General features: G+C 34.3%; 4 protein-coding genes and 1 pseudogene across 11 annotated transcripts; 3 read left to right on the top strand and 2 right to left on the bottom strand.

Moving 5' to 3' along the window:
- Nucleotides 1-26,888: 26,888 nt before the first annotated feature.
- LOC140054021 (rab-like protein 3) lies at nt 26,889-35,195 on the bottom strand. Of its 6 annotated transcripts, none has more exons than XM_072098816.1 (9): nt 35,088-35,195; nt 33,684-33,775; nt 33,443-33,560; nt 32,623-32,737; nt 31,740-31,887; nt 31,398-31,469; nt 30,872-30,922; nt 28,120-28,158; nt 26,889-27,474 (listed from the first exon to the last, which is right to left on the bottom strand). In XM_072098816.1, the coding sequence occupies exons 1-9, from the start codon at nt 35,131-35,133 to the stop codon at nt 27,412-27,414; spliced, it is 744 nt and encodes a 247-aa protein (XP_071954917.1). In that variant the 5' UTR covers nt 35,134-35,195; the 3' UTR covers nt 26,889-27,411. The 6 variants fall into 6 exon arrangements, 5 of the variants coding, with proteins under 5 accessions (XP_071954917.1, XP_071954918.1, XP_071954919.1 ...); XM_072098817.1 differs by having other exon boundaries at nt 28,067-28,158; XM_072098820.1 differs by having other exon boundaries at nt 27,389-27,474; nt 30,864-30,922.
- A 127-nt stretch (nt 35,196-35,322) lies between these two features.
- LOC140054007 (general transcription factor IIE subunit 1-like) lies at nt 35,323-38,014 on the top strand. 2 transcript variants are annotated; one of them, XM_072098800.1, is made up of 3 exons: nt 35,323-35,492; nt 35,939-36,603; nt 36,934-38,014. In XM_072098800.1, the coding sequence occupies exons 2-3, from the start codon at nt 35,951-35,953 to the stop codon at nt 37,526-37,528; spliced, it is 1,248 nt and encodes a 415-aa protein (XP_071954901.1). In that variant the 5' UTR covers nt 35,323-35,492; nt 35,939-35,950; the 3' UTR covers nt 37,529-38,014. The 2 variants fall into 2 exon arrangements, with proteins under 2 accessions (XP_071954901.1, XP_071954900.1); XM_072098799.1 differs by having other exon boundaries at nt 35,446-35,504.
- Nucleotides 37,954-47,710, bottom strand: LOC140054011 (ubiquitin-conjugating enzyme E2 J1-like). The gene is made up of 7 exons (XM_072098803.1): nt 47,607-47,710; nt 44,653-44,726; nt 43,476-43,607; nt 42,262-42,346; nt 41,544-41,649; nt 41,138-41,267; nt 37,954-40,458 (listed from the first exon to the last, which is right to left on the bottom strand). The coding sequence occupies exons 1-7, from the start codon at nt 47,638-47,640 to the stop codon at nt 39,970-39,972; spliced, it is 1,050 nt and encodes a 349-aa protein (XP_071954904.1). The 5' UTR covers nt 47,641-47,710; the 3' UTR covers nt 37,954-39,969.
- On the top strand, nt 43,481-52,508 carry LOC140054010 (membrane progestin receptor gamma-like). 2 transcript variants are annotated; one of them, XM_072098801.1, is made up of 4 exons: nt 43,481-43,621; nt 49,176-49,255; nt 49,931-49,998; nt 50,510-52,508. In XM_072098801.1, exon 4 carries the CDS (start codon nt 50,531-50,533, stop codon nt 51,605-51,607), a length of 1,077 nt encoding a protein of 358 aa, XP_071954902.1. In that variant the 5' UTR covers nt 43,481-43,621; nt 49,176-49,255; nt 49,931-49,998; nt 50,510-50,530; the 3' UTR covers nt 51,608-52,508. The 2 variants fall into 2 exon arrangements, with proteins under 2 accessions (XP_071954902.1, XP_071954903.1); XM_072098802.1 differs by lacking the exon at nt 43,481-43,621 and adding an exon at nt 48,394-48,719.
- A 2,342-nt stretch (nt 52,509-54,850) lies between these two features.
- On the top strand, nt 54,851-60,095 carry LOC140054509 (membrane progestin receptor gamma pseudogene; annotated as a pseudogene).
- The last annotated feature ends 853 nt before the right edge of the window (nt 60,096-60,948 follow it).

The following is a 60,948-nucleotide window of genomic DNA, read 5'->3' on the forward strand; positions in this document are numbered from 1 at the left end:
TCTAATGCTGGTCTGTTTTTTAAAAATATATGAAACGTGCCTAATGATTAATAATGATGATTTACCACAATTTTAGTAAATACGATCTGTTTCTTTTATTCTGTTTTAATGCTCTGATTAGAAAAAGTTTGTCTGTATCTGAATAATAGTCGTTCAAAATTGTGAATCACTGTAACCATGGACACATAGCAGTAAGCCATGTGTTATTTTTGGACGATCTGTTAAATTACAATTACACACTAGTGTTAAATTGTTGTATTTGAGTTGTTAACCATATTAGGCTTACATCGTTTCTTTTTGACGATATTGAGTTTAATAAGTACATTGTATATTACATTAGAACATCATAGTAGACAATTTTAGATTTTACAAAAGTATAATCTTAATATGGGTGTTTATTAGTAGATGGCCACAATGTTAACAGAGATGATGCCCCTTGTTTAATCCAATGTCAGAGAAAGTGTCCTGTCATCGTATTAGTGGTGTACCAAAGGAGGGTCTACTGTGTTACAGTTTATTTGTCAGCAGTTTTATACTTGTTATTTTGTGATTTTGTATATTAAAACTTGCCAGCCAATCCATTAAACGATTATGTAGACGTACGGTCTAGCAGTACCTGCTAGCTATTTGACGCTATTGTATTAAAACCATTTTACTATCCAGGTCTTTCAAAAATCATGTTATTGTTGGTTGCTTGCTTGGTTTAGTCTATTATTACAATGGTTGTAAATTATATTCAGTATCTTGTTGAGAACTGCTGATGTTAAACTACATAGGTCTAATAACTGTGCTTACACCAGACAATCACCAAAGAAGGGAAGGGTGAGTTTCATCCTCACTCTTCCCTGGTAGCAAGCTAACATTAAGGATAAACTAATACTTGTGTTATTCTGTATCATCATACAAAGGTTAGTTAGACTAATATTTTGTTAAACGGTTATTTATTTGTTAAATTTGTGACTTCTAACGAATGAAATTCAGATTCCATTCTAATAAAATCGGATACAATAAATCTGAATAATACCTGAAAGTACAATACCAAAATTAGTTTATAATTCAATTGCACAATGCGTATTTCAACGTGAAGCGACAAGAAAATATTACTTTGTGTCAACAGAGTCCAGGACAAAACAAAGGAAACAAAACACTGAAATGGATGGAAAATGTCATTTATTATTAAATGACGAAATAACTAAATATATAATGTAAAACTATTGTAATAATAACAAAGGGGGCAGCCACCATTACATTATGTAGGTTATGGTATTGATATTACATCTAATACCTTACATTACGTGAAGGCTGCCCCTGTTGAATATATAGTATTAACAATTAGCATTCCCCATTGTTATATAGAAAACGCACCATTAATATACTTGTAAAATAACCGATAATATAATATAAAAGTTATAGGTCTATACAGAATCGTAACTAACATATCGTAGAATTAATATACATAATCAAATTGAGATATAATTATTATGGGCACACACGCCAAAAACCCGACTCGCAGAGAGGGTTCCGCCCAGAAAAGTATATCGAAATAAATGCATAGGTTTGTATCTGTTTAGTTAATAGACCCAGAGCTGTGCTCAATAGGTCTGCCTGAACTACGAATGTTGTAATGAAAAGATATGCTTTGCGAGCCACAGCTCAAACAAATACATTAGTGCGTCGGTATTAGTGAAAGCTAAATGTAAATCTGACATGGTGGGACTATGAACGGAAGTGTATTTATATCTGGAAAAAGTTTTTGGGCACGTGAAATTTCCCCCCTTGATAAAAGATCCGCCAAAACATTATCGACGTCGGGAATGTGCGTTGCACGGAAGTGGATATTATGGCGGAGGCAAATTAATACTAAACGTCGTAGAAGTCGCAAAAGCAAGGTATCTTTAGCAGATTTCTTGTTGATAACAGCCACAACCGCTGAATTATCACAGCGAAATAAAATTCGGTGGTTTGCCAGTTCCGAGCCCCAAACTTCCATTGCTATGACTATGGGAAATAATTCAAGCACCGCGATTGACAGACCATTAAACGTACTACTCCATTTAATAAAGAACCACTTATTGTGGAAAACAGCTGCGCATCCGATGGATGCCGCTGCATCGGTATATAGTCGTAGCGTAGTAGAATTAAACCAGTTATGTGGAAGAATTAGGGCTTTCCCGTTGAAGGATTCGAGAAAACCTAGCCACATATGTAAATCGTCTTTTACCTCGCGCGACAGGCGAATTAAATGATTTGGATGTTTCGCTAAGGATAGGAGATTTATAAGACGGCGTAAAAAGGCTCTACCTGGTAGCACCACGCTACAGGCGTAATTCAGCAGGCCGACCATCGACTGCATGTCGCGCAGCGTAACTTTCTTCCTGGCTAAAAATTGGTTAATTTTAGTGATTGTCTTCGTAATTTTTGACATAGGTAAACGACATTCCATGGAAACAGAATCCACCTCTATGCCGTATATCACAATGACTGTAGTTGGAAAAACGGTCTTCGAATCTTTAATGGGTACCCCAAGTGTGTTACAAAGGGAGATGAAATTAGTAAGTGCATTTTGACAAAGATTTGAATGTTTAGGACCGACAAAGAAAAAATCGTCCAGGATATGAGATATATCCGGGATATTAAATTTTGTACGCATTATCCAAACTAATGCTGTACTGAACGATTCAAAAATGCTACATGAACGACTGGCCCCCATCGGAAGACAGCGATCGTAGTAGTATTTATTATTCCACAAGAAACCCAAAAGGTGATAATCGCAAGGGTGGATTGGAATGATACGAAACGCATCCTCGATGTCGGTTTTTGCCATTAAAGAACCGGGCCCGTTTTTTAACACCAAGTTAATTACGACATCAATGGTGTCGTAACTAACTTGGGACGCATCGTGCGGAATTCCAGAATTGACCGAGGCCCCGCGCGGGTACGATAAGTCCTGGATAATCCGGAACTTACCCGATTCAGCTTTTGGTACAACCCCTAAGGGCGAACTAACAAAATTGTTGAGCGGAGGTACCGAGAATGGACCGGCTAACCTACCGAGGTTCAAACCTTTTGTTATAAATTCTTCTATTTGTTCAGGAAGTTGTATAGCACTCAGGTGTTTACGTGCAACCCCTGGGGTAGGAGGATTTGCGCAAAGAAGGCGAAAACCAAATTCGAATCCATTAACTATTTCCCGATAAAGCTCACGCTCGTAACCCACTAAAAGCCGTTTCAATTCATTTACCATTACCGGAGTTGGAAGTCGTTCTCGCTTGGAAATTATTTCGGCGCCCGGATTGGCCGCTGTCTCCCGGACTTTTCTTAAGGCATTGTGTCCGAGGATGTGGGTATCGGCAAATGGAACATATGTGGGCGTAAATACAGTTTTGGGCTTGACATGGTTGTCCGGCGTTAAATGCGTAGCATACCCGTTGCCGACGAAAATTATGTTGACCTGGGAAACGAGAGTTACCTTTGGAGTTAACATTTCCAAATGACGCTAGTTTTAACATAAGTTCGGGATGGAGGATTTCCCACTTCAAACGAGCACCTTGTCGTGCTCTTCGGAAGCCTTCATCATACGATCGCCAGTTGACATTCCCTAAGGCATGGAGCTCGAGAATATTACTGGCATATTTTATCAAAGCCGAGCACTCGCTCGGTCGGTGATTTTTTGATAAAAATAGACATGTACACCATAAACGCACGCATCCATTCTGTACTAGATAAAACTTTCTTTTTGTTATTGTCATTGTCTAACTTAAGATGTTTGTCGACCACCACAAAGGAGAAGCCAGACGATTCTATCTCGTTGTTGAGTAGTACCCTGAAGTCAATGTATGTGTCAGTCCAAATCTTATTTTTTACGGCTGCCGTAACATTATTGCCCAATTCTATTGAGTCGGACATTGACAAAACGCTTAGTGCCGCTACCTCACCATCTGAAACTTGATCAACAATACTAGTTGTGGGGATCAGTGGATTGTCAGGTTCATGTGATACCGTAGGTTCATGTGGAACTGTGGTCGTGTTAGGTACATTAGATGACTGATGCTCTGGCAGTTGGTGGTTGGTGGCTTCTGTTTGCATCACCTTTGCCACCTCGGCAGCCAATTTGGTGTAGTCGATTTGAAGCGAACTTGCATTACGAGCTGTTGCAGATTTCTTGGTTGCTGCCGCAGCCTTAGATGCTGAACGGCTAGGTTTGGCTTTAGGCATTATATCTAAAAAGGTATGTAAAACAACATAAATTCATGTTATTAGTGTGACGACGCCATCAACCGATACACAGCTGATAGAATTAGCCCGGAGGCATTAAAATTAGCCCAAAGCCAACACAAATTTCCCGGAGGCAGTATATGCCCCCGAGAAATACAATATAACAATAGCCCGGAGGCAATACAACTAGCCAGGAGGCAATATAAATAGCCCGGAGGCAATATAAATAGCCCGGAGGCAACATAAATAGCCCGGAGGCAATACAAATAGCCCGGAGGCAAGACCGTCCGGAGGCAATGCAACTAGCCCGAAGGCAATATAAATAGCCCGGAGGCAATACAAATGGCCCGGAGGCAATACAACTAGCCCGGAGGCAATATAAATACCCCGGAGGCAATATAAATAGCCCGGAGGCAACATAAACAGCCCTGTAAGCTGAGGCAACATAAAAGCTCGGGGCGATATAAACTGGCCCGAATGTGGTATAATATAATAGTATAGCCCGAAGGCAACACAAGTAAATCGCCCAAATGCAAATTTATTATAATAATATAGCAAAAATGTGGTATCTATACTGGCCTCGTAACTTTCCTCAGCAGACATTCCTCCACTAACTGTACTCAGGAACGGTCGTCGGAGATGTACCGATATGCACGGACCGTCTGCCAGGCTGTTTTGCACGCCATCATACAAATGTAATTGGGACCAGTCATTCCATAGCCTTCTTTGTTTCCAGTAGGTTACTACGGCATCATTTGCGTGAATATACTTTAGTTGGCGATAATTATCCACAACTGTGTCGACTGGGGTGCCGTTTAAGCAATTGGCTGACCAACACATGGCTGCATTCGACACCAAACTTAAGATATTCGGTCAAGTAAACAAACATATTTTTGTACAATCGAATTATTTGAACAATCCCCAATGTCATTCTCGCCGAGATGGATATAATGTCCGATGATTTTGGCAGAGAATTTAGTAAACGAGTGAAGTTGTACACTTTAGCACCTCCTTTGAACCTTTTGCACAATATATAAGTTTATCGATTTTAGAATCTAGGCGTAGGCCTGTAAATTCAAATTCCTCACAATATGATTTTAACCGTCTGACGAAGGAGTGTCCGAACAGGCTTATTTGAATCGTTTCCGTGGCCATTATACATACAGAAATGTCCACAATTTTGTAGGATAACTATAAGAAATGTTTGATCACTTACTTTTCTAGTCAATATTTCTGCTATATGGAACTATCCGAAGTGTTATAAACTCGTTCAGGAATAAATCACACTGATATTGCAAAATGATGATTTTTTACTCGAATGTTCCTCTTATAAAATATCAAAATTGTTAGAAACTCGTTCAGGGTCAGCACTAAAATTGCGAAATGTTATGAGTAAAATCTGAACACAAGTTTTATAATAAGCGAAGGTGGACCGACGTTATGTACGGTACAACAACAATTTATTGACGTGTTGGTCCGAAGGAAGGCAAAAGGAAAAGAATGTACATTACTAAAACACTTATACAAAATATCCCCTGAACGCCAATGGGTCAAATACAAAATATTCCCCCTGAACGCCCTTGGGTCAAAAGTACACGACCTTCTCAAAAGGTAAAAGCAATAACAGAACCCTTGGGAACATTCCTGAACTCTATCGACACAAACCCATCTTTCATTTGGTGAAAAATGTTCTTCAGTGCGTCTCAGTTAAAAAGTGCGGTCAGTGACCAGTTGCGTAAACACTTTCACGTTTGTTGGCTTAATGATATCAACAACAACCAGTCGAAGATGCGCACTTATTGCCTATTTAAGAATACATTTGTCACTGAAAATTATGTCAACTAAAAACTAACTAAACTAAAATGCGTTCAAATTTTGCTAAATTAAGAACAAGTGCTCATTCATCATTGATGATTAAAAAGGGGCGCCATACCCGTACTTTGCCCTCTGATAGACTATGTACGCTTTGTAATAGGAACGAAATTGAAGATGAATTTCATTTTCTAATAAATTGTTCATAATATTCGGATTTACGTTATGATTTGTATAGAGAAGTTACAGAGGGTGCAACTCATTTTGATCACCTTAACAATAATGATAAATTTATATTTCTCATGGGCGCTCAAGATTTTGACATTATTTTACCTGTTATTAAGTTTGTGAACTCCGCCTTTTTTAGGAGACATAATTAACTTTCTTTTGTTCTTTCTCTTTGTTGTTTGTTCCTTGTTTTTATCGTTTATCTTGATGTTAATTTTATCAAATGTGTTTTGATGTATTAAAGAATTTGAATATTTCCAAAACGTTTGGGCAAATAAGTTCTGAGTTCTGAGAAACCAACCTCAAGTGAGACTCAAACTCAGACTCTTCAGTATGACTTAAATCTTGTGTTCCTAGAGTAAATTATTCAGTTAAGTTAACTATGATCATGGTTGAATAAAAATAGGACTTGTAAACGGCTACAGTAAGAAAGTTCATGCGTATAGGTTTTAACGGGATACATGATATTGTTATCTTACCTTTGAAATAGTGTTTAAAGCTACGAGACAAATGATGCGACAGAATTTCTGTACCTAAATATCTATAAATATAATTATAATTTGAAGCAGTTATCATGTATTACTATAGCTAAACGCTAGCTAGACGAATCGGTATTTCATCATTGGTTATAACTACAGTAAGCCTTGTATCTGATCTGTTCCTCGGGCTTTTTATTCTTTCTATTGTTGTTTATACTGGGACTGGGACTACCTTACGAGCAATAGAGCTTCACTGTCTCTTAAGTAGCTCAAAAACGTTTTTTTTTGGCAAACAAATAAATGAAACGACAGTAAGCAAGCAAGTGCTAGATCAATTGTATTAGCTCAGTTCCCACCATCGGGTTTTTTTTTCCGTCTTCCAAAGGGACTTGTATTGATTGATAGGACGTCAGGAGAAGAGTGTTGCAATCCCACAGTCATTTCTTCACTTGGTCACTAATGACCTACTTTTTGAATAGAATGTCATAAGCTTGCAATTTAGGGACAATCTTTGTATATTGTAGGTATCCAAGGATTGACCTTGTCAACCATTGTGTAAATACTTTCTCTGCTCTCTGCTTTGCTATTCTATTTATCATTTAGAATTCAATTGTGATATTGTATATTCTTAATACAAAATCGAAATGGATTTAGTGTTACTTTCGAAAGTTTTGATCATTTTGTATATGGTAAGAGAACTAAATAAACGCAAGCAGAAGAAAAAAACGATTGCAAAAGAAACGCAGTGTGTGGGTGAAACCATGGATACAGCGGCGAAAATCCCATGGAGCATACCATGATTTAATAAAGGAACTGGAAGTAGAAGACAGACATAGAAAAATATAATAATTTTAACTATAATTATATATAAATATATAATATATTATGACTTTTAATAACACTTTATAATCTTTGTATTACATTCAACTCCTAACTAAAGTTACTTCAGGTATCTATAATCAAAAGATATATAGTGAACTATATTATATCTCTCTGCTACAATATTCAGATGGTGATCCCTACCAAGCCAAATTCCTGCCCATCTTATTGGCTATTGGTGTAAAAAACTGGTGTCAGTTTCGTTAATAATAGGACATGCACTAAAACTTATAAGTCACTATTTTCTCTCTTTTATACACAAGGGAGCAGTTAAAATAATAGATTTGACCCTAAAGGTGACTGGAAACAGGCACTTTCCATCAATCAATACAGTGTCCCTTTGGAAGACGGAAGAAAAAAACCGATCGTGGGAACTGACACAAATTTGCTGGCCTATTATTTAAGGTACCTTGCGTGATAAGTTCGATATGCATGATTTAAGATTCAGTGTATAGGAATTGAATACCCTAATATTTGGCTGATCGGATGCTATGCTAAAACTGTCAATTACAGCATATAAGTCAACAATTAGATAATGTTTTAGAGGAAGTATTGTACTAGCTTAATCATAACTATGAATAGTTTTCAGTTTACAAAAAAACAAACAAAACTAAAAGAATCATCTTTTACAATATATCCGTACTCAGACGAAATGTGTCCTTGGCTTACGGGTAGAGGCTAGTGTTAGTGTTGTTTAGTTTCAAATCATGGTGCAGTAACATTCATTATTGAAGTATATTTCCATTATGCTAAACATTGATAATTTGTACAAATTATCTATGGATCGAAATCGGTCCATATTATTTTTAAATGTTTTCAGAAAGAAACTGTCCAAATATAGAACCCGGTCAGTACACTGATTGTGTAATAAAATAGGTCCTCAGTTATTAGTCAATGGTTGTGTATTTTGCGCCATCGTAAACCAGCATATAATAAAAATCGGTCTTAAAGTCGTAATAAAAGGAACACGTTTTCGTTCGTTAAAGAGATATTAGGAATTGCGTTGATTTTAAAGTTTTTGTAGATTTTTAGGGTTTTGAGTTCGTTTTTACGATTTGCTGCTCTACGCGTTTTGAATAATTTTTCTTCAACAGTATTTTACAAATTGCGTATTTTTTGTTTACTTTAAGATTTGCGACTCTACAGAAGCTCAGACACAATGGTGTTTGCCGCATTTGTTAAATTCTCTTTTCAATTTCTTCTACATCCACGACACAAAATAGTATTGATGTTGACCACTTTAGCATTACATTTCTAAACATTTGTTTTTGCAGAGCAGCAAGCACTTTGAACAATGTCAGACATTGAAATTAAGTTTAGAAAATTGAAAGCTGGGCTCAGTAAGCACTATGAAGCTGAAGACTACAAGTTGCTGAAATTTTGCTTATTTGATATTTTACCACTAGAAAACCTTACAGATCAAACATCCATTGGACATGATTTATTCAATACACTTGATAGTCGTGGTGTTATCTCACATAATGATGTCAAACTTTTGTTGGAGATAACAGCATTAACAGGTCCGAAAAAAGCTGAACACCTTGTAACTCAGTATATGAAAGACCACAATATTACAAATACTGAAGAAAATAAATTGTCGTCAGACCGAAAACAACTCTTTAATGCTGTTAGACAATCTGAATCTCCTGCTGCACTACAGAGAGTTACTGCAAATTATCAACTTAAAAAGTTTAAGTATACACGTATCTGGGATGTAATATTTCATTTGGAGAAGGAAAGAGTTTTACCAGACCAGTTAAATGAGTTTACAAGTCTGCTTGGAAAACGAGCACAGGAAGAGCTAGGCCTACTGAGTAAATCTACAGGTAAAGAAAATATTTCTTTGATCCTTGATTTTATTATTTATTTTAATGTAGTAATAAACATTGTTAGTTGGGCTGAAATACAATTTAGGCCTACTCATGTAAACCTATGAATTAACATATCAACAGGTTTAATATAAACATAAACGTTATGCTTCTTTTATTTATTCAATAATTACAATTTAAACACAAAATTAAATCTATTCTAATCATTTTATCGTTATTAAGAAGATAGTGATTGTCTAATGATCTTCGATATGTTCTTTGAATTGGCTAAGTGATCTTTGCGAAAAAATTTTATTTGTCCGTTGTTTTTCCCTTAGTCAAAACTACAAAATAACATAATTAAAGTATGATTTAATTAATCTTCACTGTTCATGTTTTTGGCGAACAATACATTTTTAATTTAAAGTAATACCTATTTTTTAATTTGATTTCAAATAATATTAAATGCTATGCCTTGAATCAATTAAAATATATTTTAATAAACCCATTTATTGACTTTCAACTAAAACGGGTTTGACTAATTTAGGCTACTATCAAAATAAAATATTCAATTTAACATTTTAAACATTTATTTTAATTATTCTGATTTCTAGATGGTACTGAGGATCACGAAGAAGACGCAGATGGGCCATCGACCTCCAAAAGAGTATTTCACAGAAACGGTAATTAATGAAAGGAATAAAATGCTTACAATTCATTTTGCTTTTAGAGTCAATTATGCTATTAAAGAATCCAAACCAAACTCATAAGTACAGCACAGCATTTCTGTTCGAATATTATTATATTTAATTATTATGTTGACATTTTAGTGCCTAGTTGTATGTGTGTGTTATTGTAAAATTTATTTTATCGAAAAATTAAAACCGCTTCAAAATCGATATCATATATATTTACATGAAACTACATGTAATACACATAACAGTGATATTATTCACCCACTAACGAGTTTTACAATGTCAAACCTTTTAATTCCGTACTTACATTAATATAGATAGACCAACTTATACATATATTTGTTTAACATTTTAGATTCCTATTCAAAGTGTTTTCCCAGTTGTAGCAGTAAACCAAAATGGAAAAGAGAAAGATTTAAAGGTATATAATAACAAAAAAATAATAATAATAATGTTTAAACTTCAATGTTATGAATATATTAATACGTTGAAATTATGACTAACAATGCGCTATCAGAGTGGATTGAGACATTTTCACATGCGTGTTAACTAAAGATGTAATGAAATAAAAAAAAACAACAACAAAAGAAACAATAAGGCAGTTTGTTGTTATCTACTGTGCGATAATGACCAATTATCTTCAATAAAAGTATTATGTACTAAATACCTATCGGTCGAAAGTCAGCAAAATAGACGCATTAACTAAGTAATAATACATTTAAACTCATGCAAAAAGTTTTTATATTTTTCGAATTGGCGCATTGTAAATGTTATTACTCCTCAATTTATAGACTGTGTTGTACAGTAGTTTTGTAATAACATTAGTTTTATTTAAACTTAAAGATTCCAGGTTGTGCAGTGAACCAAAACAGAAGAGGAGAAAACTTACTGAAGGTAAAAAATCATATGTCAATAAACTAGAAACTTTGCCGCATACTTATAACTATTCTGCAATCTTCTAACAGAAAAGCATTACATCAACATTAGATTACTAATCTATCGACTTAAATCATTACGGTAACCTTTTAATTGATAGAATCAAAAGCGTTATGTTATGGGAATGCTTATTTATTTCTGTTTTCCAAATCCCATCTCAATCCCATCCTACCTTATTGATGTTATTTATTATTTATTGATTAACTTGAATAATATAAAATGTAAAAATCTGGTAATATGTGTTTTAATAATTAGTATTGAAAACCATATATATGCAAAATGAGAATATGCAACAAATGAAAATGTCTTTTGTTTTTATATTGTATATATCTATAGAACAAATAATAAAACAGTACCTGCTTGAAAGACAAACAGAAATGTGCAAGATTGACAACGAGAAATTTACACCATCAATAATGAATAGCAGAGACACTGTCGACATCAAAATCTTCACTGAATTGGACCTCCTCAAAGAAAATAATAAGACGAGAGACAGCCACACAACGACGTTACCAGCATTATTAACCACGATTGAGTCCACGCGTGGATGTAAAGTTCTTATAGATGGCGAGGCTGGCATTGGAAAAACAACTCTACTTAGGTACATAGCATACAGAACAACTGATAAGAAACCAATAGCATTTAAAGGTAAAATTGTATTTTTTTTTAATGTAAGGGATCTAGAGGAAGGCAACACGATTTTTGATCTGATTGAAAAACAACTTGATATGAAAGATTTTAACATGGAAACCGATCTTCAACTAGATTCATCCTCAATTAAAAAATTCATAAATAGACATGCCCATAAAACTGTGTTCTTATTAGATGGTTTAGACGAATTACGTTGTAAGAAAGAAAACTTGTTGAATCTATTTAGGAATAAAACGTTAGGAAAAAGTGTTGTGCTACTTACATCGCGATTAGAAAATATAGATGAATTTATCAGAGAATGTGATGTACATGTAAGAGTGAAAGGATTTAACCATTATAGCATTGGGGAATATATTAAGAACCATTTTGAGTCTTTTGAAAAACCTGAATTGGGTAATGTTCTTACGCAGAAATTAGAGGTTGACAAGGATATTCCTAAAAATAAGCGTAAATATCTCGAAGCATATGAATTGTGCAAAACTCCTTTGTTACTTCTCCTAATTTGTATTATTTGGGAAGACAAACAACTTCTTCCTTCTAATAATGCTGACCTTTTCAAAGAAATTTTGTGCTGCAATGTGAATCATTACATTGCAAAATATGAAAACCAAGAAAGCGTTTTGAAATTTGAAAATATTCCAGAAAAATATGCAAATACTATGATTTTTCTTGGTAAGTGTATGTATGATGCCTTAAAAAAAAATCAACTTTCTATTAAAAAGGGGGATTTGAAAGCTAATAAAAATAAGGACATGGTTAAGATGGCCCTTAACCTAGGATTTATTTATGAAGAAGCATCGATGTCTCGAGGCAAAAGTGAAGTGTTCTTTTCTGCTAGGCATAAATTAATACTAGAATCACTAGTAGGGTTTTATTTATACAAACTCTGTAAAAATGAAGGTATGACGAATGAGTGCGCAGCATATGTAAGACAATATGAAACTGAGTGGAATGTAGTAACAAAGTGTCCATATTTAACAATGGCAAATAGCTTTGCAGTTGGATTTCTTGGTACAAATGCAGGTAAATTCTTAAAGCATTGGGTTACGCATGATGTATCAACTTATCGTCCTTTGATACACACTTACTTAAATCATGTAACAGATGAACATCATGATTATGTGGGCAACGACCTTACAGATCACATGGACAATATGCAAATAAAACATACGGCCTTATCAAACTCATTAAATATGTTTCTTGCGCACTTCAATCAAAATTTACCGGGAGGTGAGCATTTTATACATCGTATATGGCAACTCGGTAGAATGAATCTTAATGAGCTTAATTTAAAGCAATTCTGTAATACATTATCAATTGATAGCAGAGGAAAAATTCTTGCACATATAACATATTTCGTTAAACCTACACTTGACGTACGTAATTACAATCTATCAGGTGATGTAATGAATGACATGATTAGAGAGTGGTCTGAAATGGGTGGTGGGTTGATAATAAACCGCCTCAATATCAGCAATAATAATCTCCGGAGCATCAATCCCGAATTACTGCATCATTTAATGAGGTTGTCTTCTTTTTATATTTCATTTGAGATGATGTATTGCAATCTATCAGGTAAAGTATTGAATGATATCATTAAGTGTAGTGAGGGAGATACGCCAACATTGTTAATGTTCAACATGGCTAGAAACAATCTAAGCGACATTGATGGTACACTAGTTGGTACTTTCTTGAGTAAGATTCCTACATTACTTAGACTTGACATGCATGATTGCAAACTAACGGGTGAAGTAATGAATAATATGATAAACGTGTATTCAGGTAGTAATTTAAAATTACAAGAGCTTTGTGTTCCTGAAAATGACCTCAGTGACATTGATGGTACTCTTCTGGGCACTTTATTGTGTAATACTCATAAGCTGCTTAAACTTGACATACATGACTGTAAACTATCAGGTGATATACTGAATAAAATGTTTGAAAAGTATACAAGACATGAGTCAGAAATACAGGTGCTTAATATTGGAAACAATGATATAAGTGACGTTGATGGTACTTTACTGGGTACATTCTTAAGTAAGTCTCCTAAACTAAGTATACTTGATATGCATGCATGTAAATTATCAGGTAATATAATGAATAAAATAATCGAAATTTGTGAAGCAGCTTTGTTTCAATTAAGAGAGCTTAATATTGGTAATAATGATGAAAGTAACATTATAGGAACTTCAATAGACGGATTCTGTAACTCTCCGAAATTGTGTATCGACATACATGATTCTGAACTATCAGGTAACGTAATAAATGAAGTAATCAGTGTCGAAGCAAGAAAGCAGATCATTAATGAGAATGGTAATATACCTAGAACTGTCTTGAGTAATTCTCCAAATGATTACAATCTATCGGTCATACCTAAATGTAATACTAGAAATGATTTCAGTGACATCGATGGTACTTTACTGGGTAAGTTCGTGCTTACGTCTTCTAAACTGAATAAACTTGTTATGCATGATTGCAAACTATCAGGACGCATAATGAATGAAATGATCAAAGTGTGTGTAAATGATAAGTTAGACTTACAGGAGCTCTATATTGGGAACAATGACATTAGTGACATTAATGGTACCTTACTCGGTACATTTCTGTGTCATTCTCCTCAGCTACGCATACTTAGCATGTATTATTGCAAAGTATCAGGAAACGTAATGAATGAAATGTTGAGAGTGTATACAGGAGATGAAATTCAGTTACAAGAACTTTTTTTGTTGGGTAATGATTTCAGTGACATTGATCCTACTTTACTGAGTAACTTTTTGAGTAAGTCTCATCAACTGCTTAAATTTTCAATGGATACCTGTAAACTGTCAGGTGAGAAAATGAATGCTATCATAACATTTTATGAAAAAAATATGTTTCAATTACAGCAACTTTATTTTGGGAATAACGATTTTAGTAAAATTGAAAGTACCTTACTAAGTACCTTCTTTAGTAAGTGTATTAAATTGAAAAAACTTTCCCTAAATAATTGCAAATTATCAGGTTATAAAATAAATGAAATTTTCACAGCTTATGCAGGTGATAATTTTGAATTACAAGAGCTATATATTTCGAATAATGATTTCAGTGACATTGATGGTAATTTATTTGGTACTTTCTTATCTAAGACTCCTCAACTGCTTAAATTAAACATGCATAATTGCAAATTATCAGGTGAAAAAATGAATGAAATTATCACATGTTATAATGTTAGAGATAAATTTGAACTACAAGAGTTATATATTTCGGATAATGATTTCAGTGGCATCGATGGTACTTTACTGGGTAATTTCTTGCGTAAGTCTCCTCAACTGCGTAATTTTCACATAAATGATTGTAAATTATCAGGTGAGAAAATGAATACAATTATAACAGCTTATGATGAGGGAGATCACTTTGAACTACACGAGCTCTATATTGGGAAAAATGATTTCAGAGACATCGATGGTACTTTACTGGGTACTTACTTGCGTCAGTCTCCTCAACTGCGTAAACTTCACATGAATAGTTGTAAATTATCAGGTGAGAAAATGAATACAATTATAACAGCTTATGATGCGGGAGATCACTTTGAAATACAAGATCTAGTTATTATAGATAATGATTTTAGTGACATCGATGGTACTTTACTGGGTACTTTCTTGCGTAAGTCTCCTCAACTGCGTAAACTTCACATGAGTGATTGTAAACTCTCAGGTAATAAAATGAATACAATTATAACAGCTTATGATGAGGGAGATCACTTTGAACTACACGAGCTTCGTATTTATAATAATGACATCAATGACATCGATGGTACTTTACTGGGTAATTTTTTGTGTAAGTCTCCTCTATTGCTTGAACTTGTTATGCATAATTGCAATTTATCAAGTGAGAAAATGAATACAATTATAACAGCTTATGATGAGGGAGATCACTTTGAACTACAAGAGTTATATATTGGGAATAATGATTTCAGAGACATCGATGGTACTTTACTGGGTAATTTCTTGCGTAAGTCTACTCAACTGCGTAAACTTCAAATGAATGATTGTAAATTATCAGGTAAGAAAATAAATACAATTTTCACAGCTTATGACGAGGGAGATCACTTTAAACTAGAAGAGCTATATATTTTGAATAATGATTTCAGTGACATCGATGGTACTTTACTGGGTACTTTCTTGTGCAAGTCTCGTCAACTGCGTACACTTTACATGAGTGATTGTAAACTGTTGGGGGAGAAAATGAATACATTTATAACAGCTTATGATGCGGGAGATCACTTTGAACTACAAGAGCTATACATTTGGAATAATGATTTCAGTGACATCGATGGTACTTTACTGGGTAATTTCTTGCGTAAGTCTCCTCAACTGCGTAATTTTCACATAAATGATTGTAAATTATCAGGTGAGAAAATGAATACAATTATAACAGCTTATGATGAGGGAGATCACTTTGAACTACACGAGCTTCGTATTTATAATAATGACATCAATGACATCGATGGTACTTTACTGGGTAATTTTTTGTGTAAGTCTCCTCTATTGCTTCAACTTGTTATGCATAATTGCAATTTATCAAGTGAGAAAATGAATACAATTATAACAGCTTATGATGATGGAGATCACTTTGAACTACAAGAGCTATATATTTGGAATAATGATTTTAGAGACATCGATGGTACTTTACTGGGTAATTTCTTGCGTAAGTCTCCTCAACTGCGTAAACTTCACATGAATGATTGTAAACTCTCAGGTAAGAAAATGAATACAATTATAACAGCTTATGATGCGGGAGATCACTTTGAAATACAAGATCTAGTTATTATAGATAATGATTTTAGTGACATCGATGGTACTTTACTGGGTACTTTCTTGCGTAAGTCTCCTCAACTGCGTAAACTTCAGATGAATGATTGTAAACTCTCAGGTAATAAAATGAATACAATTATAACAGCTTATAATGCGGGAGATCACCTTGAACTTCAAGAGCTATACATTTGGAATAATGATTTCAGTGACATCGATGGTACTTTACTGGGTAATTTCTTGCGTAAGTCTCCTCAACTGCGTAAACTTCACATGAATGATTGTAAATTATCAGGTAAGAAAATGAATAAAATTATAACAGCTTATAATGCGGGAGATCACCTTGAACTTCAAGAACTATACATTTGGAATAATGATTTCAGTGACATCGATGGTACTTTACTGGGTAATTTCTTGCGTAAGTCTCCTCAACTGCGTCAACTTCACATGAATGGTTGTAAATTATCAGGTGAGAAAATGAATACAATTATAACAGCTTATGATGAGGGAGATCACTTTGAACTACACGAGCTTCTTATTCATAATAATGACATCAATGACATCGATGGTACTTTACTGGGTAATTTTTTGTGTAAGTCTCCTCTATTGCTTGAACTTGTTATGCATAATTGCAATTTATCAAGTGAGAAAATGAATACAATTATAACAGCTTATGATGATGGAGATCACTTTGAACTACAAGAGCTATATATTTGGAATAATGATTTCAGAGACATCGATGGTACTTTACTGGGTAATTTCTTGCGTAAGTCTCCTCAACTGCGTAAACTTCACATGAATGATTGTAAACTCTCAGGTAAGAAAATGAATACAATTATAACAGCTTATGATGCGGGAGATCACTTTGAAATACAAGATCTAGTTATTATAGATAATGATTTTAGTGACATCGATGGTACTTTACTGGGTACTTTCTTGCGTAAGTCTCCTCAACTGCGTAAACTTCACATGAGTGATTGTAAACTCTCAGGTAATAAAATGAATACAATTATAACAGCTTATGATGAGGGAGATCACTTTGAACTACACGAGCTTCGTATTTATAATAATGACATCAATGACATCGATGGTACTTTACTGGGTAATTTTTTGTGTAAGTCTCCTCTATTGCTTCAACTTGTTATGCATAATTGCAATTTATCAAGTGAGAAAATGAATACAATTATAACAGCTTATGATGATGGAGATCACTTTGAACTACAAGAGCTATATATTTGGAATAATGATTTTAGAGACATCGATGGTACTTTACTGGGTAATTTCTTGCGTAAGTCTCCTCAACTGCGTAAACTTCACATGAATGATTGTAAATTATCAGGTAAGAAAATAAATACAATTTTCACAGCTTATGACGAGGGAGATCACTTTAAACTAGAAGAGCTATATATTTTGAATAATGATTTCAGTGACATCGATGGTACTTTACTGGGTACTTTCTTGTGCAAGTCTCGTCAACTGCGTAAACTTCTGATGAATGATTGTAAACTCTCAGGTAATAAAATGAATACAATTATAACAGCTTATAATGCGGGAGATCACCTTGAACTTCAAGAGCTATACATTTGGAATAATGATTTCAGTGACATCGATGGTACTTTACTGGGTAATTTCTTGCGTAAGTCTCCTCAACTGCGTAAACTTCACATGAATGATTGTAAATTATCAGGTAAGAAAATGAATAAAATTATAACAGCTTATGATGAGGGAGATCACCTTGAACTTCAAGCACTATACATTTGGAATAATGATTTCAGTGACATCGATGGTACTTTACTGGGTAATTTCTTGCGTAAGTCTCCTCAACTGCGTCAACTTCACATGAATGGTTGTAAATTATCAGGTGAGAAAATGAATACAATTATAACAGCTTATGATGAGGGAGATCACTTTGAACTACACGAGCTTCTTATTCATAATAATGACATCAATGACATCGATGGTACTTTACTGGGTAATTTTTTGTGTAAGTCTCCTCTATTGCTTGAACTTGTCATGCATAATTGCAATTTATCAAGTGAGAAAATGAATACAATTATAACAGCTTATGATGATGGAGATCACTTTGAACTACAAGAGCTATATATTTGGAATAATGATTTCAGAGACATCGATGGTACTTTACTGGGTAATTTCTTGCGTAAGACTCCTCAACTGCGTAAACTTCACATGAATGATTGTAAACTCTCAGGTAAGAAAATGAATACAATTATAACAGCTTATGATGCGGGAGATCACTTTGAATTACAAGATCTAGTTATTATAGATAATGATTTTAGTGACATCGATGGTACTTTACTGGGTACTTTCTTGCGTAAGTCTCCTCAACTGCGTAAACTTCACATGAATGATTGTAAACTCTCAGGTAATAAAATGAATACAATTATAACAGCTTATGATGAGGGAGATCACTTTGAACTACAAGAGTTATATATTGGGAATAATGATTTCAGAGACATCGATGGTACTTTACTGGGTAATTTCTTGCGTAAGTCTACTCAACTGCGTAAACTTCAAATGAATGATTGTAAATTATCAGGTAAGAAAATGAATACAATTTTCACAGCTTATGACGAGGGAGATCACTTTAAACTAGAAGTGCTATATATTTTGAATAATGATTTCAGTGACATCGATGGTACTTTACTGGGTACTTTCTTGTGCAAGTCTCGTCAACTGCGTACACTTTACATGAGTGATTGTAAACTGTTGGGGGAGAAAATGAATACATTTATAACAGCTTATGATGCGGGAGATCACTTTGAACTACAAGAGCTATACATTTGGAATAATGATTTCAGTGACATCGATGGTACTTTACTGGGTAATTTCTTGCGTAAGTCTCCTCAACTGCGTCAACTTCACATGAATGGTTGTAAATTATCAGGTGAGAAAATGAATAAAATTATAACAGCTTATAATGCGGGAGATCACCTTGAACTTCAAGAACTATACATTTGGAATAATGATTTCAGTGACATCGATGGTACTTTACTGGGTAATTTCTTGCGTAAGTCTCCTCAACTGCGTCAACTTCACATGAATGGTTGTAAATTATCAGGTGAGAAAATGAATACAATTATAACAGCTTATGATGCGGGAGATTACCTTGAACTTCAAGAGCTATATATTTGGAATAATGATTTCAGTGACATCGTTGGTACTTTACTGGGATCTTTCTTAAGTAAGTCTCGTAATCTACGTACTCTTGCCATGAATAATTGTAAACTATCAGGTGATGTATTGAATGAAATGATAAGAGGGTATGCAAGAGATGATTTAGAATTACAAGAGCTTCATGTTTCGAATAATGATTTCAGTGATATCGATGGTATTCTACTAGTTACCTTATTGAACAAGTCTCCTAAGCTACGTAAACTTTATATGAATAATTGTAAACTATCACATGACGTAATGAATAATTTGAGAATGACATTGGATTCAAGAGATATTGATATTGATATTGGGAATAATGATATTGATGAAATTATTAGGAATCTGATTTTCTAGTATTGCCAACGATAGCATTTTTTCCTAAAATAAATACCCAATGTTTACGTACTAGAGAAATCTTGATGAAAATAGCTTAAAATAAGTTGGTTGGCTGCCATTTTGCTGTATTGGCTTTAATCAGTACATTGATAACTGGCGACAAACCCACGACTACTAAACACTAGCATGGCCTTCATAACATAATAAATAATGCTAAGGCTTATCAATGTTCTATTACCTCAATAGAATATTGTTAAACATTTTGATGTAAAATTATATTTAGGTAACAAAGTTAATTGGTTTATTGAACAAACACGTAAACCGACTTTCAAGTTTATTTTTCCGTATTATTTCATGAAACATGTTAAACACTTTTAATATTATATTTTAATTAAGCTATTTTTTCAGTGAATTTTGATTAACATAACTATTGTAGTAATACTACATATTTAGATAATATACCCTTTTAGTATACAAGCAGCTAAACCGCCAAAACAGCTTTTTGAACGACTGTTAAAAGTTGGACTCGTTCAAACATTACCGAAACTCAGCATTAACAGGATAACAGGTTAAATCGTCATTAAGGAGTCCTCGTACCGTCTTGTTTTCTACAGCCTACATTTTCAGTTACAATAAATGTACTATTATGTATTTATAATTTCTAAGCAGTACTGTAGTGTAAATTCATTAAAGTTGTATTGTAATACCGTAATTTACTTTTAATGAAGTGTTACACTTTCACAGATGTGTATAAATAGTAAAGTATAGTAATGCATTTTCCTTTTTTTATAAATATAAAAAAAATATGCTTAGATGATTGAAAGAAAATTAACATTATTACATTATTACAATCAATGATTATTATTATCAATTATATTAAATAATAATTATTATTCCAATAATGTTGTTCTATAGTATTACATGATTATATAAGAAACTTTTTTTAATTGGCAACACCAAAGTTACTGAAATGATATACTTTGACACCAAGTGTGCCATTTCAAACAAACATTTTATTATGTGACTCCTTACGTAATAATTGTATTAGTTTGTGCACTATACTACTGTAAACACGGCCGTGTATATAGGTGGTTATTAGTACGGATGTATTAATGTATTAAAGTAATTAATATGCAATGTGTCCGTGAAAATAAGTATAAATAGTCTGTTTGAATGTAGTATCATATCATAGGAAATTAATAATATAAGAAATGTTTTCATTAGCATAGGAAATTGTTTATAGGTAGTAAAAATTTCATGTACGATTGTGTAAAATACACCCGTGTATATAGGTTTATAAGGGATTATCTTAATGTTTTGTAGCTTGGGTTATGTAGGTTAGCGATAACAGATACTGTAATGTTATATATTGTTTTATCATTTGAATGTTTAAGTAAGTTAGGCCTAGACACTTTTTAGATTGTAAAACTTTTTCGCGATGAAGTAGCACAACACATTTTAAGTAGTTAAATCATTAAATTAGACTTCGATTTATGTTAGAAGGATTAGTGTTAGTTTAAGTACAATACAATGTTTGTTTGTATACTTTATTACCACTATGGTTTACTAATAAAATTAATATACATAATTGAAATGATTGGTTGTGTTGATTTAATGTGGTTTTTGAGTATGCGATTCAGAATGATGTGGCCTACGGACAAATAGAAAATATTCTTTTATTTCAATTAATTAATCCTACGTAAAGACGGACTTACATAACATCGCTCTTATTTCATACGAAATGAGCCTACAGTACGTACAGAAAAACCAAAAAAGCACACCTCATATCACATCATATTGGCCTATATAGAAACAATAAGAAACATCGTATTCCATTTTGGGATGGAAAGATCTGATGAGATGATGACAATGATGATGGTTTTGTATCTGTTTGTAACTGTTCGCGATGATCTAATAAATGAAACACAGAAACCAGGACAATAACGATGATATTGAAATGTTAGGATGCTGTTGAATACGTCACGATGACGACGACGATATTGATGATGAATGATTATGAACATGTTGTTGGTTATGGGAATGATGCTAAACATGAGGATTCTGTTGAATACGTCACGATGACGACGACAATATTGATGATGAATGATGATGAACATGATGTTGGTTATGGGAATGATGACAAATATGAGGATTCTGTTGAATACGTCACGATGACGACGACAATATTGATGATGAATGATGATGAACATGATGTTGGTTATGAGAATGATGCTAAACATGAGGATTCTGTTGAATACGTCACGATGACGACGACGATATTGATGATAGATGATTATGAACATGTTGCTGGTTATGAGAATGATGCTAAACATGAGGATTCTGTTGAATACGTCACGATGACGACGACAATATTGATGATGAATGATGATGAACATGATGTTGGTTATGAGAATGATGCTAAACATGAGGATTCTGTTGAATACGTCACGGTGACGACGACAATATTGATGATAGATGATTATGAACATGTTGTTGGTTATGAGAATGATGCTAAACATGAGGATTCTGTTGAATACGTCACGATTACGACGACGATATTGATGATAGATGATTATGAACAATTTGTTGGTTATGGGAATGATGACAAATATGAGGATTCTGTTGAATACATCACAATGACGATGACGATATTGATGATGGATGATGATGAACATGATGTTGGTTATGAGATTGAGGATGATACCAAATATGAGGATTCTGTTGAATACGTCATGGTGACGACGACGATATTGATGACGAATGTTGTGATAGCGGTGATGTTGGTTATGAGAATGATGACAAATATAGGGCCAAACATTGACACTGCAACAGTTCTGGTATTGTGGAATTTTTTTTTTTTTTTTTTTTTTTATTTATTTTTTTTTTTAACACCATATTTAATGAGGGTGATCCATCAAGCTATTGCTGATCATTAGGGACCCTCAGAGGTTCACAAGACAAACATATACACAAGATGCTCTACATAAACAAAGTCTTATTACAAGTCTTTGGGAGTGAAGTAATTTGGTCCTTAGAAAAATCCTGACATGTGACGGGACTTCAACCCAGGACCCTTGGAGTGGTAGCATCATAACCACCAAGCCACAACTCCACATACCTCCTATTCAGACAGATAACCCCCACTCAATAAGGGGAAATAAAAAAAGTATGTAAAAAGACAACCAAAAACTGTAATGGAAGAACTTGCAAAATATCTGTGCGCAAAAAACGTGGCGATAACTGAAATACAACATAATAGCACAGAAAGCAAGCGCCCTGCAAAGTACACATCGTCAAAGCAGCAATAACAAAAAATTGACAGTTGGCCTACCACTACATTCAAATTATAGTAGACCTAATCTGGCAATAACTTGGCAATATCTGAAACAAAACAAAATAGCAACCCTACAAAATACAGTACAACAATCGTCAACTATACGAATGGCAGTAGGTCTACCACCACATTCAAATAGTTGGCCTACAACTACATTCAAATTATAGTAGACCTAACGTGGCAATGACTTGGAAATATGTGAAACAGAATAACAAAATAGCAACACTACAAAATACAGTACAACAATCGTCAACTATACGAATGACAGTAAGTCTACCACCACATCCAATTACTTTGACAATGAACGTAAAATACAGCGGTATGATGCAATAACGGTACAGTGGCTTTGTCTATCAAATCGATCAACGTCCAGTCACTGTGAACTACCGTAATGTCTACATTATAATATGTCATGGACAAAGAATTCATTGTACAGTATATATAATATGCGTTTAACATAGTATTGGTATATAGACAAGTAGTGATTACTTACAAAGACTGTAAATGTATGTCATCAGATTTTCTAGTATGCCTATTGTTGCGTAACTATCTCGTTCGAAAATGAAAACCACCAAATACTATTCAAATTAGGTACGTCTGCCTAAATACCTCTGGCAATACATTTACAACCTGATTTTTATATTTTAAAAAACATGATTCCACAATCAGGTATAAATATTCCTTAGTTTTAGGAAAAGGAATAAGATCTACATCTAGTCTTAAAAGAAGTAGGCCTAATTGTTGGTGACTCTTAAATAATTTGTTTATAAACCACACGATCCGCTATTTACAATGATGAAAGTAGATCCTTTTTGCATCATTTTGCCTTGCATTAAAATGTGCTGAACGATACCAATCTAAACACATAATTCATTATGCATGTGATCGCCTCCAGAATCATGGCTTCTTTAATCCTAAAAAATAGCACAAGTAGAATTCAAAATAGTGTCACGTGTCTTGATTTTGTTCATATTTATTGCGATATTGCAATCAGCAAAACTACAACGAACAATAACAACGAAGAATAGAAAGAGTTAGACACGAATCTGTAGAATATTTGATCGCGAATAAAATATCTATTACAACAGCAAATCCATCCGCAATAGCATACTTGGTAATTAACGCCATTATAGAGAAACTTGAAATAAGAAGACAGTTATTCTTTTTGGAGAATATTAAAGGTAGGTGTTAAACAATTTAAGATAAGTTTAAGTTAAACAAAATAAGGTTAAAAGAACTTTAGAAATACATTTGTAATAACAAATTAATTGAGAAACATTAACAATTTATGAAATGTGCAATATAACCAATTGTAGATGGATCAAAATATAGAAATAATAATTGGTAAAAACACTATTAAATTTTCTTTCAATATTAAAAAAAATGTGTTAATATAAGTTAAAATGAACACGAAAATAAATTGTAATCACAAAAGAAAACGAAACCGTAAAGATGATACATGATAATAATAACCAGGTTATAATGAAGGTATATATAGATAGTATACTAAAATACTAACAATTAATGATTAAATTAAAGTAATAATATTTCTTTCTCAGTTAATGTAGTAAGTAAAAATTGAATAGTTAAGATAATTTAAAATTAATCTTAAGTTTGTTAAGTTTTGGTTAGTACAAAATACAAAATCAAATCATTAAAAATAGATTATATTATTGTAATGAAAAAAATAAGTAATTTTGTTAACAAAAATCTTTCGTTTAAGATGTATTGTCAAATTCCAAAAAAAAATTAAAATTAGAAGATTTCGAAAAAAGGTGGGTCATTTTGAAGTATCATAATAGTTATTAACTTTCCCCAAAAATTAGTCGAAAAAAAATTATTTAACTAAAATATAGACGTTTTTTAGTTCAAAAAATAACTTTGACTTCCAGTCTAAGGCCCTGTTTCTGCTGCCAACTAAATACCGTATACTATACGGTCTTTTTTTGAATACCGTATATATACGGTATATTTTTGGCAGCAGAAACTGCGCTCATAAAAAATATACCGTATTTTGTATACCGTATTTTCCCCACAAAATTTGTGGATAAAATACGGTATTTACAAATGTATACCGTATTTTTTGTACCCGTTTCTGCTGCCAATAAAAAATACCGTTTTTTTTTTTACATGACAAAAGGTCAACATTCGTGTTTTTATTTTCTGTCGCTGTCAGCTGCTTTACACACGTGTATAGATATATTCGGCGAAAATGTGGAGCGAAGACGTCACAGTTTTACTAAATAAATGTGTGTGGGGAAGCTAAAATGTCTGGCCAACTAAAAGGTAATAAAAGGGACAACCACATTTATAAAGACATTTCTAAAAAAATAAAGCAGGAGTATGGAATAGACTGGTCTCCAAAGCAAGTAAACTCAAAGCTGAAGAGCCTGCGAAAGCAGTACAACATTGCAAAATACAATAACTCGGGGAGGGAACGAATTAATTGTCCCCATTACGATGTTTTCTGCGCTCTCACAACATCTCTATCACTAGGGCTAGGCTGTTGAAAGTGATGACGTAAAACTTCCTTTATTGCGACTTTTAATTATCGATCAAATAAATGAATGGCAATTTGGGTAAAAAAAGATGAAATTTAACACGACCACCCAAGAAGTATTGTTAGCAGAAACGGGGTACTAAAAAATACGGTATAAAAAATACCGTATTTTATACCGTATTTTTATACCGTAGGCATATTGCAGCAGAAACAGGCCCAAAAAGTTTTCGATCAAAACATATCTCATAATGCAATGTGCTTGTTTGGCGCACTCTGTATGCATAATCATAAAACTGCGATCTGTGTGAAAACACCTTCTCAACCGTGACGAGTTGTAAACAATCCTAATTAGCATCATGCATAATGCATACTCTTGGTTTGAAATCTTTGTTTACTTTCGCTCGCGACGATTTTCCAGACGAAATGTAATCAAACTAATTTACCTGTTAACTACGTAAAATTGTTGTTTTTGGCACGAATTTTCGACTTAAAGTGAATAACTTTAATATTACTTTGATATGGCTAATTTAAATTTAGAATATTTTGACTTTCATTTTTTTGTGTTTCAAGGGACTATACATCTTTAAGCTAATTTTTTAATAAAGATTTTGTTATATATAAAGCAAGAAAATATACGCCTATAATATAATATAACTAAACAAAAAACATCTATAAAAAAAACATCCCCGTCTGAAGTCGGAGATGCTACCTCATCGTGGTAGACTGGTGTTAACGTCATTGGTAAAAATATGGTATCAATGATGGCTAACAGCATCTCGCTAAATGGTAAAACGCGATTCTGTAGAGAAACGATGTGATTTCGCGGACTATTAGGGTTAGGCAATTAGTTAAAAAACAGTTCAATAGCCAGTTATGTCAAAAATTAAAGGGTATAAATTTGGCAATGTTTCTTGTTTCATTGTTATCATGATTATATGAATGCAAATAATAATTCGAAAGCAGATAAATTGGTTAATATTTCTTTTATTTATCTATAATATAAATATATACAGTTTATACAGCATTATAACATTTGTTAGTTATGTATCTGATAGTGGATTAGAATATAACTATTACAATACATGTGTAAATGCCATGGTAAACTAAAATCATGATACAAAAATAAAATAAACTAAATATGCCAGTCGAATCAATGATAAACAGGCAAAATAATAATTTTAAGATTAATTTAACCATACAAGAAAATGACAAAAACCTATTCTCAACTACTACCGTAAATTGAAGTGCGGACAGGCATCTACTAACATTAGGGTTAAGGTGAAATGGCAATATTTGTTTTATATTTCATAGGAACAACAGGTACTATTAACAGTGGCGTAATACAGAGGCCTGAGCACCCTGGTTTAGGAACCCTAAGTGGCCCTCCAACGCTGGACCCTAACACTTTTCGACATATTTTCTTTTTTCGTCTGTGCACTGCTCAGGGGCCCCTGGGTTTAGCCAGCGAGTGTGCCCAGCTGTACGCCACTGACTATTAACATCAACTCCCTGATAACACTGTGAACAGGGTTGTATTTATGGATACAGTAATTAATGTCTTGACCTTCGACACATCAATCCATATGAAAACTTTTCTGGCTGTTAAGTCTTCGTCTGTCTTGAGAATTAGCCCCAAACTGAAATACAAGCATGTTCCACATTTACTAAACAAAAACTAAACTTATTGTCTTAACATCAATGACCAAATTAGTGTTATGTTTCAGTGCTTAAATGGAGAGTGTTTTTATGGTATTCAAACAGTTTTGTTATTTTGTAATTTGTTAAAGATACTCTTTACAGTAATATTATTACCTCCTAATAATATTGTATGTGCATGTACTCATTGTGGTACAATATACTGTACCAATATAATAATTAAAAAAAGAAATGAAAAAATATTATTTGTTTGTTTAAGATATATATTTCTAAAAGAGAATTATATATTAGAAAGAAAGTGTGTTTTATGCCCTAATTAATTTATATTTTGAATGTTTAGGGGCTGAACTTGATTAGTTTTAACTATTCTTTAGCCATTCCCTTAATATATTATGTTTTATTTATGTTACAATTTTTATACTTTATATTTGTGGGTAAATAAAAGAAATAAAAAAAATATACATGATGTGTGCATGGGGGTGGTGGGAGTCAAAATATTCAGAATGGACTCACAAAGAGTCATGCTATATCAATTCACAGGCTCCCTCTACGGATTTCGCAACATGCACTTACATCAAAATATTTCAAGAAAAAATGTGCTACCATGCTTTGAAGTTGTGACCGACCTGTGAACTTTCTCGACTGACCTGTCTTCTCTCGATCACCTGAAATATGAATATACAACACTAGATAATTAAATATTTCACTAGCTTTGCATACAAAGGCTAGTCAACCCAACTTCCTAAAAGCCCAGTTGTCCAGTAGGTAATTTATTTGAAATTTGGGACAAAATGAACATGCCAAATAATGCTTATATAAATCAAGAAGTAACTCAGTCAGGTTAAAAAAATTGCGGTAAATTTGGAATATGAATTGGCCAGTATCTACAAAAGCTAGTCAACCCAACTTCCTAAAAGCCCAGTTGTCCAGTAGGTCATTGACTTGACATTTGGGACAAAATGACCATGACAAATAATGCTTATATAAATCAAAAAGTAACTCGGCCACGTTAGAAATTGCTGTAAATTTGCAATATGAAATAGCCAGTGTATTGAATGTTCAAAACAACATGATCTGCATGAAAAACAAACTGCAAAACGATGATATATTCAGTAAAAAGTAACAATGTGAAAATGAAACAAAGCATCCTCTGTGGCTGGCTCTAAGGCTCTGTCTACAATCAAACTTTATGTGACAAAGAATGTGATGTACCCACATATGGACATGATGATGTTATCACTACCATATTTGGGCATATTACTACTATATTTAGGCACATCATATTTTTTTGTCACATAAAGTTTGTAGATAGAGCTTTACAAAGAGAGCATAAATTGATTGTGAATACAAAAATGACTTATATTCAATTGCTGTCTTCTCAATATATAACATTAAGATTTTAACTGAATTAAACAAACCAGTGTGTAAAAACTCTTGGATTGTATTTAAGTCTATTGTTAAGGATCTGAACAAACTAACGCTCATATAATGTTAAAAGAGTTACCGGTACCTAATAAATTTATTAAACGTTGTTTTATATCTTTGTATATAATGTCTATAAGATGTATATAAATGGTATGTATATTGTCTGTGTACAATGTGAATAATAACAAACCATGAAAGCAGGAGGATAATATTGGAAACAATATGTGAAAAACTAAAATTTACAAAAATTACTGATATTTTTTTTTTGAGCAGAAAAAGATAAAGAAAAATGTAGAATATTAACGGAAAACAATATAATTAAAGAAAGAACATATGAAGACAGATATTACTGATTTATTTGTAATGTATTTAATTATGATATGAAAGAATAAAGGTGGTGGTTCACGCCACAAAAGAGAAAAAAAAAAAAGAGAGCATAAAAAAATATAAAAAAACCATGTCCAGGTCAAATCAGCATTTTTTTTAAATGTTATGAGAGGAGAGGCTAGTCACATTGAAGGCTATAAAGGTCTGTCTAGACTATCAAACTAGTTTGGCAAAAAAAGTGTGATGTACCCAAAAATGGTAGTGATATGCCCTCATATGGCCGTAAGATGACATCATCATGTCTATATATGGGCACATCACATTTTCACATTTAGTATAGACAGAGCTTTAGACAACATCAGGCAGCTTTTATCAAAATCAATTGTAATAAACTATGTTTTATAAGTTTACAATATAATGTAAATATGTATAAATAAATAACAGATTAATCATGAAAATTTTTAGTTTCATCTTGTTAAAAATCACACGGCATAACAAAATCACTTTTCAAAAGTTAAACAAAATATACAATATTAGTAAATTTGCTATAAAACACCTGGTAAAGTAATACAACAAAAGTGGAAGTCATTTAATTTTACTGTTTATTTTGCCGTTACTTGAACTTGAGGGCGCTTCTTTTAAAAGTCACATGACCATGCACATTCAATGAATGTAAAATTAAGGATGTTTGAAAAGAAATGTTATGATGGTTATCATAGTGGTGTCAAATAATTGATTAAAACACACAAAAATGGACATATCATTCAATTAATATCAAGTATAAATGATCAACATGTGCTCTATAAAGGCCAATTTATATAGACGAGCAGTAACGGTAATAAAAATATAAAATCTATGTTACTCCTTTACTGTATGACCACTTACACACACTGCAGAACAGATGGGCGGTTTCCGATCAGGATAGATACAGATTCGACGCGAGATAAGCTACATGGTTTTTTGGCTTAAAGTCACCGCTCGTCTGTGTAAATTGGCCTTAAAACAACTTGCATATTTGGGAAGGAATGAAATTATATTTTGGAAGAAAATACACCCCAACTACACACAAGGAAAAAGAAGCCCATAGCAACAGAGAATCAAATTCCAATTATGAATTTTATTTATGCATTATTTTCAGCAACGAAATCACGAGGACAGCCAACAAAACAAGTAAATCATATTATTTGCTCTCATTTTTATTTTAGATTTAGAGTAAAACTACTGTAGTTTTCAAAATGTAGAAACAAATTAATATTTTTTGTAGCCCTGCATTATAAAGCTCTGTCTACACTATCAAACTAGTTTGAATATCAAAAAAGTGTGACAGATATGGTAGTGAAATGCCCAAATATGGTAATGATATGCCCAAATATGGTAATGATATGACCAAATATGGTAGTGATATGACCAAATATGGTAATGATATGCCCAAATATGGTATAGTGATATGACTTCATCATGTCCATATATGCACATCACATAAAGTTTGATAGTGTAGACAGAGCTTTATGCAGATTAGTTTGGCAGTGAGAATCATAATATTCCTCCTGCGTCGATTCTCTAATAACGCGATGGGCTTGAAATCCATGCGAGTAAACTACAAGAATGTATTAATCACCTGCACACCTTTTGGGGCGAGTCTCTTGCTGGATATTGGTAAAAACGCCGGAAAATTACCTGAGAGTTTAGAAGCAAAATGACACATAGTATCTGATATAAGCATCATCTGCATCAATTAATTATGTACTTTAAAGAACCTAGTACATCTTTTGAGACGAGTAGGAGATTACCCCGGTGTATTAGTTCAGACAGCCACTGTTGTGGACAGACAGATGAGAGAACGCCTAAATTGGCTGGACTGACATGACGCTTAGGAAGAAGCATGTAGCTGAAAAGTGTAACATCGGATCGCCATGAGCAGTGATCCATGCGTTGGAATCAACGCTATACAAGAACTCGTATATAAAAAAATACCTGCAAGCACATTCATAGATAGATATTTTGTGTTTATCTATATATAAATTATATTACTCTTAACAATACCAATTTTAGCAACTTCCATAATAAAAACCTGCAAAATAAAATGGACACCGACAGAAATCAAGTTATTTCTCATCCTGTGTAAGTAATTAGTGTAGAATATGTCACTCACCTTATCAAAGAACCTTGTTAATTTTACAGAATTTGTAGAGCCTGGCGCTAGGTGTTTCGCACTTAAACAATCCTGCAATAAAAAGAATACAAATAATTATTATTATAAAGAAGAAGAATAAAAAAATAATATATAACATGTATATACAGTGGAACCCCATTTTTGGAAAAAAAAAATCTTGCTATGTATGGAATTAGGTTAAGATAAATTCTGATACTGTGGAAGAGAAAAGGATTTGAACCTGGGACCTTGCTAGTAGTAAGAAAGCATGAAAACCACCAAGCTACAGTGCCACAACAAAACAATGATCTCTTATCATTCAATTACAGTGTTTTTTCTTACTAAATTAAACTCATCCGCTCCACATTCTTCAGCTATAAGTGATGTATTTGAAAGAAATGCTTGTCGTTTGCTGTCAACTTGGTCTGCTTTTGTTCCGAGCACTAAGATAGGTACTTGGCAGCCTACAAACTGTTCAGGGTCATACTCTCTGTAAAACAAAGTCAGAATTGCTACTGCTTGTCACTTATTGCTTTTTAGGTTATATGCATTATCATGCTTCATGCTTCTTCCTTAAAATGTTCATATATTAAAGTTAAAAGTATATAGTTTCAGTCAGTTGTGTATGGCTCGATGGTCTGTACTCGTGTCTATGGCATTCAAGGTACCGAGATCGAGTCTTGTGTCTTTTTCGTTTATTATTCGTATTGTTTGTTCAATTTTATTTGTTAGTGTATAGATTATACATATGATTTATAATGAAATCTGAATCAAAAGTAAATTATGTCTTTATTATGAAACCAATGTGGTTTATGATATTAAAGGCAGAGGGATATATGATCGGATTGTGATACCGGCTATTGTATTTGCATTAGCAAGATCGTTTCATATATTATAAATAATTAAAGATTCTGAGAAAATCAATCAGTCAATATATCTTTTAAAAATCAATTATCAATAATCAATGCATATAACCTATAATTTGTCATAGTGACGAATTAAATCTAGTTTTATTCCCTTTGACACATAGCAAAAGGTTTGCCAAGAGTGAAGTCACTGTGGACGTGGAAATCTGTTTCACTGAACAAACATGCACAAGATTTTCTACACAAACTATTGAAACATGTCTTTAGGGATATTTGAGGAGCATTCTCAACCTTATTCAAACTTACACAAATATCCACAAGTAAAATATTTTATATTAAACCATAAATTAAACTCTTACGATGAAGACTTTGATCGTCCACCACCTCCATTCTCACGTGATAAAACTTCTCCTAGCCATTTTCTTAAATTAAGTAGTGATTTTCTGTTTGTTAAATCGTGAACTAAGATGATACCTATAAAAAAAAAAAAGGATGGTTTTAAAAATATAAATAATAAAGTATTGAACACATTTTACATTACAATTCATTAAGACGTAAACTTACCATTAACTTGGTTAACTTTAAACTTACCATTAACATGGTTACCTAAACCTACAATTAATTTGGTTACCTAAACTTACCATTAACTTTGTTAACCAGGGGTGGATTGCTATAAAACAGTCTTAACTGATGGTCTTAACTCCCCGATTAAAGCCAGCTTTATCAAATAGACGGTCTTACTAAAGCCACCCCTGTTAGACCGTTGCTATAAAACAGTCTTAGATAAGACCGCATAAAGTAACAAATTGAGGGCGTTAAACTTACAATTAACTTGGTTATCTAAACTTACCATTTATTAACTTGGTTACCTAAACTTACCATTAACTTGGTTACCTAAACTTACAATTAACTTGGTTACCTAAACTTACCATTAACTTGGTTACCTAAACTTACCATTAACTTGGTTACCTAAACTTACCATTAACTTGGTTACCTAAACTTACCATTAACTTGGTTACCTAAACTTACCATTAACTTGGTTACCTAAACTTACCATTAACTTGGTTACCTAAACCTACAATTAACTTGGTTACCTAAACTTACCATTAACTTGGTTACCTAAACTTACCATTAACTTGGTTACCTAAACTTACCATTAACTTGGTTACCTAAACTTACCATTAACTTGGTTATAAAATACATGTCTACTATTTGCATGATTAACAGATCCGCCAACATCCCACAATTCTATAAAATAACTCTTTTGTCTCGGTGTACCTTCTTTATATTCATGAATCTAAAAATGAAAAAAACATTTTCATCTTAATGGAAAGGTCTTATGAATAGAATAGCAGGCAAGTTTTTGTATATAATATACTGTGAACAAAATTTCATAAAAATAAAAACTGAAACTTCGAACCTTAACATCAACTGCAGCCCCAATGGTATATGATGGATTAGAACAGACTTGATTATGACATATAAGGTGTACTGCACATGATTTACCCACCCCTGCAAAGTAAAGCATAGTTTAGGATTTAAAATAAAAAGTCTGTTAAAAAGTATATGTCTATGGAGAAATGTATAACTGGACCAAATTTAATGGTTTCTTACTGTTACAAATTGAATTATGTTTAGGCCTCTACTAGGCTACCATATCTTGCTATTAATAATTACAAACAGACCTAAACAGCTGCCAGTACCATACGTCCCAACTACCCTAAATAAGCCTTAGACCTACCTTCCACCTGCCGACAATACAAGCTATTATTTTCAGGCTCAACTTGGTTCATACTAATCTATGCCCGGTAGGGTTTTACGATAAAAAATGTTATCAAATACATGCTAACATTATGCACTTGTCAATTGTATGATCCACTATATGAACTCCGTGCATCATATCTCACTATCTCATACCCCACTACAACAATAACTATTTGTAAATGACACATTTTAGAGTGAAAATTATAATTAACAATAAATAATTTTATTGTATTCATTTTTTTAACTTGTTTCTGGAAAAAAAATATATAATATACCACTGACACAAGGCCTAAAACATGTTTACACATGTACTTGATATCAATTGTGATACAGGGCCCTATTGGGCGTAGATTAGTATGACCGCCCAGCTCAGCCTTTCTATCTATCTAGGCCTACTGCGAGAGAGTACGACTTTTATGTGCCCGATTGTCTTATACATTTGGCCTGATCGTCTTAGGCGTTGTGCCCGAACGTCCACAAAGTTGGGCCCGATAGTCTTAACATTTTGGGCCCGGCCCGGCCCGGTATCCAAGTATATCGTTTGTAAATCTGTTCCATTATACTGTAGTTTATAATTGAGTTCTCGGCAAAACAAATAAATGAGTATAGAAATGTTTATTACATTTGTATCACAAACTCGTGGAAAGAACACCCGGCCTTAAATTTATTTATTTATTTTATAGTTATGGTGAACAATTATTATTCGCCGATTATTATTTCGTGTAGCCCTCCCCGATCTTCTGGCATATAAATGGGCCGATCGTCTAGGCTAGGCCTAATTATATTGGTCCGATCGTCTTAGGCGTTGAGCCCGAACGTCCACAAACAAAGTTGGGCCGAACGTCCGCACGCGTTTGTACGTACCCGATCGTCTTTGTTTTTGGCCCCGATCGTCTTTGTTTTTGGCCCCGATCGTCTGTCAATAATCTTACTGGTACGACTTCTATAATAGGCCACCTACTAGGCCTACTAGGCCCAGGCCTACAAACGAGGCTTAACCTAACCTAAATATCAATGTCTAGCTAACTTATAACCATAGAATATACCATCAGTCCATTACCCGAGTCTCCTACAACCACCACACGAACTTTCTCTAAAGTTGTCATTTACGAAAATAAACAAAATAAGACAAACGTTAGGACTCTATCTCTGAAGGACACACGTCCACAAAAATGTTAAAAAAAAATTGATTATCATCAAAATGGCAGTAGGTAAAATACGTGGTAAAACTGTTCTGCAGTCCATTCATTTATATCTTATTTATAGTTAATGTGTTAAATAGTTTCATTCTTTACAACATAATAAAAATACAAGAGGTAGGTAAAATACGCAATTTGATTTTCTGCAGTCCGATGGATAGAGCATTTTTCAGTGTGATCAGAAATATAGTTTCATTCTTTACATTAATTCGGAAGCTCATGAGAGTTTCTCTGATTTTGTTTTTAAAATTAACTGAGTTATTAAAGTATGTATTAAAGTATATAGGCCTAATAATCTTTTTTCTAGATATCATATTTAGTTATAATACCTTATAGGCCTATACGTATATGTAGCCTACTAGAAATAATAAGCATCTTTACTCTAGCTAGCTTGTCTCTTTCACCTGGCTGGCACGGCACCTCGCCAGTCAGAGCCAACTAAAGATGTCATTGCCTTTATTTGGGGTCGTTTTGTCCCGATTACTATTGTTATCGAAAAGGTCACTTTCTTTCCATTCACTACTAGTACAGTGACAACAATTCACTCGAGGGGTACCTTGGAACAGCCAAAAGTGACTAATCAGATGTCAGAACGTCATTTTATGACAAGACACCGGCCAACAGAATTTGAAAAGTTTGAAAATTAGCAATAAAATTTATTATAAATCATTAAAGATATTTTGTAAAATTTAAAAATATCTTTTTATTTCAGACAAACTTAAAAATGTCGAGTGCAATTGATCCAGATATACTCACACAAGTTCCAGATGACTTGAAAAAACTTGCTAAGCTCATAACGAGAGGATTCTACACAGTTGAACATGTGCTTGTTATTGACTACTTAGTGCGCAATCAGATAATGAAAGAGGACGATATGTTAGAACTTCTAAAATTTGAGAAAAAACAATTACGACTGCTTTTGAATCAGTTAAAGAACGATAAAATTATCAAACAGACAGTTCGAGTTGAAACACAGCCAGATGGTAAAACAAACCGCCATAATTATTACTTTATCAACTATAGAGTTTTTGTGAATATTGTAAAATATAAATTGGACAAAATGCGTATAAAAATAGAGAGTGAAGAAAGGGACTCAACGTGTAAGGCGTTGTTTTCGTGTCCTGGATGTGAAAAGGTTTACAACGACTTTGACGCTATGGATTTGCTGGACCCGGCTACGGGGGACATGAAATGTACGCACTGTGGGTCAGTTGTAAATGAAGATGAAAGTCAGGCACCAAGTTCCTCTAGATTACAGATTGCCGACTTTGTTCGTCAGGTTGAGCCTCTGTATGAACTCTTGCAGCAAGTTGAAGATATTAAATTGGCTCCAGAAATATTGGAGCCAACTCCAGATGTTGGTTCCATCAAATCTCGGTATCTACTTTTTATAAATTTGGTTAAAATCACAATTTTTTATAAACGAACTACAAATTCCTCCTCCACGTTATTTGCATTCCAAACTGCAAAATGGTCTCAGATCAGTCAAATTTAACTTACTGTACATCAAACAATGGATTATGTATTGTGAATCGCTTAGAAGCATTGTGCAATAAGTGCTATAAGAACGAATATTATTGAGATATGTGCTAGCTTGTTTGTTTCCTTTTAGTAATGTCATTAGTCCAGAGTTGAAATTGGCCCATACAGTATAAACACATTCTCATAGTATGTTCTAACTTATCAAAAATTCTTGATTTTTTCCAGGCCCCTTGGAAGTGCCAATCGGAAGTTTGGTGAATGGAGTAACTCTAGTAGTGCTGGTATTGCCTATAACCAGAGTTTTACAATTCAGGTTGGCGAGAATGACAATAGTAAAAAAGAAGTAGCCAAACCCAAAGAGATGCCCGTTTGGTTAGCTAAGAGCACAATAGATGGCGCTATTACAGAAGAATCCGAAATTGCCGCACCCAGTAACGAACTAAAAAGTCCAACAAGGTCTCATCGTAGCGAAGAAATTATGAAAACTTTATTAGCGCACGAAAAGAAACGCAGCGGCGCTTTGGCAACTGCTTTCCCGACGGATAACGGTAGCGACAACGAAAGCGATAAGAGCGCATCTGAGGATGAGTTAACAGCGGATGCAGCATTTGGTATAAAAACAGAAAAGACAGATTCTCAGACTGTGGAGATGATAAGTGATGAGGAGGAAGAAGACGACGAAGAAATGATGGTTATGGTCAACGGTAAACCAATGCCGTTCCAAGATGTAACCGACGATATCTTGCACCAAATGACGCCCTCTGAAAAAGAGAACTATATAGAGCTTGGACGACGGGCGTATGAGGCTATGTATGAATAGTTAGACATTTTCACCGTTTCCAAATGTTGTAAAACTGTAACTGTATATGTATTCTTTGGTTATACAAAGTACCAGTAGGTTGGATATAAAATAGTTAGAAAACCTATCAGTTTATGGAGTTATACCTCCATGATCAGTTTTATTAAGTAGGCTTCCTGAACTTATCCTTAACACTATTTACACTATCAAACTTTATGTGACTAAAAAATGTGATGTGCCTATATATACTACAGTATGGACACGATGTCATAATCATATACTACCATATTTGGGCACATCACACTTCTTTTTATCAAACTAGTTTGATAGTTTAGACAGACTTTAAAGGCTAGGTTGGATTCAGGATTTTCAAATGTCTGAGCCACTAACATATAATATAGCTTTTGACCCATGGATCTGCACGATCCTGTAAGAACCCAAGGCGCCAAATGGTACATTGTAGTAGTTATCTGTAATAACCAATAAATGCAGTTTAAGCCGGGGAAAAAAGAGCATGAAAGTTTTTCAATGGTACATTCCAGTGGAATCATCTATTATTGCAATTGACGTTTAATTTATCTAAACTTTATTGCAATTATATTTACGGTTTTCTACAGTCGATGTCTACAAATTTTGAAAAACATGAGAAATAAATGTTTTATACAGTAATACTATTTATAAGTTATTTACTATAATTTGCACAAAAAAAATACATTAAAATCAAATGAGTATTAATTACTTAATTTGAAGCTGCATAATAATGACCTTTCACCTCATAAAACTCTGTAAATAATTAATTTAAAATAACATACAAAATATAGTACCTAAGTTTTACATTCTGATATGCTTAATATCACAGAATATTATAACCATTTCTCGTCTACTTTACTACAGTATAGTAAATGTACGTATGGCCCATATACTTTGTGTTTGGACATGTTTTTACCACTGATTTAATAGAGGGCGCTTTTTCCGAACCTTCTCAACCATTAGTATGTGTAAAATAGTGTATAGAATATACTGTATCAATAATGACGAACTAATATTATTACAATTAAAATATCAAACTAAACATCAAAAGAAAACAAATACAGGTTCACCAAAAATGAAACTAAACCTCTTTCTGCACTATAAACTAGTTAGACAAAAAAAAAGTGCAATATGCCCAAATATGGTAGTAATATGACATTTCCATATATGGGCACATCACATTTTTTTGTCACAAGATTGATAGTGTAGACAGAACTTAAAACAAAATGTATATTGTACAACTGAATTATCTGAAGAACATGTGTTATGAAAAATTGAAGAAACAATTATTTGGCCGATGCAACAACTGCATAGAATAAAAATCGTGACATACTAATTACTATGGAAGAGCCTGATTTTTATCACAAAACATCTAAATACAAACAAAAAAATACTGAAACAAAAATATCAATTCAAAACTTTTGTCATTATTTTCTCCTCACTTTCCAACATCGTATTAATGATGAATAAAGTTTGTAAATCTAATACATTTTTTTAATTAACTAGGCAATAATTTTTCGAAAAATTATTTGTACATCGTTTTTTCATCTCTTCCTCATTTAAAGATGTATTGTCCCCGAAAAACATGAAAAAGAAGATTAATAAAATCCAACTTTAAACAGGCCATTTTGCAGTTTTAATAAAGTTATTCACTTCTGTAAAAAAAATAAAAATTATTTTACATATAAAAAAACAAAACAAACGTTTTAATTTTAACCTAAAATCATTGTCCGACAGACAATTGGAAGTACAGTACTGTACTTTGTGCTTTAGATTTTTTTCAGGTAAAAAGTTTTTCCGATCCAGTTTTTGGTCAAAGTGAATAACTATTATGTGACATTAAAATGGCATATTAAAAAACAATTATTTAGGGGGACAATATATCTTAATATTTTTTTTTAATTTATACATAAATATACTTGGAATATTTTAAGTGTACCAATTTACAAACTGGGTAATTATTAGCTTAAATATCTAATACAAACCAATGTCCTGAATATGAATATTATAAATTATAGTTAAAAATCAAAGCATTTCTCTCATGTCACTTGCTTTGGATCAACTACAGTAATTTTACTTATTTTAAAACATTTCATACACAAAAGACATAAATATACAGACTTGCCTGTGAATGTTTTAAAAATATGGTTCCAATCAATTCCAGCCATTCTTCATTAATTAACAGCACCTTGCTTGATTCGAACCCAAACCTTACAACCATTGCACATTGCGTTAATAACTTATGTTACAGAATGCTCACTCTTTTTATTCACATTATTCCTAGCACCATTTCAACTTCAATTTGAAACAGAAACCTGTCCGATTCTAAAAATACTCGGTCAAAATATTATACATATTTGTTCTCTTTCAGAATAATTTAAAATCTATAATTTAAAGAATTTCTAAAATAATGATGGATTATCAATTATTGCTTATAATTCTGTATCAAATTTGTACTCATAAGTAATATAGATTCTTCTAATTATAAGCAAAAATATTGCTAAACCAAGGAATATCATTATGACAAGAGATAGTACTCTATTGGAGCCTTGCTGCTGTTGTCCAACAGGACGAACTGACTCGGTAGCTGGGTTAGCCCCGGTCCGTGCAGTATTCGCCCCTGGCCTACGACGTACAAGTGGGGGATTTGTGGAAGACTGCTGGGGGGGAGATGTTGAAGGCAAGGATGTGGCTTGGGTTGTTGGTTGGACATCTGGTGTTGACTGATCCAAAGTTGATGGTGTGGCAACAGATGAAGAAGTAATTGATGTTGGTGCGGTGGTATTGGATTCACCATCTGGTAAATCTGCAACCCCATCTACAGCACTCTTTACTTCCGATTCTGCCTTTGTTCCGGGTGTTGATGTCTGTAGATTTGGTTCTTCAGATTTTGTTTTGATTTCCTCTTCAAATTTCTGTTTCTAAAATGACAATAAAAAAACAAATGTTAATGCTAGCACATTCAAGTATACCATTTGTGTAAAGGGGTGAACATTTCTACTTTTCTAATTATATCTCGCTCTTCAAGGAGAAAGGGCTATTGTTGGTTTATCCAGGTAAGCTATAGGCATGAAATAGAATATGCAAATTTGTAAGCCTTAACAGTGATAGCATCAAGTTCTAAAGCCTTGTCAAACTTTATGTGACAAAAAAAAGTGTGATGTACCCAAATATGGTAGTGATATGCCTAAATATGGTAGTGATATGACATCATCATGTCCATATAGGCACATCATATTTTTTGTTATATAAAGTTTGATAGTGTAGACAGAGCTAAACTAGCTTGACCAAAAAAGTTTGATGTACCCAAATATGGTAGTGATATGCCTAAATATGGTAGTGATATGCCTAAATATGGTAGTGATATGCTTAAATATGGTAGTGATATGCCTAAATATGGTAGTGATATGCCTAAATATGGTAGTGATATGCTTAAATATGGTAGTGATATGCTTAAATATGGTAGTGATATGCTTAAATATGGTAGTGATATGCCTAAATATGGTAGTGATACTGTATGCTTAAATATGGTAGTGATATGACATTATCATGTCCATATGTGGACAGAGCTTAACAGTGGCAATAATATCTGGTGTTTACCGTAAGCTGTACTTCAGCCACAACTTTAGCTGCTTCTTGTTGCATCTCTTTTGCCTTTTCTTGTGAGGTTTCTTCTGGTAAAATATTTTTATTCTTTACTTTACAAACCGGACATTGCCAATCTTTTGACCTAAAGAAAATTTGTTAAAAATGTCAATATGGCCTTTCTTAGACGGGTTCGCGCGAATCGAAAGCGTCTGTTTATTTCTATCTCCCAAATCCCTTTTTACGCATGCGTATGAGGCAATTCTTTCAATTCGTGCAAACAAATTTGGCTAGTGGAAAAATTGGCCTTTCATTTTCATTTTATTTCACTTCACTAATAATTTAAATAAAATGGAGGAGCCTGCCTAAATAAAGCATACAGATACAATGTATTCCAAATAACACTTGACACCCAACATACCTTTTGGCAAGAACTTTCCTTTCTTCTGGAGTGTAGTCAAGCGAGCCAATCGCTCCACCCCCATGTGTTGGCATAAAACCCATTATGGCTAATAGAACAGTTCGTACTGAAACAAGAAAGCATTAGATTAATTTTAAGGCTCTTATGATAGGAATTTTGTGTACATTCTGTAAATTATAAAACCCAATATAATTCGTGTTGAAAATAGTGGCACTTTGGTTTGATGCCCGACATGCTTGCTTAAAAATCCCATGGTTTTTGGTTCAAATCCTGTCATAATTCCAGGATAGTGCCCACAAAGTGTAACTACTGTACTTAAATCATATACATGTTTAAAATAGTGGCACTGTAGTTTGGCGCTTAACATGCTTGCTTAAAAATCCTAGGTTCTTGGTTCTAATCCTGCCATAATCCCAGAATAGCACCCACTACAGTGCAACTACTGTACAAGTCATACTGTACATGTACAAATAGTGGCACTGTAGTTTGGTGCTTAACATGCTTGCTTAAAAATCCTAGGTTCTTGGTTCTAATCCTGTCATAATCCCAGAATAGCACCCACTACAGTACTACTCTCCCTAAGTCATACATGTTAAAATAGTGGCACTGTGGTTTGGTGCCTGACATGCTTGCTTAAAAATCCTAAGGTCCTTGGTTCAAATCAAAATAAAATCCAATTACAAAGCCATATGAGAAAGTGAAGCAAAAATATACATACTACTCCATGAAGGTTGCCATGTTTCTGGATGATGTCCTGATATTGATAAACATATATTCATTGCTATTTTAAATCGTCCAGTTGGCTGTTGGAAAAAAAACCCAATAATTTGAACATTTATAATGGAATAATGGTTTGTAATAAAATACATAAAGATAACAGTTACTTAGCTAGTTACTTAGTTAGCTATAAAAACAGAGTCCTAAAAAACAAACATACTAATAATAATAATAATATATATATATATAATAACAAGTTGTAAGCAGGTTTGATCTCCCGGCTCATTGCCCGTATGCACACGCAAACCTTGTGAAATATTTGGAGAAAGCATAGTTGCACACTATTCTATTACTATGATTCGTCATTTAATATCAGGGCAGTACAAGTGTGCACAGTAACAACTCGGGACATCTTAAAACAAAAAAAGCTCTCTCATCAGTGTGTTTTTCTCCAAAGATTTCACAGGGGTCCACCTGTAAAAAATACACTATGAATACCTGGCTACAACTTTTTACAAGCATTTTGCAGATGTGAAAAAACTAAAATTGGCATAAAAACATTTTATATTACAAATTTATAACACATTATATTATATTAATGGGACAACCCTATTAATGGGACACCCGTATGAATTGGGTACCCCTATTAATGGATCACCCCTTTTAATGGAACACCCTATAAAATATAAAATGAATGAAGGCAATTATATTTTTTAACACTATTGCCCACCATGAATTGGGCAACCCTATAATGATCACCTCCATTATTAATGGAACACCCCTATTATAAATTCCCTCCTCCCACCCCTATTAATTGTACACCCACTATTAATGCCACCCCCCCCCCCCCCCTTATAAAATAAGCAATTATATGTTTTAACACTATTGCCCACCATATTTAGGGGACAGAGTATTGCTATATTGACGAACTTATAAACATTAATTAGTCAAACATCTTACTTCAGTATAATTCCATTTTATTCACTGTTTATTGACTTGAAAAATATAATGATAAAACCAGATCATGATTTAATGATATTTAATATTCAAACAATCTATACATAAAACATACAGAGTAGACTACCAGTAGATTTTCTGCCAACCACAGCAAATTTCCATAACTATTCATTATTAATACAGTAATTTATACCATGTCATTTTATTGCAGCAGATAAAACCTTATTGCATTGAATTTGCGCATATTGAAGAACTTACCGTGAGCAGCATAATACTTGGAGGTTTCATGGGATATTCGGGAGGAAATGTAATTCGTCCGTGATAAACGCCACCTTCATATTCACTTCCTGATGGTCCTCGAAACGTGAAGTGCCATTCGAATAGATTATCCTACAAATGTGACGGTAAAGATTTCACTTTTAATCAGAAAATTTAGAGCTGATTTGACATATTAAATAGTAGGCCTGGGTGACAATTTGTTTGTTTAGCAAACACAGTGTTATTATACTGTATAATTCTAGACTCTAGATGGAAGGGTGGTTTAATATTCCTTAAAAAAAAACATTTTGGCATACATGGCGTGTCATTACTATGTCATATAACTATGTTTGCGCTGGAATCACTATAAACAAAAATTGAATCATCCGCTAATGAATGGCGGAATATATTAAAGACTAGTAGTTATTTTGTAATGATTTTGTCATTTTTATTATACCATGTATTTGTATATGGTTACTATGGTAGAGCACTTGATGTCCATACATATTGCTATAAACAGATGGCATAAACTGCATTTTTCCACCTACTTATCTTTAGGGATGGGTTCAAATCACAGCAATATTAATCAGTGGTTGAAACGTAAACTTGACCCTAAAGATAATCGGGCGATAATTCATTTTCGCACCTGTCTTGTATTTCAAGTCCAAATTTGTCACTTGGCTAATTTTATTGTGAATACCACTTCTTAGAATTAGGCCTCAAAAATACTTTTATGGAGGACAATGACATAAAAAGTAACAAATAAATCCTTTAAATTGATGATTTTACAGTACACTGTTCACATACTTGGCTACCAATCTAAGAGTCCTGGGTTCAAGTCCTGTCATATGTCAGGGTTTTTTTCTCATGACAATTTACAACTCCACTCCCAAAGACTTAATAATAAGTCTTTGTTTATGTAGAGCATCTTGTGTATATGTTTGTCTTGTGAAATTATTAAATAGTTTATCCATCCTGTAATTGGCGGGTTACTCGCTGTTGGATGAGAATAAAATAAAATAAAATAAAAAATAAAATAAAATACTCTATGTTGAAGTGGCAGAATGTTTTTGTTTCTATGGAGTAAAAATACAAGGCATGTGTGAAAGGGAACTAGCACCACATAACCTAGGTGCGAAAATGTAGTTATCACAAAAATAAAATTCTGTATCCTCACATCTAAAGGGCTAGCATAATACTGTGATGTTGGTTCACTTAGCTCCTGAGCTTCTTTCATTAGCCTCTTGACAGCTGCAAAAATAAAATAATTATTTATGGATTAGAAAAAATGAATACTAAATAAATTGTTAATGTTATGTGCACCAGGTGGAAGCATTACATCTTTATAAAGTTTACAAATTATTCATAATTCTGCAAACAACCGATGACATGTTAATAATAATAAATTTATTATAAATTATTATTTGATTATTCGGAACAGCAGATTTAAAATTTTTTTAAATGTTTAAAAGCAAGGCTATACAGTAGGTACTGAGTATATTTATTTTATTTTATTTCAACAATATTGTGAAGTGAGGTCCTTCCAGCCGAAGCTGATTATGAATATGATAGATCATTTATTATTTGACAATAATAATTGATATAATGATTATAAATATGGAGTTCAACAATCAAATAAAATAACTACTAGGATTAACAATAAATAATTTAATCATGATGTACTATGTAGTTGTAGGCCTATCCATGGAGGTATAAAATAGACCTCCATGGTCTATAACTATATATGCTTCTATTTATTAGGCAAATTGGCTTTTAAATGCTAGGCCAGCTAGATCCCCCGTAAGCCTACCCTTCTACTACACTACTACTAGCCTCTCAAGGCTCCGCGCATTCCTCTGCTGAACTTTATACTAACAAGCCAGCTCAATTCTACAAAGGCTAGCTAGGGAGGGCTAGGCCTAGACCTTAGAATAGTAGAATAGTAGGCTAGTAGGCTAGGCCTTATTTATTAGGGTAGATAGGCTAGCCTACTAGTACTAGGGTGTCAGATGAAATCGGTCGCGCTTGAAATCGGTCGCGTTTGAAATCGGTCGCGATAAAATCAACTTCCGGTATTTTGTATGGCGCGCCGCTAGAGCTATACTTTTGATTATATCGGTCGCGTTTGAAATCGGTCGCGTTTGAAATCGGTCGCGCTATTTTGTATGGATCGAGCGGGATGCATGCTAGAGCGGGATATACATTTTTCGTTTATATAGATTTAATTGATATTTTTAAGGAACTAGATTATTTATGTGGATATTTGTTACTTGGTTAATAAATATTTATTATTAATCATTAATTAATTTTTTTTTTGTATTTCACAGGTCTCGGAGAAGGACGGTGTCTTTTCAAAATGTCCATTTCTAAACACGTTTAAATATTATATTAGGCATAATGTTATATTATGCATATAATAATTTACCTCTATTTATATGTACTGTAATTAATATATTATATAGAGAATATACGTTTGTCGTGTCTTTTATTATGCAAACAATTACGTATGGTTTTAGGATATTAATAAAATATATAGATAATATGCCGATGATAGATGTGAGAATAATAATGTATGGATAATAAAGGTGGACACAATTCTCAAAGAGGTAATCTGCACTGATATTTAAACGTTTAGATTTACGAACGGCGTATGAATGCGAGACACTGAGTTGCACTTACTTAATTATTTACATTAAATGATTATTATAAATGAAGAAAAAAATAAAAAATATTCAAATTAAAATCTATAGTATCGCCGACGTATATACGTATAAATCATACTGTCAAATTATAGAAAAAGTGCTTTATTCGGAATTATTATGGATAAGCAAGCCTGTGAGCTACAGCGATTTAATTGCTTTTGCTTATCCTTGCCTCCTTACATTTCCACGTGTCTTGATTTGGTTACCTATGTTTTAAATGTATTTCGATTTTAAAGGCTAAATAAACTTAATGAATGAACATGATCTCATAATCGCGTCGAGCATCTATAGCTCATTGGATCGTTTCACAAAAACACGTGCAGGAGGCCTATAGACCTTTCAAATGTATGGTTATTAGTAATAGACGTCATCTTTACCTCGCCATGGACAACGATCGTACGTGTTTTCTCCATGATTTGACATACTACTAGTGCGTGTTTTTTAAAAAGGGGAATCCCCGTCAGCAAAATAACGTATTGTTAGAGGAAACAGCTGCACGATCATAGAAGGCGCATCTCCAATATGGCTTATTCGGGGGTTTATTTCAGTAACTCGCCTGTTAACCATCCGCATATAATGATCATTTTACTAAAAACTATTTTAAACATTAGAAATAAAAACATACACGTGATTTGCCTCAACAATAATCATTATACACTTAGAAAATAGAAAATAAAATAAGGTGATCGAATAGTATGTTGTTAACGACATGATATAATCAGTCACAGTATGCATAAGTATAAAAATGGATACGCTGGCTTTACGGGCTATATTGTAAAAATTCTTGTTTTTAAATAAATTGTTCTCTTTTACGTAATTGTTTGCGTAATAAAAGACACGACAGACGTATATTCTCTATATAATATATTAATTACAGTACATATTAATAGAGGTAAATTATTATATGCCTAATAAATATAACATTATGCCTAATATAATATTTAAACGTGTTTAGAAATGGCCATTTTGAAAAGATACAGTCCTTCTCCGAGACCTGTGAAATACAAAAAAAAAATTAATTTAATGATTGGTAATAAATATTTATTAACCAAGTAAAAAATATCCACATAAATAATCTAGTTCCTAAAAAATATCAATTAAATATATATAAACGAAAAATGTATATCCCGTTCTAGCATGCATCCCGCTCGATCCATACAAAATAGCGCGACCGATTTCAAACGCGACCGATTTCAAACGCGACCGATATCATCAAAAGGATTATAGCTCTAGCGGCGCGCCATACAAAATACCGGAAGTTGATTTTATCGCGACCGATTTCAAACGCGACCGATTTCAGACGCGACCGATTTCATCGTAAACCAGTACTAGCCTAGGCCTAGCTGCTGCTAGGCTAGCTAAATTAAGAAAACTAACTTTACGTCTGGCCTATATTTTGCTTTAATTAACCAAATTCAAGCCTACGCACCTGGACATCTGCTTGAAAATCGCTGTTGAGACATTATTTTATTTTAAAGTTATATTTAATGGAAAAATATCCAGACAATCAAGTCTGCTCCCCGTCCGTGCTTAACTTACTTAATAAAATCGGGTCATCTGACGTGTACATTATAATCTAAAACGGACTTTGATTGGATATTGATGTGATACGTTACGTAAAGTAGCCAATGATACTCGGCCTTTATAACTTCATGGCTGATAGGGAAATCCCCATTCAGAAAATAATCATCAACAAAATAAACAGCATGCATATCAATATCAGCATACTGTTAAATACAGTGCCATACAAAATTATGAGGAAAAAACATATCACTCCACATGACCATACACATAGGCATACTAAATACTACTACAGTAGTAGTACTACTACTACTACTAGGCATATATTTGAGAAAACACAACACGATGCTCTTCATGTGTTCTTATATTTTGAAGTTTATAAAAAAATTAGGTCTGTTTATTCAGGGAGTTGTAAAATATATTTATTTTACAACTCCCTGGTTTATTTTATGCATTTTTCAAATTTACAGTACATAACTGAAATTTCTAACAATAGGTCTAGTAAATCGTTTTACTTTTATAGGCAATATTTATAAATATCATTCTATAATTTTAACACTACGTGTAATTCTTAATTCGCATCATTAATCAAAATATTTTTAACTTTTTGGCGATTTGGATAATAGCAGCAACAGCAGCGACACAACACAACACAGTCGCATAAATTCCAATTACTATGCTACAGTACCCGGATTGTAGATTAACGTGTGCTTAAACCCGGTCAACCGTATCTAAACAAAACCCATATGCCGCGGCAGATCTTCCATATTATTCTTCTTTTATTCTGTTTTTCACAATTTGTATTCAAAGTACACAGGTTATTGTAGAGTTCAAACGCTGACTCTTTATTCTAGGCCCCCGTGTGGTCACAGAATACGAGTTAAGCATATCGGTGAAATTCCGAGTGCTTTCAAATTGTGTACCTTGATCTTTGTTACACCAGAGTAAACAATAATTGCAACAACGAGTTATATGTACGACGTGGTTTGACCGTAATGTTATATAATATTCTAATAGTGGCGTAAGTGTGATTTTTCTTTCGTTTTTGTTTCGAAGTACAAGTTAGACCTGCGTTTACATGGTGTTGAACACTCTAATTCAATTAAGTTAGTGTTTTGGGAGTTAAACACCACCACGTCTGTTTCGACAGTTTGAACAACGGGTTGCTTTGTATTCATACATCATGAATAACGTGCGGCCTAGGAGGCCTACTATCTGTTCATAAATTAAACCGTCTAAACACGTAGGCTTGGCTACATCACCATAAGATGCAGAGCGCGTACAAACGACTATCTTTCATGCTGATTAATAATTAGCATAATAATACACAACGGAAGTACAGTGCAGTTATTTACAAACAAATATACATTGCTTCTGTGCTTCCTATGCATTTTTAAATTATATACAAATTGTCCATTTGTATACTTTATTGTTAATAATTTACAGTTTTTGCTTAAACAATCTATATTTTATACAGGTGACGTTATTGTGCTGTTGAAAACGGACGGAAGATAACCTGTTATATCGATTTTAAATCATCTATGAATGTTTTATAATGTAAGTATTGTATAGTTAGAATAATCAGACAAACATTTTGATCACAGCATAGAGATATTATAGTTCATAATATTATGATCACACTCAGCACGGGTTTTTTTTCCTTGGAATAATAAAGATTTCAGATCCGCCTGTATGCTATTTGACGATGACTGTTATAGTTTTGAGGAAGTTTGGTAGGCGCCTAACCTTCAATTGCTTTTGTGCCACCATAGAGATATATACTATTTCTATGGTGGCATATTCTTTCCTGTTGCCGTATGATAGCCTATTCAGTTTACAAAGTTTAGAGAATTATTATGAATAGGGGCCTATTATTCACTTAGATAAATGGATTTAGGCCTATTTTACTCCTAATCCGTTCAAGGATAAAACACACTAGGGTGTTCTTATAAGCATTTTCCAGGCGTTAATTTTTATTTTAAACATTGTATTTTATTATATTATTATATTTATTTATTTGTCTGGTCAGATGACGCAATAAAAAAAATAAAACTGATATTGCGCGCGCATTACGTAACATCTCAGATTTCGTTTCAATTGTCTTTATTTTGAGAACGGTGTTAAATAATTCAACTTAAAAGCCTTTTCAATGCGTCAGTATTAATACGATTACCACCTGTTTGCATCTTATGTATAGGTAATTTTCTAATCAAAAAGTATTGTTTGTTTCAGCGTCAAGAACGAGTGTATTGTATACAATAACTTGCAGAGAGAAGTAGGCTTCTGACTGAGACGTTGCGGTAAGTTGCTGGTGGTAGAGTAGCCTAATACAAATAGGCTACCTCTGGCTAACATTATTTCTTTTTGTTGAAATTAAATCATTAACTATGTGACGGTTTCATTGATCTTTAATTCCTTCTTCCTGGTAGTTTCTGATCGATTCTTTGGGCCCGTTCAAACTTAGGCCTATTTATTTATCCAAGTAATACATTTTGGTTTGTGCACAGTGATTTTTTATCGCAAGGTAGGCTTACACGTTTACTCCATGAGGTATAAACTAACTAATACCCGGGTAAATATAAGCCTGAACGGTCCCTATGACTTTTGTCTTCGCTGATATCGTTCTAGTTTCTGTTCACAGTTGCACGTTGCTACGTATTAACCATTATTCTTTATTCATTGTCGTATAACGGTTCTGTAACATGACAGCACAAATAGAATTAAGTTAACTAACTGCAAAGTAGGGCCTATATGCCGAGTTTGTATACATTCACACGATACAAATAATATCATATATTGTTTACATTTCAGTTGTGATACGGCTTGAGCACGATGTGGACCGTCAGGTTGTTCCGTGATGACCAACTTCCGTCTGTTTTTCACGAACCTTTCATCAAAACCGGGTACCGAGCTTGTGAGACGAGTCTTTCCGAGTGTTTACGAAGTGCATTGTACGGGACCAACGAAACCTTGAATTTTTGGACGCACTTTCTGCCAGTGTTTTACTATCTATGGCGTATTTGGCGCATAGGATCCGAACATGACTTCATCAACGATCCATATATGTGGCCCTTGCTGGGCGTACTCATTTGCGTCTGTTTATATTCGTTGGCTAGTAGCGTAGCTCACCTTTTCAGCTGTCTGTCCGAACGCGCACGCCATGTTTGTTTTTTTATGGATTATTCTTCGATCGGAATGTACAGTGTGGCTTGCTCCATTGCCTACAAATGTTACTCGTTTCCTAACAATTTGATAGATACGCCATACTTTAATTCCTACATTCAAATCAGTGTGGTAAACGCAGTTTTGATGTGCACGTGTGGTGCGTGTGCGTCCCGTTTTATGGATGAGAGTTTATTGCGTCATTTATGTCGTCTCTCGTCGTTCTCGCTCCCGTTTATAATCTGCAACGTGCCGATAGTTTACCGCGTGTTTGCCTGTCCTGGTGACGATTGCGACGGTACGTCTGTCGCTCTGCTCCGATGGCAGTATCTTGCAGCGGCCGTCACAGCCTTGATTTTTGCCACTCATTTCCCCGAGAGAATGGCGCCAGGAAGGTTTGACGTATTCTTTCACAGTCATCAGATCTTCCACGTAGCTACAACCGTATCAAGTAACTTTCACGTGGACGCAATGTTAGCCGATATGAGCCAGCGGCGCGACGTCTTGGAATCGACGGTGGGGATGCCAACCTTTTGGAATTCTATAGGTTTACTCAGTGCAGTATTCTGTATAAACGCATTGCTCGTGTTGTGTTTCTCAGTCATGATTTATAGTAGCCCAGAACCGGAGCATTTTTACAAAATAAAGCACAGTGAAGGTACTGGAAAACGACAAATCGCTAAGAATTACCGCCATCGAGTAGAATGTCGAAACCGGGCTCAGCAAGGAAGCAATGTTAAACGGTAATAATGCAGGCTAGCAAACAGAATAGAATAATTATTACCGATAAGGGTCAGAGGTTAAATAATTAGGCCTATATCTAAATTGATATCAAAATCAATTAAGGAAAGCAGTTGATAGTGATGTACACAACAAATACACGTGAATCTATTAATTAGCATATTAAAAAGGTGCTTTGAGCTGGTACTACACTCATCTTCCGATTGTTCTTTTAGCAGTTGAAATAAAATTTCTTTAATCAGAGGCGGATAGGGAGGTGCAGATATTTTTTTATACATCGCCATTTTGATAATAACCATAAATATAAAATATTTTTTCATTTTCTATTTGCAATTACTGTATCTATCTTATGACATGACGGTAATATAAAAAGGTATTTCTCTATGGTCGTATAACTGTCGCCCTCTTTGCAAATCTGCATAGTCTGCCATTGACGATTAACAACTGAAATAATACACTAATAGCGTTCCATACCTATGGTAGTAAATTATGAATACCTTCAGTGGATTAGGATTTTCCCATGGAAAGATGGAACAATTAGTTTATTGGAATTTGATATACTGACTATTTCTAAATAATTCCTGTATAATTCTATATTAATTTGCTTCCAATTATGTTTGGATCATCTTAGGCCTATTTGTATTACGACGTTTGTAACTATTTTTAGAATAATTATATGTTTACAATATTTGCATATTAATATTATTGCTCGGCCAGATGGCTCAGCCTATCATTCATACTAAATCAAATAATCAGTAATCGGCAAAGGAAGATTCTGAAATAAATCGTTTTAAAGCCAAATAACAAAGATTCGTATGAAAAGCGTTTGCAATTTTATGATCTTCGAACTTTTTGTACAAGGTAATTGGTATCATAATAAAAATTCTGGTTGTTTGTATGCATTATTCCCTATGTCTTTATTTTTAATTTTAAAAACAGCTGACACCGTGTTATGGGGTCGATTTGCTACTCTCGATTCAGTGAGGAAAGAGGAGTAACGGGATTTTACTAATTTGAGAACCAATAATTGAAACAGTTGTGGCCGGCAAGGGATAACGAGAATCACATGACGCACCCCGCGCTTGGTTTTCCATAACTATGTAATGTTTAGGCGTGTGCACAACATTCTCCACGTAATGACATCATAAAGGCCAAGTTACAAAGACGAGCGGTAACGGCAAGCGGAAAACCGCGTAGCTTGTCCCACGTAAAGTCTGTTATCCTGTCCGGAAATCGCCCGTCTGTTCCGCCGCGTTGTGATGGTCATAAGGATATTTTTGTTATCGTTACCGCTCGTCTGTGTAATTGGCCTTATGTGGAGACCCCGGCCGGCCGGCCAATCCAGACGTATTTGTTTTAAGGGAATGCTAACATAGTTATCAAGTTCATGTAATTTTTTAGCTGTGTCAAAATGAGGCCGTGCGACATCTGTGCCCCAAGTGGAACGGTAAGCGGAGCGGAAGATCGACTTATTTTTGTCCCACGAATCGTATCTATCCTAAGCGGGTTTCCGCTCAAGCGGCCATCATCCGCTTCACGGTTTGTGTAAATGGTCATATACATTTTACCGTTTACAGCTCGTCTGTGTAAATTGGCCTTCCAAGTTCCAACACTAGAGGAATCGGGTGTTTTTAGTCGGCATAATTCATCTGGGCACTGCTCAGGGCCCCCATAAGCCCCGGCCCCTGGGTTTAGTCATTGAGCTCTCATATCCGTTACGCGCGCCACTGACGCACGCACCGAGCACGTCCCCGTAGTAAACTCAGACCGATGTATCCAGTATTAGCCAATGAGTGTGCGTTCTAACTCTATTGGTGCATGTCTTTTAACACGTTTTATTGATTGACGTAAAGATAAACCGGGACCACTTTTACCCCGAAGTTGCGCGATGGCAGGGTAGGCCCAGTCTGGGTAGGCCCAGTCTGGGTAGGCCCAGTCTGGGTAGGCCCAGTCTGGGTAGGCCCAGTCAGGGTAGGCCCAGTCAGGGTAGGCCCAGTCAGGGTAGGCCCAGTCTGGGTAGGCCCAGTCAGGGTAGGCCCAGTCTGGGTAGGCCCAGTCTGGGTAGGCCCAGTCTGGGTAGGCCCAGTCAGGGTAGGCCCAGTCTGGGTAGGCCGGGGGCTGGGATTCGTGTCGACTCAAGAATGTGAAGTAATTATCTTTCAAATTATTATTATTATTAATATTATTATTATTATTATTCTTTATTTCATATAAAACATCAAAAACATTAGACACCACCATGCCACAAGTTACCACTAGTGGCCAAAGGCCAGATTGTGGGTAACTTTTACATGCTATGTACCTAGACCAATAAAAATATACAAAATTGAAACATACAAAATAATAAATTATACAAAAATTAGTGAAAATCAGGCGTTAAGCAGGCGGATAAAATAAGGGATTGGGCTGTTACTGAAACGGGCGGTTCTGGATGGTAATTGTGAAATGTTATTACTATTACGGAGCAACCTCCCATGACTTTCAAACCGTGTCACCGGTAAAAGATCAGCAGAATGAACAGTCTGAGATATTCCCTTGGCAAATTTGAGACTGTGAGCTATTCTCCTATCAGTAAGGGATGAGATGTTACAGACCTTTAGAGCTTTGCCATACGAACTAAAATCCCTTCCCAATATGGTACGGCATGCTCTGCGTTGGACAGATTCTATAGAGTTGCTAAGCGATTTGGTTAAGCCGGGGTGCCATACAACATCGGTATATTCAAGGAGGGGTCTAATATACCCACAGTAGACAGAGTATAGTTCATCAGGGTTGAAGCCAAATTTCTTTAGACTCCTTAAAATAAAAATCTTCCTATTAGCCTTGAGGACAATATCCCCAATATGCTTATCCCATTTTAAGTTATTTTGTAACGTGACTCCAAGTATTTTAGCATGAGTGACAAATGCTAGTTCGTTACCCCCGATATAAATTTTATTTTCAGGAATATTCCTTTTACTAAAACATATTTGTAGTGCCTGGCATTTAGCACGTTAGTACAGTACATTTAAACATAATTATTAACAACAATTGCCTTGATTTGCGCATAGAGATAATAGTCCACTATAAAAATTGCCCAAGAGAATGTTAATTTGTAGAATTATTAAACAGTTATTTAACAAAAATGATGCCGCCCTTCATTATGACGGAATTTCTAACGATGGCTGACACTTACAGTCAGTCAAGCATATCGAATTATAAAAGCATGTCCTTGGATTTCATCTATTGTATTCATTCATAAATCGGATATACTAGGCTGAATAGTTGAATCATAGTCGTCGTCACTGTAAATACAGCCAAGGCTCAAACCGTATGTGAGATCATGTAACAAATTATCGTATGACGACAAGTCAGGCTCAGGGTAAACAAACTGTGAGTTTAATTTAAGTAATTTTCTGTTGATTTGTCATAATTACGTCATTAGGTTTGCCCGTGAATGAGATCGGGTAATTAGTGACTGGGTGGGGCGAACACCGACTTAGTTACGCACGACAACCGTATACTCAAGTTTGATTGATTGTAAAGTAGGCCTATATGCACTATAATTAGGCCTAAACTAGAAAGACTGTTTTGGTAAAATCATAGAGAGATAATCTCTACTATATATAGTATTTATTATGATGGTAGCCAATCAAAGCAACGTTGCAGAATGCGCTTGGTACCGAAAATAAGTTTTGAAACTAAAACACAGTTATTAGGCATACTATGTTGGTTCGAAAGGATCAACGGTATAAGATAAGTAGGTCTACAAATGCAGTTACATTTTTTATTGAACTCAATTAATCAAAACAAAATGAGAGTAAAACAGTCGGATTCTATACGCATGAAAAACCATCATTAATTTACAATAATAAAGGCAATTGCTTATTGTGAAATCCAGCGATGCATAACAATAGGACTTTGGTGAATCCTTCAATAATCCGTTTAATTCCTGTATATTGTATAGAGGAACTCCTTGTAAAGATAAGGTCTCGCATTTGCCTTTGTAGGAGTGTAGTGGAACAGTGAAACCACAGGAAGTGTGGTTTCATAATACACGGTAAACAATTATGGGAACTGTTTGTTTACATTTAACCTACCGGCACAGTGTAAGGGTTTTTACATATTTTTGTCTCCTTTGGAATACCATATTCAAGGGGACACCACCCCTATTAAGAGGACACTTTCCTGTGAAACGAACGAGGGGAAATATTTTAACATAACATATACCCCAACTATTAAGGGGACAACCTAATTAAAGGAGAGCGGCCAGTGGCGCAACGGGCATGAGCGCTTACTGACTAACCCCAGGGCCCCGGAGCTATGGGGGCCCGTCAGTTCCCAGAGGAAAACCAGACATTAAAATATGCCGAAAAGGATGAAACACCCGAAGCCTGCGGCGTTGGAACTTGGAGGGCCACTTAGGGTTCCTAAACTTTAGCCCTCTGCACTATACGCCACTGGGCGCGACACTTGTTGGGTCTCGAAGATGTTCCTCAGTGGTTCTACTGTGTTTTACATATCAGAGACAGAGCGGGCCTAAATCCAAATCGTTCTTAATTCACTTAAAATCATGTGCCCATTGTATTATGTGCTATCCTCTGTATAGTTTCAATCGCTATCCACACCTTGATCGATACAGAAAACAGGAAAAGTCTTAGAACAAGGGAAGCGTAGAAATAAATTGAAACGGAAATACTGTATGAAACAGCGATCAATTATTATACACTTGAAACAATATGAAATTAAGTAATTTTTGTATTAGATATTATACAGTTTTAACGAAGAGGTGTCCCCGGTAAAACAATTATAAATACAGTATATCAAATTATTACATTAAATTCAATTTAATTTTGCTTTTATTTAAGGTTTAAATCCATAGCACAAGCTACAAAACATATCGCAGCACATAAGAACAAACATGGTATAACGATATAAATATATATTTGGAAAAAATTCCTTCACTTGCACTGATAAAGGGCAGTGTTGACCGAAAGCTCTGCTAACTTTTCTGGCTGTTTTACTTATCGTTTTGATTTAGTTTTTCGCTTTTTTTTGTATCTCCATTTAGATCCAGCCACTGATATCCACAGCATTGTCATTTTTTCAGTAATTTGCCTTTGGATTTATATTTGAAAAGAAAGCTATATTACTAATTATATTATATTATGAAACATTAACCGGATCAGATCATCTGATGATCTCCATCATTTTGTAATGAAGTCTGGATAATTCAAATACATTCTCTATTTTTTCAAAATTACAGTAGAATCTCTCTTTTGCGACATATTTGTTTTCTACCACTATACAGTCAACCCCTATTCAGGGGAGAAATAAAAGGGGATACTTCGTGGCCCCAAAGCATTCTCCTTACTTGTGTTCTATTGCATTAGACACCCTTAGCAAAAGAATACGCCGTGTAGCATAACTCTGCACACAAAAAGAAAAGAAAATATGTTTCTTAATTGTGTAGCCTATATGAGCCAACGGAAATACCAATAGATTATTAGATATATTTAATAGAAAAGTGACCTTGTTTCAAAATCTAGTTAAATTTCTAACAGGATTATGTTGGTTTTGTTTTGCAGTGACTTCCCGGATATAATCTGTTATTGTTTTCAGCAAGGAGTGACCACGGTTATTGTGTTCTGCTTGGGTCATTTATTTGATGGTATGACGCGGTTTTAACTCACAGTCAACAAGAACTTGATGTGTATACAGTGAGCCTAGCGTGGAAACTGCTTTTAGTAAGTATATAACGTAGATAAGTTAAAAATCATACACAGACAAGGGTTATAAAAACATAACATAAAATACTGAGCGAACTTTCTATTCTCACAAAAAAAAGGAGGAAGGAAGCGTCGATGATTTGTAAATTATAAAGCGTCTCATAATTGAATTGTCGACCTTTCACACTCGAGTCATGTTGCAACAAACATGAGCAACATTATCAATTTCTTCAATTCCCCCAAATATATGGGAGTCTATTCGATTCTCGGTCAAATTCGGCTCGCCCTCCTTTAAAGGCCGATTTACACAGACGACAGGTGACGGCAGGCCTAATAAAAATATAGAATTTTTGTACTCCTATTACTATTTACACAAATGAAGGAGGAACAGACGGGCGGTTTCCGCTCAGGATAGATACTACGTGAGACAAGCTACGTGGTTTCCCGCTTACCGTTGCCACTCGTCTGTGAAAATTGGCCTTAATTCGCATCTGAACTAAATGTAGGACAGCCATACTAATATGTATACGAATAGGCCTACTTTAAAACAAATTACGTCAGCACTTTCCATAATAGAAACGGCAGCTTATCTGTGGATTGTATTCGGTTTTACAAATTATTTGTCGATTGATAGATATTGTGTTTATTTTCTAGGTGTATAAACCAAAGATCAACGAAAATGTCGACTGTACGAGTGTTCCGTGATGACCAACTTCCGAAAGTCTTTCACGAACCATTCATCAAAACGGGATATCGAGCATGTGAAACGAGTCTTTCCGAGTGTTTACGAAGTGCATTATACAGGACGAACGAAACCTTGAATTTTTGGACGCATTTTGTACCATTTTTATACTTCTTATGCCGCATATTTTATCTTAGTTCCTACCTCGACTTTCTAAACGATCCGTTCACATGGCCGTTGCTTGGTCAACTTGTATGCTCTTGTTTGTATTTGTCAGCGAGCAGTGTTGCTCATCTGTTTTGCTGTCTGTCTGAACGAGCCCGTCACGTCTGCTTCTTTTTCGACTACTCATCGCTGGGAATGTACAGTCTAGGCTGCTGCGTCGCCTATAGATTTTACGCTTTCCCGCACAATTTGATGAACACAAACTACTTCTTTTTATACATCCCTATTGCTGCATTAAACGCTGTTTTCATGTGCACGTGTGGTGCATCCGGTTCACGGTTTATGAAAGAGAGTTTATTTCGTCATCTGTGTCGTCTTTCATCGTTTATGTTCCCGTATATATTTTGCAGCCTTCCTCTTTTATACCGCGTAACCGCCTGCCCAGACGACGAATGTGACGCACCGTCAGTTGTCGTACACCGATGGCAATTCGTCGCGGCCTTTTTCACTGCCTTGATCTACGCATCCCACTTTCCAGAAAGGTTTGCTCCGGGCAAGTTCGACGTCTTCTTTCACAGTCATCAGCTGTTCCACATTGTTGCCAGTATAGCGACTAATCTACAGGTAGATGCCCTTTTAATAGACATAAAAGAACGAAGAGATTTCCTTATTGCAACCATTGGAATTCCAACGTTTTGGTATTCGATCGGAATTCTCTCAATTATATTCGGCATAAAACTCTTCCTTATTTTGGTGTTTTCAATTAAAGTTTACAGCAAAGCAGAGAATAAACACGTTTACGGTGAAATTGTTGAAAATAGTTGTAGGCCTACTACCGATCACGGAACATGCGCACACGTTTGCAATGGTGGAAGAAATCTTACCAACGGATCGTGTGTCGTTACCAATAATGGCAAACGTAAAAATAATAACCATACACACAAGTCAAGAAAAACGAAGTTGAAAAATCATTGATTTAACATCAGGCTTCAGAAGCGTTTTTTTTCTTTAATATTTTGCGACGCTGGTCACTAGATATAAATATTATAATAATGATAATTTTTCGCTTTAAAAACTGGACAATTATAGTTATTATCTTTTGTTTTTTTTTATGATATGCAATGTAGCAATAAGACAATGCAATTTTTATACCGCTGCGCGATAAGTTGAGGGCGTAACTAGCCCATGTTTTCATAATAACTTAATTAGTTTAATTAGATGTGAGTTTGTTGTGCTGTATTTAATTCCACACACTTGCCTCTGTTTGGATTGTGCACTTATTCAACAAAGATAGTTATATATTTTCTAACTTTATAAAACACAGAATTTAGCTGATATTTTCTACAATCAAAAGTGATGTATTATTGGTTCCAACTATAGGACACAACGCAAAGACGTAATTTCAACTCAAGTGAATTGACCAATCACAGAGACAGTTAAGATGATACATCACCCCGTGATTGGCCAAACTGCTTGTGGTGCGGTTACGTCCTTGTATTGCGTCCTAGTGGGAACCAGGAATAAAGCGTGGTTCCCATTAGAACGCAACGCAGTGACGTATCGACGCAAAGTGCTGTATAGCGTAATCACAACGCAATAGTGCTGCAAACATCGTAGGTTTGATTTCACGCAGGCGGGGCAAACACAATGATTGGAAGGGCATTTTCTTACGTTGCGTGCAAGTGGGAACCAAGCTTAAGTCATGTAAGGTTGTGGGCATGATGCTTTATCACTGAAGAAATAAAAGCACGTATATATAAATTAAATTATTAGTAATGTTCAGTAATCATGATACGTCTAAATCAACAAGCATTTATTTTGTCCAATAACTTACATAGGCCATAAATACAATGCAACACACTCGGACAAACGGCCAGCTTGAACATGTATTCGGTTTTTTTGTGATTTGTATGGTCTAACAATTTAGAACTATACGACAGACGGATAAAATGGTAGCCTAATATGACGAGACTAGATGCCAACAATTTAAGTTAAAACTGTTTTTCGGAGGTTATCCTCTCACAATTATACTCGAAAAGAATGAACTCCATAACCGATCACCTGGAAGAGAACAATGGTAACACAATATGTCATAATCCTTAAATTCAATATTTTAAACGAAGTTTCTTTTACTTTTACCAAAAAAATAAAATTTAAATATTTTTTACAGTTAACTTCTTACGAGTAAATCGTATGACAAATCACAAATGAACTAAAAATAATATCGTTATACGTACTGTAACAGTTTCACAAAGAAAGTTGTTTACAATAAGACTTATGGTCTAGCTGTTCACACAATTAAACTTTATGTAACAATGTTTTGCTTATGGACACAATGACGTCATATCACTACTACATTGTGCATATCACACTTTTATTTATCAATTCCAATTTGTTGTGCAGACAGAGATTAAGAGGTTAAATTGGCATAATGCAGAACCCAGTAGCTTGGACCTATAGTGATAGTTACAATGTAAGGCGTAACGAATTGGGAAAAGGCCCTTGTTTAGCGCTCCTATGGGCCCTCCAACACAGGGTTGTTGCATTGGGCTGCTGTGCTCATGCTCTAGAACTCTTAAGCTTTGGGGCCCCTGGGTTTAACCGGATAAAAAACTTCTAGGTGCTTTCGATGGCAAAAAGACCTTGATCTAAATATCTACATCAGCCTGTTAATCCAACGAACACTATTTATTTAAAAACAAATTTAAAAGGAATCAAATCCGACGTTATTCGCATAGAATATATTGTAAATACTTATTCAAAACGTGAAATCAGTACAATAGTTTGCCAAA

The sequence above is a fragment of the Antedon mediterranea genome, chromosome 7 (assembly GCF_964355755.1).
Source record: "Antedon mediterranea chromosome 7, ecAntMedi1.1, whole genome shotgun sequence".
In the NCBI taxonomy this organism is placed as follows: domain Eukaryota; kingdom Metazoa; phylum Echinodermata; class Crinoidea; order Comatulida; family Antedonidae; genus Antedon; species Antedon mediterranea.

What these genes read in the sequence shown, in the direction of transcription:
- LOC140054021 (XM_072098816.1), bottom strand. Translation starts at nt 35,133, where the DNA reads ATGACAACTTTAGAGAAAGTTCGTGTGGTGGTTGTAGGAGACTCGG. An exon ending in CAAGAGACTCGCCCCAAAAG is followed by an intron (nt 28,159 to 30,871) that starts GTGTGCAGGTGA and finishes TTCATATTTCAG; the next exon opens with GTGATCGAGAGAAGACAGGT. An exon ending in TCAGTCGAGAAAGTTCACAG is followed by an intron (nt 27,475 to 28,119) that starts GTCGGTCACAAC and finishes CTTGTATTTCAG; the next exon opens with TTTGGGGCTAATTCTCAAGA.
- LOC140054007 (XM_072098800.1), top strand. Translation starts at nt 35,951, where the DNA reads ATGTCGAGTGCAATTGATCCAGATATACTCACACAAGTTCCAGATGAC. An exon ending in GTTGGTTCCATCAAATCTCG is followed by an intron (nt 36,604 to 36,933) that starts GTATCTACTTTT and finishes GATTTTTTCCAG; the next exon opens with GCCCCTTGGAAGTGCCAATC.
- LOC140054011 (XM_072098803.1), bottom strand. Translation starts at nt 47,640, where the DNA reads ATGTCTCAACAGCGATTTTCAAGCAGATGTCCAG. An exon ending in CAAGTATTATGCTGCTCACG is followed by an intron (nt 42,347 to 43,475) that starts GTAAGTTCTTCA and finishes TTTTTCCAACAG; the next exon opens with CCAACTGGACGATTTAAAAT. An exon ending in TGGCTGAAGTACAGCTTACG is followed by an intron (nt 40,459 to 41,137) that starts GTAAACACCAGA and finishes TTGTCATTTTAG; the next exon opens with AAACAGAAATTTGAAGAGGA.
- LOC140054010 (XM_072098801.1), top strand. Translation starts at nt 50,531, where the DNA reads ATGTGGACCGTCAGGTTGTTCCGTGATGACCAACTTCCGTCTGTTTTT.